Source organism: Panthera uncia, chromosome A2 (genome assembly GCF_023721935.1).
Source record: "Panthera uncia isolate 11264 chromosome A2, Puncia_PCG_1.0, whole genome shotgun sequence".
Lineage (NCBI taxonomy): Eukaryota > Metazoa > Chordata > Mammalia > Carnivora > Felidae > Panthera > Panthera uncia.
The window spans coordinates 56,173,449-56,245,537 of record NC_064816.1 but is presented as its reverse complement, the minus strand read 5'-3'; positions in this window follow the sequence as shown (position 1 = coordinate 56,245,537).

The window sequence follows — 72,089 nt, the reverse complement described above, 5'->3', positions numbered from 1 at the left end:
CTTTGTCACTGGTTTTCCAGGTGGTTTGTAAACACTCCCAAGGAAATGCTTCTCGGTAATGAATGAGGCCCCTGTGCAAGCTGAAATTGTATGAGCAATTAACCCCACTGGCCCAGTGCCCAAGAGGAGCACCCCCAGCTGCTTTCCTGGGAAAAAGTCCAGAATCCCTGGATGTGACCCTCTCCTCTGTTTTCTTTCACCTTGGGGGGGGCAGTAGGGGTGTCCGATGGTTGGGGGAGGGGGGTGGGTGCATCTAGGCAGCTGGGGCTGCAAAGGAAAACCCTTCTCCCTGCTTCGGAGGCAGGAACATGCTGGCACATTCTAGAAGATCAAGGAGGTGGGCGTGGCAGGAGGAGTGTGTGTGTGTGTGTGTAGGGGGACAGCTATCATCAGCTGCCTATCATCCTGACGGGCAAGTTCGACCCGTGAGTTGGCAGTTTCTCAATCCCAAGGCTATGCTGAGCCCTGTCCAGGGTGCTGAAAGGCCAGCACAGAGCTGTGGCCCAGGCACTGGCCACTGAACCAGCTCTACGCATACTGCTGAGTGACCTTGTACAAGTCCTCAAGCTTCTCTGTGAGGAGTTTTCTTCTCTGCAGCATGGGGGTGACAGTTAGCACTCTCCTCCCAGGGCTGTTAAGGAAGAGAAAAGCATGGCCCGTGGTAGGCCCACATCACATGTCAGTGGCTACTGTTAGTGCCCTGCTCCATCCTTCCTGGCTGTGCCACTTGGACGGGTCTCTAACCTTCTCTGAGCTCCAGTTCTGTCACCCATCACAGAGGCAGGGGCATAGATGCTTCCTGAGCATGGTGCCAGGAGGACAACGTGAGGGGGTGTGTGTGCCAAAGCCATGCCCTCTCCCCCAAGGGCAAGGGATGTTGGCTCCCTGGGCTCCAGGGCCTTTGCAATCTCAGTCAGGTGGGGTCCAGGGACTCTGGCTTTGTGAAGCCTCCCTCCTTGGCGGTTAGCATGTCTCTTACTCATGCATTGTGGTTGGCACCCCTCGATGCCTTGCAAACTATGGTTGGACTTTAGGGCACAGGTGAAGCTCTCCTGGAACCCAGCTGCTCCCTGTCATGGCGGGGGGGGGGGGCCTTACTGAGGGGGCATCTGGAAGTGTCTGGCAGTAGCAGGAGAAAAGCGTTATAAAAAAGCTGGTGAGTAAAGTGTGAGGCCTGCTCTCTCCCCGTTAATAGCTTGCACAAGAGCCTCTTTGCCATCGGATTCAATTTATTCCCATCTGGGCCCTGCTGTCTCCATCAATTCGGCTAATAAAGAGAGGTGGATGGCTGTGACCTGGGCTGCCGCAGAGGCCTCTTCCAAGCTAATTAACCGGCCTGAACAATCCCTTTTAATACTTCTGTGCTTAATGCCCTAAAAGGGAAAAATGAACTAGGGAGGGGGGAGGGGAAAGGGACTGGGAGCCAGTGGCTGGCTGGTGGGGGAAGGGTGAGGGGGTCTGGAAGCTCTGGACACCTGCTGCCTGGGGGAATAGGGAAGGCAGAGAATCCAGCTCCAGGACCCCAGCTCCCCCGCCTCTGCTCTGCAACTCTGGGTGATTAGCCTTGTTGTCTAAACCTCGGTTTTCTCACAAGTGGGATGCGTGTGGGTAAGAGAAACAAAGGGGCAAGCTGGAGTGAATGTGGCTAGCTAGATTATTCCTTATTGGGCTGAAATGGTCAAGCCTTCGCGGCCCCGAGGCAGAAAAGGTCACTCGGCCAGGGATACAGGCTGCTCTGGGATGGGGGAGTCTTTGGGCAAGCTCACTGTGGCTGCGGCCAACCTCGAAGGAGCTGACAGCCAAAGGTCCTGTGCTGCAGAGTCCCTGCAACTAGACAGAAAGTCCATCCTCTAGTGCCTTTTTGTGTGGGACAAGCCCAGGGAAAAGGTGTGGGGCTGTGCTGCAATGTGCATAGAGGGCAGGAGGTCGGCAGCCGGTGGTCTCTGTGGAAGAGACTCACGGGGAAGGTAAGCTGTCCCACGTGTACCCTTTTGTCCCGAGTGGGCTCTATTCCTCTGCCTGGGAGTGGATCTCGGCTCAACGCTTCACCGAGGAAGCCTGGGCAAGGGTCTTCCCCACTCTCTTCTCAGCATCTTCATCTGTAAAATAGGAATAAGAGTAATGCTCTAATGGGGCACCTGGGTGCTCGGTTAAGAGTAATGCCCTGCTCCTAGGGCTGTTACAAGGATTACATTGAAATAGTGTCGGTAAAGCACTTAGCTGCTTCCTCCATAAATGTTGGCTGTAATCATAATTGTTATTATTGTGATTTGACTTCTTGCCTGGTGCGTATATTAGCTATGAAAAGACATCTTTTTATTTTAAAAGGCACAGGCAAAATCCCATTCTCCTAGGGGCCGTAAGGATTCATCTGTGCCTGCCCAATGCCAAGCCCAGGGCTGGGTGCTTCCTGGTATGGATGTCAGCAGGCTTTTCCAGCCCTGGTGCTTGGCCTGAGCCGAGGAGGGCACTGCCTGGGTGACTTTGCACATGTCACTTCACTCCTCTGTGTCTGTGTTCCCATGTGCAGAATTGACTCACTGTTTCCAAGGCACTGCTCTGTCCAAAGACAATGGCGGCAACCTCCCCCCCGCCCCCGCACTGTGAGGATGGACCTTCTGTCTAGTTGTGGGGACTCTGCAGCACAGGACCTTTGGCTGTCAGCTCCTTCGAGGTTGGCCGCAGCCACAGTGAGCTTGCCCAAAGACTCGCCCTTCTCAGAGCAGCCTGTATCCCTGGCTGAGTGACCTTTTCTGCCTCGGGGCCATGAAGGCTTGACCATTTCAGCCCAACACGGAATAATCTAGCTAGCCACATTCACTCCAGTGTTCCCCGTAGGTAAGCTGAAGCTTTATTGGCCCTTGGCTCTCCTTTGTGAAACTTCTATTCCATTGAGGTTCCTACAAGAATCGTACAAAACATACCCAGAGAAAACCTCAGGGCTCAATGCTACCTCTAACCCAGTGACTCATAGATACACTTCTCCAGGTCTCCTTTCTCAGCAGCTTCCAGAGTTATGTCAGCTCTCTGACACTTCCCCTCAGGGGTCCAGTAGGCATTGCAAACTCAACATGGCCCGACCTGAGCTCCTTCCTGGTGACGTGCCCTTTCCCTCCTCTGAACTTGCTCTTCCCACTGCCTTCCCATATCAGTGAGGAGCTGCTGCTCCCTCATTTCTGAACCTGGGCTAAAAATCTTGGAGTCGTCCTCTGCTTTGCTCTTTCTCACACATATTACATCCGGTCCATCCCCAAATCCTGTGGCTCCATCTTCGAACCCCCAGCCAGTTCTCACCCTTTCTGCTGCCATAATCATGGCACAAGCCATCAGAGTCTCCCACCTGATCATTGCAGTCTTGCCCTCTGCACTCACTTCCCTATTTCATCCCTATCCCCGTCAGTCTACAGTCTACTCAGCAGCCTTAGTGCCTACTGCAAAATGTAATCCAGGCCACCTCATGCCTCTGCAGTGGTTTCCAGGCTCATTCAAAATGGAGCCAAGAGTCCTTCCCTAGCCTGCAAGACTCTAACTGACCTGGCCCTGCTGACCTCCACAGATTCATCTTCTGCCTACTCTACTCACTTACTCTGTTCCTGCCAACTGGTCACCTCAAACACAGCATGCACTTTTCTGACTCAGGGCCTTTGCATGTGATATTCCCTTTGTTACCTCTAGATCAGGCTCAAACGCCACCCCTCACAACCTCCTCACTCACTATCTGGCTATTCTAGTCAATTTTCCTTCATAGCAGGAATCATCTGCGGATCCATATCTGTATCTATACCTATAGATATATAGGAAACTATGTTCATATAGTTTCCCTCCCCGCACTAGAATATACACTCTGTGAGATGCTGTCTATTTTGTTCTCTGATACAGCATCAAGTATACTTGAGGCACGTTTCATCTGAACTGAGATGTACTGTCAATGTGTAAAATATACACCAGATTTTAAAGACCTAGCACACACACACACACACACACACACACACACACAGAATATAAAATAGCTTTTTTGTAATTTTCTACTAAGTATATGTTAAGATGATAATGTTTTAGATGCATGCATACTATTAAAATTAATCTCACCTGTTCCATGTTTCTTTTTTTAATGTGGCTGTTAGAAACTTCTATTTCCATTGAACACATGGGTTTCAGAGAATGGAATGTAACAGGGCTTGGATTTTCTTTGTCTTGTGTTTGTCTTGCGGGGGGGCGGTGCTGGTTGCCTATTTTCTGGGGAGCCCACTCCTGCCCTGGATCCGGTGGTAGAGGAGGAAGGGAGCAGCCACAGAGCTGTCCACTCTGTGGTGCTGAAAAGGGCCCAACCCTGCAGTCAGGCAGTGACTTTGCAGGCCAATGACTTGTTGAGTGGCCCCAGGGCCCTGTCAGCAGGTCCATCCGAAGTCTTGCCCTTGTGCTTTGTGGCAGCCACAGGAGCAGAAGAGTGGAGGCATCCTGTCCTAAAGGCAGTGTCTCTCCCTGAGGAGGGCAAGGCTTTCAGAAGGGAAACCTTGGGAAGATAGCCTGTAATTAGAACAGTAAATTGTGCGGCCCTGATGGCAGGTGCAGGAGACAGTGGTAAACAGGAAGCTCCCGGCAGGCTGGCAGGGTCAGTACATTTATCTCTGTAGAGCGCGGAAGGCCTCGAACACAGCAGGGTTCAGATGGGTGACCTCCCACCACTCGGCTTGTTTTGTTACACACCCATGCACTGCTCTGAAAGCTGGGGGCCACGAGGATGAGACACATGAGGCCCTGCCCCTGGGAACTGACGTCAAAGAAAACCACCGGTCCCATTTCGGGTAAGAATGGCTTCCCTTCTTGCCTAGGTCCAATCCCAGCTCCATCCCTTCCCAGCCTCGGCAAGTGACTCCAGCACTCCAGAACAGTGCCTGTCCCCTCACCTGTGATGGAGTCTCTTGAAACCCTGGGGTTCCAGAGGGGTGAACAAGAAAGAAGGTGAGACACCAGGAGTGGGGCAGGGCTCCGTGGATGTAAAACTCCAAACAAACTTTCCAACCTCTGTTGATCATGATTTGCTAAAATATTTTATTTTATTTTATTTAAAAAAATTTTTTTTGACGTTTATTTATTTTTGAGACAGAGAGAGACAGAGCATGAATGGGGGAGGGTCAGAGAGAGGGAGACACAGAATCTGAAACAGGCTCCAGGCTCTGAGCTGTCAGCACAGAGCCTGACGCGGGGCTCGAACTCATGGACTGCGAGATCATGACCTGAGCCGAAGTGGGACGCTTAACCGACTGAGCCACCCAGGCGCCCCTGCTAAAATATTTTAAAACAGCTTTGGATTTTTTTAAAAAATCAGAGCAAAACAATTAAAAATTCAAATTGTTGGAGGACTTATGAGCAATCGGCCCCCACTCTGGCCCACCTTTTCCCTTCCTCAAAGGAATCCTCTTAAGTCCTTAAACTTTGGAAACGTCCTAAGCAGGCTTAATCTGTTATAGCCCTGGCTGGGTCCTGTGCGCTGTGGAGGAGAATTCTGCTCTCTTCCCTGTGTCCACCTTCCCCATCCACCTAAGTGTGCCACTATCGTTGGTCCCCATCTTGCTTCTCCTGCTAACCCTGAGGGGTAACTATATACTTTTATTTATTTATTTTTTTGTTTCATCAACCACAGATAGCTAACAGATACGAGTTTGTATACCTTCTGCTTTGTTTCCCAGATGCAGAAGCACGAATTGGGAACAGAAGAGAGCTTGTTTCCCTGGGTCTCAGCCCTCAAAGCCCCAAATCTGCTGAGACAGGGCCCTGTCTGGTTCTTCCTCCCCTCCCAGAGAGCCCCACTCCAGCACTCACCTGTGCAAGACCACCCCCCGCCCCGCAGGGTTCCCTGTTCCTCCCTGTCCCCCACCACCCAGTGTGGCGGTCTCAGCCGTCTCACCGACGTTCCAGCTGGGCCCCCCCCACCACCCATGGTTTGGGCAATGAGGCAGGAGAGATGATGAGGCCAATTCACTGGGCATTTAGCCAGCAAGTTAAATGCAGCGTATTTGTTGGAATTACTCATTCAGGTGGAAATAGGTGCTATCTCATTTAGCACTTCCTTCAATGCCACGAGGAGGGTATTACCATCTCAGTGTACCAGTGGGGAGATGAAGGCCCAGGGAGGTTGAACAACTTGCCTGCCACACACAGGTTGTGAAAAGTGGAGCCAGGGGCATGCCTGGGCATGCAGTTCACCCACACACCATTCTTTTTGTTGTCTCAATGGCGTCTGTAAAAGCCAGTAATTATCCACGTTACTTGCCTGTTGCCGGTCTTCCTCCACGAGACTGTTGGCCCCCAATGCAGGATCCTCGTGCATTTTACCTCCCTCACTTGACAAAGTGCCTGGCATAGATTGTGTGCTCAGTACACATGACGATCTGGAAAGACGGGCAGAATCTAGATTCAGTGGCCATGGAAGACCTCTCTGAGAAAGTGACAGAAATTCCTTTTGCATTTTTTATTGTGATAAAGTACACATAATGCTATATTCACCATTTGAGTCATTTTTAGGTGTTCAGTTTGGTGGCATTAAGCACATTCACAATGTTGTGCAGCCGTCCCCACCATCTGTCCCCAGGATTCGTTTCATCTCCCCAGTTGAAAATCTGTCCCCATTAAACATTAACTCCCCAGTCCTGCTCCCCCAGCCACTGGCACCCACCATCCTACTTTCTGTCTCTATAAATTTGACTAGTCTAGGGACCTCACAGAAGTGGAATCATATAATATTTGACGAGCTTCTTTCACTGAGCATAATATCCTCCAAGTTCATCCATGTTGTAGCCTGTGTCCGAATTTCCTCCCTTTTAAAAGCTGAATAGGCGGCGCCTGGGTGGCTCAGTCGGTTTAAGCATCCAACTCCGGCTCGGGTCATGATCTCACAGCTGGTGGGTTCAAGCCATGCATCAGGCTCTGTGCTGACAGCACAGAGTCTGGAGCCTGCTTCCGATTCTGTGTCTCCCTCTCTCTCTCTCTCCCCCTCCCCTGCTCACACTCTGTCTCTCAAAAATAAGTAGACATTAAAAACATTTTAAAAGCTGAATCGTATTCCATTGTATGGATAGACCACAGTGTGTTGATCCATGCATCCGTTGATGGACCCTGTGTTGCTTTCACCTCTTGGCTATTGTTAACAACGCTGTTATGAACCTGGGTGTGCAAACATCTCTTCAAGTCCCTGCTTTCAATCCTTTGGGTATTTTCCCAGAAATGGAATCAGTGGGTCATAGGGTAACCATATTTTTAATTTTAGGAACCACATTTAAAAAAATTATTTTCTTTTAATGTTTATTTATTCTTGAGACAGAGACAGAGCGTGAATAGGGGAGGGGCAGAGAGAGAGAGAGGGAGACACAGAATCCGAAGCGGGCTCCAGGCTCTGAGCTGTCAGCACAGAGCCCGACGCGGGGCTAGAACCCGCGAACTGTGAGATCATGACCTGAGCTTCGGTTGGACACTCAACCGACTGAGCCACCCAGGCGCCCCAAGACCCACATTGTTTAATTTAGGAACCACAATACTGCTTTCTACAGAGGCTGCACCATTTTACATTCCCGCCAGCATGGCACGGGGGTTCCACTTGCCCCACACCCTCACCAACACTTGTTATTTTCTATTGTTTTGATAGTTGCCATCCTAGGGAGGCGGAAGAGTTGACATCTGAGAGGAGACCAGGACAGAAGGTGCAATGTGCTGTGCACAGGTAGCTGCGGGAGGCCCCTGTGGCCAGAGCCTGGAGGGGCCGGGGAGAGAGGAGCATGAGCCGGCCTTGCAGAGGAGGGCAGGGGCCGGACTCTGCAGAGCCTTGCAGCATGGTGAGATGCTTAGATTTTATAAGAAGCAGTTGGAGAACCCTAAGTCAGGCAGTGGCACATCCAGTTTCCATTTCTAAAAGATGTTGCTGGCTGTTGGGTCGGTCACGTTCTGGTAATCTGCTGCTCTATAACAAAGTAGCCCCAAAACCAAGAGCTCTTGAACAGCCATTTTATTTTGCTCACAGTTCCGTGGGTCAGGAATCTGGGGAGGCTGGATGGTTCGTCTCGGCTGCATGTGGTGTGGGTGGGGGCTGGCTTCCTCCTCTCATGTCTGGTGCTCCTCGGTCTCTCGCTCTCTGACAGAGAGTGTCTCACCCTCCAGACCTTCCCTGTGTGACTTGAACTTCTCGCACAAGGTGGGTTTGGTTCTAGGGAGAGGGGGCTGGCGCTATTTACAGAACAGAAGCAGAAGCTATGGGGCCAGGGAAGAGCAACATTCCAGAACTGGCACGGCATCCCTTCTGCCACATTGCATTGGCAGAAGCAGTCAAGGGGACTACCTGGGTTCAGAAGGGTACAGAAACAGGTCACTCTTCACAGGAGTGGGGAGGCAGAGCCACACCGCAGAGGAGCGCGGGCAGCGAATGGATGGTAGGTGACAATGGGGCTACCTGGAGGTTAGTCCAGGAAGAGTTGAGGACGCTGGGCTGGGCTGATGGCCATGGGAAGAGGAGAGGTGAACAGGTTAGGGCGACGTGGGAGGCAGCACCCACAGAATTCGATGGTTGGGGTGAGGGAGAGAAACAGTTAAGAGAAAGGCTCCCAAAGTTGTGGCTCAAATCACTGTGTTGACTATGTCTTTATTTTCTGATGCTTTGACATTTGGGGGCCACGCTGACCCTGGAAGGACTGCCACTCCCAGGCTTAGCCAAGTCCCAGAGAGTAAAAGACCCATCTTTGAATGTGCCTTTTCCAATACAAAACAATCAATCCAGAGTCCCCCCTCCCACCTCTTCTATTGGGCTGTCACACTCAGGGCTCATGTCCACCCGCTGTCATCACCCAGGGCCAGGTACTGTCAACTTGGGACAGCCCTCTGCCCCAGAGCCCTGAAACTAGCCAATCCAAGCCTGTTAACCCTGCCTCACAGGTTCTTTCCTGAAGAGAAGGCACCACAGTAAAGGTTCTTGCCCTCTTCCCCCAACCGCAGCCTTCTGACTGACCCTGGGGCTTCCCGGGTGGTCCCCTGGGGTGTGGTCCCCTCTTCTTGGCATCAGGGTGTATAACAAGCTCTCTTTTCTTTTGAAAAAATTTTAATAGTTTATTTATTTTTGAGAGAGGGAGAGAGAGGGAGGGAGGGAGAGAGGTGAGTGGGGGAGGGGCAGAGAGAGAGAGAGAGACACAGAATCCGAAGCAGGCTCCAGGCTCCGAGCTGTCAGCACAGAGCCTGATGCGGGGCTCAAACTCACGAATCACGAGATCATGACCTGAGTTGAAGTCCGCCGCTTAACTGACTGAGCCACCCGGGTGCCCCACAAGCTCTCTTTCCAATGGCAATCATCGTCCGATCTGCTGTCCTCACCATACCTGAGTAATAATGAAATCTACATTTCACAATAGTCACTGAGATCAAGAGCCCCAGGTGTTTGTGCCCGGGGAGGGTAGCCTTCCCCTTTCAGCAACCCGCTGTCTTCTTTGGCCCTCCAGGCTGGAAGAGAAAGGGCAGAGAATATGCCCATGCTGTGGTGTTGAGTCCCCCGTCCCCCCCCCCCCCACCTGCACTGACCATTTCTCTGGTGGGAGTGTTCCCATGGTAACCACGTGACAATGGCCAATCCCCTTCTCCAACAGGTGGGCTCAAATGAGAATGTAGGGATGGAGGGCGGATGAATGGGTTGTTCCATTTAATTAGAAAGTACACAGCTATAGTTTCCTCTGCATTAAAACACATTCCAGGAGGAATTATAAATATTCTTCATTTTCCCATTTCTAATACAACCACTGTTTTCTCTTCTCCTGGACCCAGGTGCCAAACAGCTCAGGACAGCCCCCTGCCCCAGAGCCCTGAAATTATTCAAACCAGTCAATCCAAGCCTATTCATCCCGCCTTACCTGATCCTTTTCTTGAAAAAATTTTGCTTTTATTTGTCCAATGGACATTTCCATTTTGTTCCTTTATTTCTTTCCTTTGTTCTTATTTGTATGTTCAGTGGACACTCCCGCCTCGTCTACCACACCCACCACATTCAGGGCTATGAGTACTGGCCGTGAGCAGGGTGCGGTGGTGGCCACGTAGCACCCCCATCATGGCCTTTCTTGTGATGCTCCTTGGCCTCCTAGTTGTGGGTTTTGATGGCTGAGTGCTGTCATGGGGGGGGAACAGGGTGGGCGCATCTCACCGGCAGCTGTTGAGTACAGGAGGGGGCGGCCACAGCCAAGGAAGGATGCCCCGAAACAGGGCCAGGTCCAAACATGCCGTGAGTGAGTGTGTTGGGGCTGGGCTGCCAGATCTGAGGGAGGGTGTCTGAGGGTGCAGCCAAGTCCGACAGCCAAGTCACTGCGGGTGGCAGCGCTGGGTGAGCAGTGGCCAGGCTGGGCAGGAGCCGATGGCCAGCTGCTCCGAGTTTATATTTAGCTGCTGCTGCCCAGGACGGCAGGGGCACTGGGGAGTCCCAGGCAGATGCACCATATGCTGCCTAAGCGGTCCTGGCATTGGGCTTGTTGACGTCTTGCCATTTGGGGGGCATTCTTTTAAAATGGCTCAATGAAGAAAAAAGAAACGAGGAGGAGGCTGTTATGGAGTAAGAGAGACTTACGAACACAATGCGTTGCCCTTGGTTGCATTCTGATTCCAAAACACCAACTCTAAAAAGTTATCTAAAGACATTTGGGAAAATTTGAACATGGGCTGTACATTAAAAGATATTAAAGAATTATTAATTTTGCTGGGTATTATGATATGATGATTAGATTTTTTAGAGTCCTTATCTGCTCGAGACACAAATTAAATTATGTATGGATAAAATAAAATGATGTCTGGGATTTGCTTTAAATACTAACAAAAAAAAAGTGTGTGTGTGTGTGTGTGTGTGTGTTTCGGGAGGAGATGAGACAATATTGGCTGTGAGCTGATAACGGTTGGGGCTGGGGATAACACATGGGCTCATTATCGTATTCTCTCTACTTTTGTGTAGGCTTGACATTTTCCATAATAAAATGCTGAAAAGTGCTTCAACCAATGTATTCTCGCTCATGGGTTTTTGCACTGCTTTTGCACTGTTTCCTGAGGATGAGTCCCCCGGGGGTGGGGACTACCGGATCCAGGGCTTGACACTTTTTCTGGCTCTAGGCACCTGCCGTCAAGTTCCTCTTCAACAGGACGGTGTGCATTCACCCAACTGCGAGCAGGGCGGTGGGTGGACACCATGCTGGGCAACCTTGCTGGCAGTTCCTTCAGTTTTCAGCTTTCATGGATTCAACAGGTATACAGCTCTCATTATTTTGTTTCCAGTCCTTTGGGTAAGAGGTGGGTGAAATTTGCTCCTGGTTAGCTGCTAGCTGCTTTGACTCCTGGATCCTGGTTGCACGCACTTTGACCCATAGGATCTTTTGTTTGAACAAACTCTTGTGACCTATGAATGATATTGACCTTCTACCCTTTTTTTTTTTTACATTTATTTATATTTGAGAGACAGAGTGAGACAGTGTGCGAGTGGGGGAGGGGCAGAGAGAGAGGGAGACACCGAATCCGAAGCAGGCTCCAGGCTCTGAGCTGTCAGCACAGAGCCTGATGCGGGGCTCGAACCCACAAACCAGGAGATCATGACCTGAGCTGAAGTTGGATGCTCAACTGACTGAGCCACCCAGGTGCCCCCCTTCTACCCTTTTAATGCAAACATCTCCTACCCTTTTTAGTTTCTGAGGTCTCCAGAATTTTCATGTTGGTGTTATTAATTCTATTATTTCCTTCTTTAATTTCTTTGATTGTAAGACAGGTGTGAACACTTGCAAATACCTGCCAAAGCTTCAGCTATGTTTCCACCAGGTTTTCTATGATTGGATTGTTTATAGTCAGACATTTCATTTATCTCACATTTAATGGGGTCTTTGGTGTATCGATTCTTCCCCCCCAGGTTTGCTCTCCAGGTATCTCAGCATCATCTTCTGAATTATTTTTCCCTTCACCATGATTTAGTCTTGATTGTTTTGCGACTGATGAACTCCTCCTGTATCTGATGGAGGTCTATTTCGGGGCTCTGAATTCCTTCCTGCAGCCTCATATCAATTTGGGGGCCAGCACCACATGCTGTTTCAGTTACTGTTACATTAGTGTGTCCTGATCTCTGGCAATCCTGGGGTTCCCGCCCAAGCCCGTCAGGCTCCAGTATCGCTCCCGCGCCTCCCCGTGGCCCCCAGTGCCCTGTCGTAGAATCAGGAGACTTGGGCTAAATCCTAGTTTTGCCACCAGTTCCATAGGCTCTCCGAGCCGTACCTGTTAAAAGGGCAATGTGTGACATGTCACCCACACAAAATGCCTGCACTTAATAAGTACTCAGAACATGCTTGCATTTTGGGGTTTGAAAGTGGACCCTAGGAGCAACTGAGCCTATACCTTGGATGGGCTTGGAAGGAGTCGAGGACATCTCCTCCTTCCCTCTTGGCAATGCCAATCAGGGGTGTGGGTACCCCCTTGGGTGCACCTCATACCTGAGTGAACCATAGCTGTTTATGGCCTTGTTTCTATGGTTACTGCCTCAGAATGGGGTCACAGGCTGGGGAACATGCAGGCACTCTGCCAAGGAAGTGAGACAGAAGGTGTGACCCACCACGGGACTGGAGAGCCAGGTTGTATGTTCCTCTGGGACAGGAGACATGGGCCACAAGCCACGAGTGGGGGATGTCATTGAGCAGAGCCAGGGAACCACGATCATTCAGCCAGGGTCACGGAGTGTGTCAGTTCTGGTCTCTTCCATTCTGGAGATGGAATGAGACGTGGAGAGGCTCGTGGGGCAGTGCCTGTGGAGGATGAGGGGAAGGAAGTAGGAGCAGGAACTGGCAGGGAGAGCCCTCGATCTGGGTGTGGGGCTGGCACCTGTGAAACGAGAGGGGAGGAGGGAGGATGAGGAGGGAGAGCCTCGGGCTGCAGTGCAGCTGGGAGACAACCTGGCCACACTCGGTGGAAAGCCCCAGGGGTCAGCCTGCCTGCGGGGGAGTCCAGATCCGGCAGAAGTGGCCGGCGCCAGCACCTGCTGGACTGGGTTCTCCGCCTCCACGTGAAGGTGCAGTGGATCCTAGAAGCACAGGAGCCGGTGGCTGTCAGCCAACCTCTTTCCTCCCAGCAGGTTCTCTCCAGAAAGGAGCAGAAGCTTCCCTTGGAGCCATCCCTTGCTAACTATATGGACTCTGGGAGTCCCTGCCCCTCCAACTGGGTGCTCATGTGGCGGGGTGAAGGGGAGGCGGCACCAGAGAGGCGTCCCATCCAGGCAGAGAAGCAGCATCACACAAAGCCCCAGGAAGGCCGTCAGGCCTCCTGATGCTCCCAGCCCCCAGCGCCAAGTCCCAGACCCCAGTGCTATTCAGGGAGATGCTGGTTGGACCACACTGATGGCTCCTAGGACACTGGAGTGACAGAGGGCCCTGGGGTGGTGCCGGGGAGGCTGGGGCACAAGGCCCTGTAGGCATCTGCCGGTGGGGAGACAGAAGATGTGCCAGGGTATGGGCAGAGGAGGTGCTGTGTGCCCACTTGGCGGGACTTCCGTGGGCGGCACAGGTGAGGGCAGGTTCCCTGGAGTCGGGGGCTGAGAGCTGGGCTGTGGATGGTGGGGAGAATTTGGGGAGGAGGAAGGGGAGGAACGTGAGGCAGGACACTGGAGAAAGGGAGCACATGAGCAGGTGTGTGCCCCACACATGGTGGGAGGGCAGGGCCAGAGAGCAGAGAACCCTGTATTCAGGAAGTGAGAAGGTGCCCGGGCATTCAGGGAGAGCCTTAACAGCGCGTCCACTGCCTGCTGGCCTGCATTTAAAATAACAGAATTATTTGATGGGGCGCCTGGGTGGCTCAGTCGGTTAAGCATCTGACTTCGGCTCAGGTTATTATCTCACAGTTCATGAGTTCGAGCCTCACGTCAGGCTCTGTGCTGACGGCTCAGAGCCTGCAGCCTGCTTCGGATTCTGTGTCTCCCTCCCTCTCTCCGCCCCTCCCCCTGCTTGTGCTCTGTCTGTCTCTCTCTCTCTCAAAAATAAATAAAACATTTAAAAAAAATAAAAAAATAAACTAAAATAACAGAATTCCTTTCTCTTGTGATCGGCCTCTGTGGCCTCAGACTCATCTTGGATTGGCCCTGACCCCCTTTGCTCCAACCACGTGGGTCTCTCCCTTCCAGAGGGCTCAGGGCCTTTGAACTCGCTGTTCCACTTGCCCAGAACACTTTTCCCACGAGAGCCCCTGCTCATCCCTCAGGTGTCAGCCCAGATGTCCCTTCTCCGAAGAGGCCTCTCTGTCTCCCCTTCTAACACAACCCACCCACACTCGCTCCCTATTATTCCATCACCTGCCTGGCTGTCTCTGTAACACTTACCACAACCTTTAATTACCCTGATCGTGTCTTGGGTTTGTTTGTTTATATCTGCCTCTCCCCATGGGTGTGTCAGCTCCTAGAGGGTGGGGGTTTTATCTGTGTGGTTCAAGGCAGCTCACAAACCATGGCTGGCCGAGACTACATGCTCCATAGATGTTTGTGGGCAGCGTGAACCCATAGCGTCTTTAAACCCTTACACCTCCGCCCCACTTAGTCTCCCGTGAGGAAGCAGAGAGTCCCCACCCTGTGACACTGTGGGGAGGGGCTGTGGATGTCAACACCGCGGTGGAGACCAGCAGGTACACACTTCCTAGCCAAGCAGCCTGGCACAGGCCAGCTGCCCCCTCTGGGCCTCCACCTGGTGGTCTGTGAAGCAGAGGGAAGAACATCCCCTCCCGCGGGTCATGTGACAACCCTGCCGGGAAGGCCCTGCACGGGGCCAGGCCACAGATGTCCCCAGCCCCCCTTCAAGAGTGGCTCTGCCCAGCCTGTGGCAGCTGTCCCTGTGATGGAGCCGGAGACCCCCGCGCTGGCGTGGGAGGGGGGCCTGAGCGCGGCCGCTCCTCTGCGGGGTGGGCTGATGTGTGAGGGATTTATGGGACGATGTTCAAAATGAAAAGCAATTCAATCCAGTCCCAGGGTGGCAAGAGGCTTCCTGGGGCCTCGCTAAGTGGGTCTGGAGCAGTGATCAGCGTTGCAAATCTATTAGCCTGCTCTCGGCATCTGGGGCCACCGCGCGCATGAGTCATTGGGGTAGGGAGCCAGGAAGCTGGCGCAGCCAGCCGACTGCTCATCAATTAAACTCCTCTCCGTTTAATTAAGACATAAAACATCACCCGGCATGGCTGCAAGAGGGGCTGGACACCCGGGGCCTCGGCAGCCGCTGCGGCCGCCCCCTGCCTCCCCATGCCAGACACCCGCCGGGCCACGAGGCAAATGGGAGGTCACACTGCTCATTTCCCCATCTAGGACGCAGCGTCTCGGATGGAGGCTCCTGCTTGCACGCTGCCAGTGACACGCAGCTCACTACCTCACGCAGGTGGGCCAGACAGGGTGGCACATGGGCCAGGGCGTGGCCTGGGGTCCGACTACTTGGCTGTGTGAACTTGGCCAATTCTTACGCCCTCCGTGCCTCGGTTTCTCTGCCTCTGGGTGGAAGGACGGAAATAGTATCTGTGTGCAGGATTCTTTTGAAGATTAGGTGACTAAGTGCTCCTGGGGCCCAGAAAGTAGACATCCTCTTTGCACTCACAGCTGGAATGCTGTCCGCCTTCCCACCCGTACCTGCTGACCCCCCCATTGCCAGTGCATTCCAGCCGGCCCTCAGCCTCTAGGCCACACATGAGATGCTGGGTCCAGCTTCCCCTCTGGACTGGGAGGTCTGAGGACAGAGCCCGGCTCCATTCACCCCCATGTCTTCAGTGCCCGGCACAAGGCACAGCGATGGCAGGTTTCTTGGATAAATAAATGAATAAATGAATGAATGAATGATATGAATTCCTTCCTCTTGGACTTTTTTGGGCTCCAAAGAGTAAGATAAAAAAGGGATGCTGTGCTAGACAGTTGCCAGTCATGGTATTAGGTAGATCTCGTTAGAGTTCCAGGTTACAGCTCTGAGATGTAAAATCTCATCTCACATCTGCAAAATGGGTGCCACACAGGCGCCCTTGGTCACCTGCGCAGTATCCATTCGTCTCTCCTTCCTCCTTAGTTTGGGGAAGGAACAGCTATTATCTCAGCACAGCTGGAAAAGCATCTCTTTTCCAGGCTCCCTTGCAGCCGGGGGTGGTCGCAGGACCCCGACCGTCCACTGAAATGTCAGCTGGGTCTTCTTGGGGTTCTAGAAAGTCAAGCCTGGCCTTGCAGCCTCTTGCTGCCCTGAGCTAGAATGTGACGTCCGAGGCACGGCATGGGAACCAAAGCCGGTCTGCTGAGGATGGCAGGGCGGAGAGACGGGAAGAGCCAGCCTCCTGCCTCTGGACTGTATGATGACAAATCCTTGCTGGCTTAAGCTTCTGAAATTGGGGTCTTCTGTTTCTTAGAGCTGAGTGCATTCCAAGCCAATGAAGCGATGTCACCCCACACGAGGCACACAGCCGCCCTGCCAGCGTGTGGCACAGAGCAAGTGCTGACTCAACACGTGTGTTCGCCATCCTGCTGTCCTCGGCAAGGCTCTGCCCGTTCAGAACGGGCAGGAGAAAGTGCCCCCAGCCATAGCTTGCCCTCTGGGGCTGGGTCAGGACCGTCAGTGGGAGATGGCATGGAGAGGCCCCGGGAGAGCCACTCCTTAGACTCAGCTGGGGTCTCTTGCAGCTCAGCATGGAAGAAATTTGTAGAAGCCTTGGCCCTCGAGCTGACCTGACCGAGGCATGGCTTTGTCGCAAGGCAGTGAGGAGGATGAACCGTCCAGGTAGGGGGCCCCAAGACAGGGAGGCCCAAGGCAGTGACTGCCGTCACCTGGCCCCTGGGGGCATGGTGGGGATGTGGGAAAATCGGGTTGGAGTGGGAACATGCTTGATGTCAGGCTTCAGTCTGTAAACCAGTGTCCCCCAAACCTCTGTCACTGTGCATTTGCTCATGGCGTCAGACCACCTATGTTTTTATCTACTACGTAAGTTCTCTTCACTTTTGTTCGCCTTGAACACCCTAAACTAATGTGTCTGTGGATCTCCACCAAAACTTGAAAGCTGGTACCACTGTCGCTGAAGGTGAGTGTGAGCCAGGCACAATGAATCCCTACAACAGCCATCAATTCCAGCCAGCTTTTCCAACTTGCCAAGGCCCTGGGCCCGATGCCTACTCTCTCTCTCTCTCCATCAAAAAGGAGATTAAAGCGAGTTAGAGAGATGTTACAGGCAGTTTAGAGGCAAACTGAGACTTTCTGAGGAAGGTAATCAGCAGGATTGGGTGAGAATTAAGAGGGTCTTTACATCCCCAGGACGTGATGCCTGATTTCATGCCGGATCGATGGAGGGCCGACAGCAGAGCCTCTGAGGACCGTGAGGCCACGGCAGGGTTGTGAGCAAGAAGAAAACATAACCAGTGAGTGCGATACTGGGGGAGACATGATCTGACTCATGGAGAGCAAACGGAGGTTCCAGATCCTTCAGAAAAGGAAGAGGACCCTGTGGGAAAGCGGCAGCTGGGGAAAAGGGACACCTCGAAGGGACTTTCTCTGTCTCCTCCTGCTATCTTGAAGGCCCAGCTCAGCCTTGCCAGCCGGCACAGCAGAGCCTAGAGGGGTCTTCCTGCTTTGACTCTCCTTCTGACCCCTCAGGGAGAAATTATCCTCAGATGGGAAGGAGGGGCCCACATCTGGGTCACAGAAATGGGGACTGAGATGGGAGGAGAGCACCAGCCAGATCCCAGAACTTCTGATACTCGGATCGTGTCCTTGCAGCAGCCTCTCCCAGAACCAGTGTGCCTCCAACCTTCCCAAGTGAGGGAAGTGAGGACACAGCATTGCTACCGTGGGGGGGGGGGGTGGTGAGAGACAAAAGATGCTTCCATCTGTCAAAGGGTGGATCGGAGGGGTTGGAGCCCCGTGAGCTGGAAGATATCAGTCCCAGGAAAAATTCTAGAATAGGCTGCTACATGCACTGCTTGAGGACACTTAGAAGCCAGAGGGCGATCATCAGGAATGCACGGGGTTCACTAAGCAACATTTCAATGGGAAACCAGTATCATTGGCCACAGGTAGGCAGTACCTATCAGATAAATACAGGAGAACAAAACAATGCCACTCACGACATAGTGCTCTAGCTGTTATCACTCTCCACTTTACTGACTTTTTTTTTTTTTTTTAATGTGGCTTAAAAGGAGTTTTCCTTAAATGGAGACAAGAAACATTTCACAGCAACAGCTAATATCACTCAAGATTCTCATGGGCAATCAGGAGTAAAACAGAGCTCTTGGTTACGACCATTTATTTTTAATTTGTTTTTATTGAGCTATAATTGACCTATGACATTATATGAGTTGCAGGTGTATAACATGACTCGATATTTGTATACATTTAAAAATGATCACAGTAAGTCCAGCTGACATCCGTCACCTTACGTAGTTACAAAAAGATTCTTTTCTTACGATGAGAACTTTTCAGCTTTACTCTCTTGGCCACTTTGAAATGTACAGTACAGTGTTATTAACTAGAGTCACCATGCTGAACATCACATCTCTGTGAGTTATTTATTTTATAGTTGGAAGTTTGTACCTTTTGACCTCCTTCACCCGTTTCTCCCATCCCCACCCCCTGCCTCTGTGTGGCCATTTTTATAAACATTTATATTGGGGTAAATTCTGGCCAATGCAATAACAGAAGGAAACTGAAATGAGAGGTGTAACTCCTGTAAACAAGAGCATTATCATTAATTGATGTGTGTACAATTACATCTCCCTGAATAAATGGAAAATTCATTATGGTCTAGGTGATTTCTGTAAGGTAGCTGAATGAAGGATAAATATACCCCAGTAAATAACTTCCCTATAAATATAAGGAGCCAGTTAAAAAAAACTGGGATAGGCACAGAGGTGTGTCACCGAGACCTTCCTCCATGGAAGGACTGGTGCTCCATCTGCTGGAAGTGCAGTCAGCAGACAGCTTCAGATGACAGCCCCTCAGGGATGGCATCAGAGGCAAAGAGCCATCCGATGAAGAACACACCCTTCCCAGGGCTAAACACATCCAATGACGGAGGAAGGCAGGGGTCATAGCCACAGAGACAGCGCTGATGGGCTTCCCATGGGGCCAGCATCACAGCCTGCTCTCTCTCCGCCCAGTCCTGCTTCTTTCCCCTCTCTTCTCTGGCACCGGTCCCAAGAGTCAGCTTCCTGGAGAATCCAACATGTAACAATGATGCCATGGGAAAATGTCCCATTCACAGTAGCAACAGAAAGCAGAAAATGGCAAAGGAGAAAACCTTCGATGGCTTTCATAGAGAAAGAGGCTAGACTGGCCTCTTCTGGTGCTATAGCCATACCAATAATGAAAACATTCAACAATTTAGAAGAGAAAGCACCTTTCCCCTTGCACACAAGCAGGGGGCCTTGGGGTAGACCTGAGACCACGAGAAATCTCCAAAACGGAGAGAACTGCCGAGTAAGAGATTTCTGCCGGAACAGAGGAATGCAAGCAGAGGTCGGCAGCCGTCTGAGGGATGTGGATGCCATCCTCAACCCCTACTTGAGGAAGGGCTAACACACTAGTCTTCAGGAATTTCTAAAAGCTATCATTAAACAAACACTATCAGCCATACCACTAGAGAAATAGGGACTACTACTGTATCTAGAAAACAAAGGCAGAGAGTTATAAAAAACAGAGATTATGGAAATCAAGTATAGAATATTTCATCTGAAAGGCTAATGGACTGAGCCCATTGCAAAACAATGCAACACAAAGGAATAAAATAGATGGAAAGTTTGAGGGATGTGGAATCTAGAAGTCTGAATATCTATCTAGTAGGGACTTCTGCATGGAAGGCAAGGACTAGATAGGAAGCGATATTTTCAAGAAATGAGATGGAGAGCCTGTTGCATCAAAGAAATAAGTTAATCTTCAAATTGAAAACACACCAGTGTAGAGAAGAGCAGACCACCGTAAAACAAAGAAGTAAAATTTCGTTACACCACGGATACCAGCTCAGCCCTGATAGTTACCAGCAAAATACAGACGATCTACAAAGAATGAGTTTCACATGAAATCAGCAGAAGTGGAGGGAATGAGTTGAAGAACAATGTCTATTAAGGGCCGAAACACAGTTAACTCTGCACCTGACTTTCTATACCTAGCCACACCACCAGCAAAGACTGACGATGAGGTGAATTTAAATATATTTTGAATATAAATGTATTCTAAGAAGCTTACTGCCTTCACAGATCTCACTGAAACAATGAATAAAGCAAGGACTTGAGTAATGAAAAAAATCCAGGAGGACGTTGCGAAAGACAAGGAGCAACGGTGAGCAGAGACATACGTTAAAGGTATTTGGTTTATAGAAATATTGATTGAAAATAGTCTGGGATATGTGAGAAGAGCAGAGAGGGGTAAGATGGTGCCAAAACATAGTCTCCGGTGAGGAGCAATGATGGTATTGATTCACTCAATTAAGGGCAGCAAGTGTGAATGGACTAAACACATCTATTAAAAGATAAAGACTGACAGGTAAATATTATCACACACAAAGGAGGGTCTATAGGGCAAAATAAAATCCAAGGCAAAACCCATTTTAAAGGATCAAAGATCATGGATCAGTCATGTTCCGGAAAGAAACACTTGAAGGGTTAATGGAAGAGTGATCAGTAAAACAAAAGTTGATTTACAGAGGTATCGGCAGGCTAAAAGAACAAATAAGAGTTGGTGAGGTGCCCAAGGACTAGCCTAGGTCTCCAGAGGATGGAGAGAGGATGATGCTCCCAGGACCCAGGGAAGTTGCAGCTGCAGGAGAGGGGCAGTGGCTGTAGTCTTTGATAAGAAATGTGTCTGTGGCCAGCCCACAGCCCTGGACTGGATGGTGGGTGAAACTGGAACCTGAGCTCACTTCTCCTCCCACCCTCTAGTCTCCCGGAAGCCAGAGAGGTCAGGGTCTAAAATCTACAGTCCATGACAGCCTCTGGGCTACCACGAAGGGCAGAAAAGGGATCTTGTGGGGCAAATAGAAACACATCACCAAGATGTACATTTCATACTAATGAAAGGAACAGAACAGAAGAAATATACGCAAGAACAAACTTGAAAATCTATAAAGCAGAACTATAGCACTATGAGGGGAAGTGGTATAATCCACACGGCTCTCTCACAAAGGATCACACTGAGATGGTGAGAACATCAGAAATCTTCATGATATGATTGAAAAGTATCAATTAAAACAATAAAGCAAGACATTACTAAGTGGAAGTTTCCAGTGATAACACTGGAGCCAGTGAGAAGGGATGGGGCAGGTGGCAGGACAGGAGTCACTCTGAATGAAAAGATTTTGAGAGACAAGTATATTTTGGGAGAAAGATGTTAGTTAACACTAGAATTTCAATAATATATGTGTATGTGTTAATTTAAAGATAATGACTGGAAAAACAGAAATAAAAGGTATAACTTTCAAGGAAGTAGAGAGGAAAAATGAAACAAAAGGAATTAAATGAGGAATGTCAGGTTGGGGAAAATAGCAAAAGTAATAAATAGAAAAAAACCAGGAGGAATAAATGCAAAGGGATTATATTAATCAATTAAAAGACAGAGACCCTCCAATTGGATTAAAATGCAAAATCCAGCTGCACTTTATTCACAAAAGATGTACCTAAAATGGAATAGAGAGAAATGGGAAAAAGACAATAATACAAAAGATACAACAGACAGATGTAGACAAAAAAGTGGAACCAAATTATGTGGGAAAATATAATTGAGGGCAAAAATGTTAAAAAGTACAAAGAAGCATACTTACTTTTGATCAAAGGCACATTCCACTGAGAATAAATCGCCTCTATTGGCTTAAAAAAAAGAAGCCTCAACATATATAAATAAAGCCACGAATGTGGGGGATTTAACAACACACCCTTCTCAGAAAGTGACAGATCAAGCAGAAAAACAAGAGAGGAAGGACAAAAGCATTCATTTGCCAAGACTGAGTCTCCGCATCGGTCAGCATCAGCACACTCCCTATGGACCAGTGGTGTGCCCAGGGGGGTCTGAGCCAAAGGCTGTAGTCTCCTCTCTGAAATGGGGACAGTAACCCCAGAGTCAACTCAAGTCGACTTTGGGGCTAGGAGATGGGAAATGAACTCTGCCTCTGAGAGCCTCCTCGGTCTCCCCAACATGCAGGCTACCAGATGGACCTCTGGGGGTGAGGTTGGGGCAGGAAGTTACGGCCCCTGCCCTTTGTGCTTTTCAACTTCCTCACAGTGCAACCAGCTCTTAACTTTCCCTACTTTTGGGCCTTTGGGACATGAGAGAGCTCTGAAAATATATGTTTTAGGAATTAGCCTCGCAATAGTGGCAACCCACATGCGTCACAATGTTATTTCCTGGATCCCACTGCTTTGGTCATGGTGGGAGTGCGGGGGGGTGGTGTCACAGCAGCACCTACCTCCCAGGGGGAGTGGGCATGAGATGGGGTCATAGGTCAATAAAGCCCCTTTCCAGGCCCAGGGTGGGGGGAGGAGGTGTGGCTAGCCATTTTACATTTTTAAATTTGCATTATTTTTCGGGGAGCTGCCCCAAATTGTATAAACTTCAGGACTGGCAGATGCCCACTGAGCACATCATGACCTTATTAAAACTCTGCAGTGGTTGCTCCTTGCTGAGGTGGGATGTAGGACAGAGACGGGCCAGGGGGTCTGGGAGGTCAGCATCCTGCTGGCCCAGCTCCACACCTGCCCTTAACTTCCTGCTCCAGCCACACTGACCCACAGGGATCCTGGCTCCTGAAAGGGATATGCTTCTCCCCTGGATCCCTGGTAGATGGGCTTCTCTCTGCCCCAAAGGCCCCCGCTCCCCAACATCTTCCCCCTTCAGACCCAGCTCAAAGGCCTCTGGTTGGCGATCTTTCCCTGATCTGTGATAACTAGATCAGTTGCATACCCTGGACCCTCTCCGTGCCAGCATCCAACACAATCCTGTCTGTACCTGTTGCTGGGATAAAGAGATTACTGGATCAGTCCAATCGGGTTCTTGGTTATGATTAAGTTAGGGGAGGAGCACCATTTGAGAGTGGACTCTGAAACTATACTCTCCTTCAAGTCATACCTGGTCATAGCCCCTTCTTCTTGACCACCACCTGTCTCACTCCCCTTCATCCCTAGGTGACAGGAACAATGTAGGGCAGAGGCCATCATTGCTTGGAGCTCACAGTGCCCCAGTGGTGGCCACCTCCCTGTCTTGGAATGTTCGAGGCCAATCCCTCCAGGCACAGAGACAAAGAAGGATATCAAAGCGTGGGATAGTTGATGAGCAGATTTTGTCTGATGGGGTCAGGTATGAGATCCTGTTTGGATCAGGAGGCAAGGGGATAATCTACTCTGGACAGAGGGCCATCGGTTCTTCCCTCCCATGTCCCCGATCCCCCGCCTGATCCTCAGACATTCACGGTCATGCTCTCTCTTCTCTCTCTTTTTCACATTTTTACTATGGAAAAACTTAAAACACCAGAATAAGCAGAAAGAACATCCGGGCTTCATAGTCTGAATTCAGCAAGTATTCACATTTTGCCATATTTCCCCTCCTTTTCTCTCTCACTCTCTGTCCCTCTGTCCACATACACACTGCTAAACTACTGAAAAATACGTTAGAAACAGGATGTACCAGGAGGAACCTCCAAAAAATCAGGATGTTCTCTCCATTCGCATATACCATCCTCCTACCTACGACAATGGTCAATCAGTTCCACTACAGCATCCCATACTTATTTTACTCCATATTCAAGTTTGCATAAATGTCCTCAGAATATATTTTGTAAATTAAAAAAAAAACACCCTAGGATCAATCAATAACGATGCATTGCAGTTGATTATTATAGCGATGCACATTTTTATTCTCTTTTAATTTAGATTAATCTAAATATATCCCCCTTTTTACTTTCTACTGCAAAATGGCATATATACAGTAAAGTGAATTAATGTGAAGTGTACAGCTCAATGAATATTTTTATTGAGATATAATTCATATTCCATATAATCCACCCTTTCAGACTATGCTATTCAGTGGTTTTTATTATATTCAAAGCTTGTGTTTGTGAATCACCACTATCTAATTGAATAACATTTTCATCACCTCAAAAAGAAACTCTATACTCATTAGCAGTTACTCTCTACTCTCACCTCCCCCCAGCCCCTGGAAACCACTAATTTAATTTCTGTCTCTATGGATTTGTCGGCTCTGGACATTTCATATAAATACATGGCTTCTTTTACTTAGGATAATATTTTCAAGGTTTGTCCTGTTGTAGCATGTATTAGATTTCATTCCTATTTGTGGTCGCACAATATCTTATTGTTCGGATACATTTTGTTTATCTACTCATGACTGGCAGACAGTTGGGTTGTTTGACTTTTTGACTACTTTGAATAACGCTGCTATGAACATTCGTGTACAAGCTCTTCTGTGGCCAGATGTCTTTGTTTCTCTTGGGGATAAACCTAGGAGAGGAACTGGTGGGTCATATGGCAACTCTATAAATAACTCATTGAAGAAGTGAGGAACGGTCTTCCACAGTAGCTGCACCATTTTCCATTCCCACCAGCAATGTGTGGGGGTCCCACTTCCTCTACCTCCTTAGCAGCACTGGTTAAGGTCTTTTTATTATAACCATCCTGAGTGGGTATGACATGCTTGTGGTTGATTTGCATTACCCTAAGGACCACTGATGTTGAGCAACTTTTTTATAAGGTAATTGGCCACTTTTATATCGTTATTTTTGGAGAAATGTCTATTCAAGTCCTTTGCCCGTTATTAAATTGTTTTTGCCTTTTACTGTTGAGCTGTATGAGTTTTTAACAAATCTATTCTAGATAAATGTCTCTCATTAGATATATGATTTATAAATATGTTTTCTCATTCTATGCATCTTTTCATGATGGTGCTCTTTGAAGCACACAAAAATATTAATTCTGATGAAGTCCAATGTATTCATTTTTCAGTGGTTGCTTGTGTGTTAGGTGTCATATCCCAGGAATCATTGCCTAATTCCAAAGTCATCCAGATTTATACTTATATGATCTTCTAATAGTTTTATAACCTTAGCTCCTACATACAGGTAAAAATTTTCTTCTGAGCACTTTCACTGCAACCCATAACTCTTGGTATGTTGTGTTTTTGCTTTCATTCATCTAATTTCCTTTGCAATTTCTTCTTTGACCCATTGGTTATTTAGAAGTGTGTTGCTTAATTTCCACATACTTGTGAATTTTCCAAATTCTGTTATTGGTTTCCAATTTTAGTCTAATGTGGTTGAAGACCACGTTTTGTAAGATTTAAATCCTTTTACATTTATTGAGATTCGTTTTATGGTGTAACAACTGGTCATTCTTGGAGAATGTTTAATGTGCACTTGAGAAGAATGTGTTCTCCTATTGTTGTGTAGATTTCTGTTAAATCTAGTTGATTTATAGTTTTGTTCACATCTTCTGTTTTCTTATTGATATTCGGTCTCAGTTGTTCTATTATTAAAGTGAGGTATCAAAGCCTCATATCATTGTTGAATTGTTTATTTCTCCCTTCAATTCTGTTAGTTTTAAAAAAAAATTTTTTTTTACATTTATTCAGTTTTGAAAGACAGGGAGACACAGAGTGTGAGCAGGGGAGGGACACAGAGAGAGGGAGACACAGAATCTGAAGCAGGCTCCAGGCTCTGAGCTGTCAGCACAGAGCCCAGTGCAGGACTCCAACTCAGGAGCCATGAGATCATGACCTGAGCCAAAGTTAGATGCTTAACCAACTGAGCCACCCAAGCGCCCATGTTTTAAAATTTTTTAAATCTATTCTGCTAACCTTTCCCTTTTAATTGAAATGATTAATCCATTTATATTTATTGTAATTAGTGTTAAGGTAGGATTTATGTCTGCTATTTTGCTCTATATCTTTTGTTTTGTTTGTTCCTCTAGTCATCCCTTACTGTAGTAAATATATGTTCTCCAGTGTACCATTTTAATTTCCTTGTGATTTCCTTTACTATTTTTTGGAGTTATTTTCTTAGTGATTATCCTGGGGATTAAAATGAACACCTTTAATTATAATAATCTAGTTTGACTAAATATGAACTTCATTTCAATAATACATAAAACTTTGCTCCTATAAAGCTCTATTCCCTCCCCCTCCTTTGTGCTATTATTGCCACATAAATTATATACTTATGTTGTGCTTCTCAACAGAGATAAGTATTGTTTTCTATAGTTGTTTTTTTTAAAGTTTATTTATTTATTTTGGAAGAGTGTGTGTGCACATGCCTGTGTGTGCTCGAGTGGGGGAGGAGCAGAGAGAGAGGGAGTGAGAACCCCAAGAAGGCTCCACGCTGTCAGTGCAGAGCCTGATTTGGGCCTCGATCTCATGAACCATGAGATCATGACCCGAGCCAAAATTAAGAGTTGTATGCTTAACCGACTGAGCCACCCAGACACCCCTATAGTTATTTTTTAAATTGGATAGGAGAAAAAAAGAGCTATATACAAAACATACATTTGTAACATCTTTTATATTTACCTATGTAGTTACATTTACTGGTGCTGTTTATTTCTTCATGTGTATTTGAGTTACTGTCTATTATTCTTTCATCCCAACCTGAAGAACTCTCCTTAGTATTTCTTATAGGGCAGGACACCGGGCAATGAAGTATTTGTTTTGTTTATTTGGGCATTTGTTAACTTATTATTAGTTTTTTGAAGGATATTTTTGCTGGACATAGAATTCTTGATTGATAGTCTCCCTCACCCCCAGAACTTTGATTATTTCATCTCATTTTTTTTTTCATAATTTCTGTTAATCTAATCGAGGGTCCCTTATACATGATGAGCTACTTCTCTTTTGTCACTCAAGACTTTCTCTTTGATTTTGGCTTTCAATGTTTGATTATTATCTAAGTGTGGATCTCTGAATTTATTCTACTTGAGCTTCATTGAGCTTCTTGGATGTGAAGATTTTTTTTTCATCTGATGTGTTAAGTTTCAACTATTATTCAGATATTTTTTCTGCTCCTTTTTGCTCTCCTCTCTCTTGGGAACTCCCATTATGTCAATGAATTTTTATATATTTAGACATACATGCAACCAAAGCTCAGGTCAATATATAAATTATCCCCAACCCTCAGAAGGTTCCCATGAGCCCTTTCCTCTCAAATTACACATCCCCATCCCAAGAGTAACTTCTGTTCTAACTTCTATCACTATAAATTATTTTTTTGCCTGTTCTCAAATTTTTATAACTGAAATCATACAGAATGAACTCCTTTATGTCTGGCTTCTCTAGCTCAATATAATGTGTAAGATTCATCCCTTTTGTTACATGTAGCAATAATATATTTGTTTATAGATATATAAATACCTATATGTACAAACCTATATATAGATATATATAGACCTATATATAGATATGTAAATACCGTTCTGGCTTATTTGCTCTAGCTTTATAGTATGTTTTAAAATCTGTGGTGTATGGGGGCACCTGGGTGGCTCAGTAAGTTAAGCGTCCAACTTTGGCTCAGGTCATAACCTCGAGGTTTGTGAGTTTGAGCCCCGCATCGGGCTCTGTGCTGACAGCTCAGAACCTGAGCTGCTTTGGATTCTGTGTCTCCCTCTCTCTCTTCCCCTCCCCTGCTCGCGCTCACCTCTTTCACTCTTAAAAATAAACATTACAAAAAATCTGGTAGTCTATGTCCTCCAACTTTATTCTTATGTTCATTTGTCATGGTCATTTCTGGCTTAATCTCTCTAGAAGTTATAGATTTTCTTTGGTTATATTGGTGTCTCATTAATCAACATAATGAATGTTAAAAATGTTTAAAACTGAAGAAAGAAATTAAACTTCAAATAGAACACACCACGTCTGTAGTGAAGCAAACCATCATGGAACAAAAATGAATCATAATTACATTCCATAGATGTGCCAAAATATGAAGAGATGGAGAAACAATAATATTAATTACCAGGGGGGAAATTCACTGTTTATTTATAAGGAGAGAGATTCTGATAAAAATCAGAGATGTCAGAAGTAAAAGTGGAGGTAAAGGGTTAATGAAACAATATTTTTGCATTGCTAAGACCAAGTAACCCTGGACCTAGAATTCTATACCCAGCCAAACTATCAATAAAAACTGAGAATAAAATAAGTTGTCACATATAAAAACTTCCCAAATTTTATCATGTGTAGGTCTTTATAGAATGCATTACAGAATAGAAATCATAGAATTACATGAATTATAGAAATTATATTATAGATTAATTATATAATTGTATATATAATTATATAATTATATTAATTATATTACCTATAATTGTATTATAGAAATTACAGAATAAAAATGTAAAAGGAAATGAGTCCAGAAAGAAATTGTAAGTCAAAAAGCAGGAGTGAACAGAGTCACTATTGTTAAATGTAAATAAGTGTTGATTTAAAAAATTAAATATCAAGGTCAGAACTAAGGTTCCTAACATCAATACAGAATGTTAGGATACATAAGAGGATAATACAAAAATGGTACAAATAATCTAATGTCCTTGGAGGGAGAATACAGCTACTGATTTGCTAATTTAAGCAAATTAATTAAGCAAATTAATCATGAATGGATAAAAAGAGTTATTGAAAGATACATACTGGCAGGTACCACTGGTGACTCAACAAAGGCATGTGTGGTAATGGAGGTATTGGACAAAATACCACTGGAGGTAAAAGCCATTCTGAAGAATCAAGGGAGGTGTATCACTCAAGGTTCTGCTGTGAAACACTCAAGTGGTTCATTAAGGAATATTTAATGTTTAATGAACAAACTATTTTCAGAGGCCTGGGAGGAGGTAAGGAAACCAAGAAGGGAGAGTAAGGCACCCAGGGACTCTGGACAGTAGGGAGTCCTTGCCATTTCTGGGTCTGAAAGGGCAGGGAAGAGGCAATGACATGAGTACCCACGGGGAACCAGGGCTCTGGTTCGACATGAGCTGTGGCATTTTGTGCAGTCTGAATGTGACATGTCAAAGCTTCCCTTATATAAATGTTAGTATGCATGCTAGTCCTGTGATACTGAGACCAGAGGCATGGAAACCGCAGCAATTCTGTCCCCTTCACGAGGGAAGCAGTTTCCTCCGCAAAGTGGGGAAGGCACTAGAGCCAGAACCCCAGTGTCAGCACCAGTCCTAAGGGAGGAAGTTCGGGCCCTGCCCTGCCCTCCTCCTCAGTCAGGGTTGTGGTGAGTATAAGAAGTGAGTACTCCTGGTCGCTTGGGATGATCAGTTGTGTCCTATATACATTTCGCCATTTTTACCTTGGGGCTTCTCGTGCCCTGGAATTTGTATTGGCCTCATAAAAAAACAAACAAACAAACAAAAACACAGCCTCACATTTTAAATGACTGGGTTTTCGGTGCGCCTGAGTGGCTCTGTCTGTTGAGCATCTGACTCTGGCTGAGGTCACGATCTCAGGGTTTGTGAGCTCGAGCCCTGCCTGGGGCTCTGTGCTGACAGCTCAGAGCCTGGAGCCTGCTTGGGATTCTGTGTCTCCCTCTCGCCCTCCCCCTCTCCGGCTTGTGCTCTCTGTCTCTGTCTCTCTCTTTCAAAAATAAATAAATAAACTAACATTACAAAAAATAGGGGCGCTTGGGTGGCTCGGTGAGTTGAGCGTCCTACTTCGGCTCAGGTCATGATCTCACAGTTCGTGACTTCGAGCCCCACGTCAGGCTCTGTGCTGAAGGCTCAGAGCCTGGAGCCTGCTTTGGATTCTGTGTGTGTCTCTCTCTGCTCCTACCCTGCTTGTGCTCTATCAAAAATAAATAAAAATATTTAAAAAAAAATTTTTTATATAAAAAATAAATGGTTGGATTTTCTGGGTCCTGATGGTTGTGCTATGGCGGGTCTTGAAGGGCGACGTGAACATTAAAAGAGTGTTTTAAAGCAACAAAATTCAACTGAGTAAATCTGAAAACCTAATTGGCTTTATTAGATGATTCATGATTTGGGCACCATCCCACCTCCCCAGTAGAGGAGAGCTCCAAAGAGTTACAGAAAAGGAAAGGTTTTTAAAGGTCGAACAAGGACATCGTAAACGTAAAAAGGATTCTTTCAGGGGAGGGCAACTTCAGTGTGGACAAAAGGGTTTTTACTAGCTGGGTTACCTCATCTTCCTTTGAGGGATGAAAGGGGGCCCGAGTGACAGACCCTTATTGGTCTTGACCAGAAAATTCCTGACTGACCGGTTAAAGGTTACATTCCCGGGAGGTTGAAACTGCAGTTGGGGTAGATTTTAAGTCTTAGTTTGCTGACTTGGCCTAGTGATGCCATTTTGGGCCCGTGGGTTTTTTTTGTTTTTGTTTTTGTTTTTTTTTTAGAAATAGTTGATACCCTTAGAGCGTTTGGAACAAAGCCTGGTACAGAGTAAGCTTTCATTAAACTTTGGAAATTCTGGGGATTATTGTGCAAGTACCTAAATGATTGTACCCAACCAAGTATGTGCATTCAGAACATTTGAATTCAGATTGGTCCAAGGCAGGATTGGCCCCTGGTGAATACTGGTGGCTTCTTCTTCTTCTTCTTCTTTTTTTTTTTAAGTTTATGTATCTATTTTTGAGACAGAGAGAGAGAGGAGAGAGAGAGAGAGAGAGAGAGTGAGCATGCATTAGCAGGGGAGGGGTAAAGAGAGAGGGAGACAGAAAATCCCAAGCAGGCTCTGTGTTGTCAGCGCTGAGGCTGATTTGGGTCTTGAACCCTGGAACCGTGAGATCCTGACCTGAGCCGAAGTCGAGAGTCGAACATGTAACCGACTGAGCCACCCAGGCGCCCCCACACCACGGCTTCCGATGAAAAGTCTGCAATGGCTCCCACTGCTGCTGCATGGAGAGACCCACATCTCCGGCGGCATGCACAAGGCCCTGGAACCTGCTGTCTGGCTCCCTCTTCCCCTAAAAGGTTGGCTCCTGCCAGGCCCTCTGGACCGTTACATCAGCTGGTCCCTGTCCCTGCAGCTCCCCGTCCCCCAACATGGCTGGAGCTCCTCAGGCTCAGCTAAAGGCCAATCAATCAAGCGACGCTTGATTGGGTCCACACTCTTAGTATGTGACTCATGGGAGACCGTCCATTTGACTGGATCTCTTGAACCCAGTCCCACCCCCAAGAGTCGCCTATTTCTATAAAAGCGCATTCAGGAGCCAGAGTGCCCAGAAAGGGCTGTCTGCCCACAGTTGGGACAGGACACCCCTGCATCCGCGGGGCACAGGGAGCCTGACCTGGGGCTGCAGTGCTGCCTCGAGAACACAAAACCTCTTTAGAACCCATTTTAGCCGCTGTTGCCAAAGCCTCAAGGGTTCCCGGGACTTTGTTGGGAGGGAATATTCTAGGAAAATCAAGTGAGTATGTTGGTATAAAGAACAAATTTAGCCTGATGGGATGGGGGTCGGGGGGTCTTATTTGGTGTGGGGTACAGGAGGGCCGATCTTTGCTGGGGTCTGGGCTTCGGAGAGGGGGGTACGGTCCCAGATTGAGTGCTTCCCTGAAGATACTTCCGTGGAGACCTGAGTCCTAAGACCTTTGCCCCCACGCCCACCTGGAGGCCCAGATCAGGTCAATCTGAAATCCACTCCCAGGCGCTCCCAGTATGTCTGGGTCATAGAAGGAGAATTGGCGGGTCAGGGAATCAGATTGTAGGCTCTATTATCATCAGATTGAACCCCAGAGTAGTCTGTGCTCCTTTTAACAACAAAACAGCTTGAGTTTTTTCTCCATATCCTTTGAAATACCAATACAAGGCTTTATTCTTTATCAAATTGGTTGTAAAAGTCAAAGTTCCATTCTTTTCAAAATTTAATTTGTGTAACCATCTAAACATCCAGGGAAGCTGGACATTTTTACATGATAAATGACGAGCGTTAACTTATTCTGTGACTTGCCGGTAGCTGCCCTTTGCTCGTTTTTATCGATGGGTTCTTTATTTTCTGACTATTGACCAGTAGGCACTTTATTAGACAGAGTATTAGCTCTTGTCTGCTGTGTGTGTGTGGCAATGTCTCCTCATTTTGTATTTTTATTTATTTATTTATTTAAATTTTTTATTATTTTTTTATGTTTATTAATTTTGAGAGACAGAGACAAACAGAGAGAGACAGAGCTTAAGCAGGGGAGGGGCAGAGAGGGAGGGAGACACAGAATCCGAAGTCTGAAATTGATTGTCTGAAATTGATCTGGCTGTACTTTCTTTTGATGAGTGTATGGTATCTTTTTCTATTGTTTTACTTTTTCCTATCTAAATCTTTATACATTAAAAAAACTTTTTTTCATGTTTATTTTTGAGAGAGAGAGACAGAGACAGTGTGAGTGTGGGAGGGGCAGAGAGAGAGGGAGAGACAGAATCCGAAGCAGGCTCCAGGCTCCAGGCTCCGAGCCCCACGCAGGGCTCAGACTCATGAACCAAGATATCATGACCTGAGCCAAAGTCTAACGCTTAACTGACTGAGCCACATAGGCGTCCCTGTATTTTTATTTTTTTAACTAGATATTTAGTTTTTCAATAGCCAGTTTTATTTATATTTTCTGGTGCACAAATGGCCCCCTCCCTCATATTACTTAAGTTTTTGAGAAAACTCCTTGGAAATTTTGAGCATGAATTCTACAGAGGACGTTAGGAACCTGCATGGGGTACCAGTGTCACAGCCCACAAGTTCATGCATGCAAACTGGTGTTTCCTGGAATCCAACTTGTTTTCCATCTAGAGCCCCTCCCCAAACCTTTGGGCAGTTGTGGAAAAGGGGTTCCTGCTGGGTGTTGGGTGGCCAGTCACTTCAGCCTTTCCCGCCACATTCCGGGCTCCCTCTGGCCCCTGTCCAAGAGGTACTCCTGCATCCTGGGCCCCCAGTGAGGGCGGCTTCACATCAAGGCCCTGGGAGCATGGGTCTGCTGGTCCCTATCCAGTGCATTGGCTGGGCCCCTCTCCCTGTGGTTCCTGCTGGCGTCAAGGACGTACCAACCTCCCCTCTCGTCTCTGGCTGTCACTCTGTGTCCTTTACATCCCTAAAGAAGACTCTCTGTGGGGTTGCTGCCCTCTGTCAGCCCCGGGCCCCCCACCCCACTCTTGGTCAGGAATGGATGAGTTGCTTCTTCAGCCACACGTCTTGGGGATGGTGAGATCAGCTCACCCTCTGCCCTCCCCAGCAATTCCAGCTCATAACATCGCAGCCACACCTGCTCTCCAGGCCCCACCAGGAAGGAGCACCAGTCCACCCACTCTTCCCTCCAATCTGTACCTCAGCCTGGGCACCAGGATGGGGAGGAGGAAGCCAGCTCTCAGACCTCAGGCTTCCCCAGTGACTCCTCCTGCAGGGTAGAGGAGAGAAGGGGTAGCCATAATCACACAGTGCCCACCCAGACCGAACTCGGCCTCTCTCCCCAGCCTTCCCAGTGAGCAGGGTCCACCCCTGTTCCTCAGCCTGGAATCCTCCCACTCGCCCCCCTTAGCCCCCATCCAGCCACCTGTTCTGTCACCTTGACCTCCCAAACAGGTCTTGGAGGGGTCCTCTGCCTTCTCTGCCCTGGCTCCAGGACCACCACCCCTCAATCCGTGTCCTAGCCTGTCTTCCTTCCCGGGGCCTGTAACTCCCATCTGGTTTAGAGAGGCTCCCGGAATGTGCAGCTGGTCATACCTCTTACCTGGTTTCCGAGTCTCCAAGGTTTCCTGCTGTCCTGGGCACGTGAGGGTCCTGGCAGGCATTCACGGGGACCCTCATGATTTGGCTGCCCCAGCCACGTGCCTGAAGCCCTCTTTTCCAGAGTCCCCATCTGCTCTGGGCTCTGTTCAGCTGCTGGCTCCCACCCGGCTGCTCAGAGGACGCCGGGACACCCGCCTGGTTTCTTTCTCATGCGGGATCGTGTTCAGCCGGCTGGATTCTGGGGGCTGCTGCCAGTCAGCGGTGTTTCAACCTACCTTTTGCTGCTGTGGCCCAGGAGCCCCAACCACAGCAGCCTCTGTTCCTTGAGGTGCTGGGGCCTGGGGGGGTTTTCTCCCAGCCACCTGCCTCTCGACCATCTGTACATTTCACGCCACATCCTCAGCAGGTTATGTCACTCTGGACTCTGCCAAAGTGATTTGTGGCACGAGTTCTCATTTCAGAATGGAAATTTCCTTCAAATTGCAAGGAAATTCCCCCGGGGGACCCTTGTTATGTGGAGAAGGGCCCTCTCCTGGCCGCTGGGCCCCTCGGCCATCTCTTTATTTCCTTTCTACCACTTCCTCGTTGTGCTGGAGGTGGCTGCCAGTTATGCCATTCAGAACATTCCAGAACCTTCCAGGAGAAAACCGGGAGTGTGCTCTCATGTTCTGCACTGTTCAGAGGAAATTATTTGGGGAAGACCCTGCTTTGTGGAGAGGAGGTACAGGGACAGGGGACAAGGACAGAATTCTTTGGGAACTTTCTAGAGACCCCACTTGCTGCTGGTTTCCTGGGTATTTCAGACTTTGCTGTTCTGTTTATGAATCCATTTGGGGACTATGCTTAATCCTTTGATTCTCACGCCTCGCCAGGTATTCAACGAGCTTGGCCATTGGTATTCTTCGAGCTTTGTTCTGTGTGACCTGTACAGAAGGAGGTCATGAGACACTGAATTCAGAGCTTCTGATCTGATGTGACAAGTGATAGCCATGCAGAGGCCGCCCACAAGCCTCGTCCTGCACAGGGTCACTTAATGCTTTTAGGACATTCCGTTCCTCCTCATCCGTCCCCAAGAAGAACATGGCTCGGTGACCACGTCACCTGTAACTTTTCTTCTCCTCCGATCCCCTTCAAGCCCTTCTCCCTGCCCGGTGTCTAACCCTGTCTGCTCATCTCGCAGACACCAAGGAGCTGCCTGGAGGTGCTGTGTGGAATCAGCCCAGGAGGGGAACGCCTTACCCTGCGGGTCATGTCTGGCTTTAGAGAGCAGTTCTCATCTAAGATGGGAGTGAGTGCATCTCCGGAACCAACCACGTGGAACACTCATCCTGCATTCCAGATCCCTGAGGAAGCTCACGTGACTCTAGCTGTCCCCACCCTATGGGCACCTGTGCACCCTGCCTATGGCTTCTGTGCCTGTCTGGGAGACCAGCCTGTAACTGATCCAACCGTTTGGCTAGTCATGGGGGCCCCCTGTGCTGTCCACCCATGCATGGGATACCCAGCCCCTTGGAGTTACATGTGGGCACCCTTTGGCGGTCCTCTCTGGATGGGATGTCCCCCTCCAGCTGCCCTAGTGTCTTCCGTCTGGCCTCGGAGCATCTCCAGCTTTGATCCCCCAGTGGGAAGCCAACGCCTGGCCACCATGGCCTCCAGTGTATTTCCTTACCCCATGGGACCCCCACCCCCATACTCCTCAGTCCCTCCAGCTCTGAGCAGGGACTCCTGTGGCCACTATACCCAGGTGGGATGGCTGACTCCTACCAGCTCAGGCTTCCCGGCTGCAGTCCCGACGGCGTCAGGGGGACCGTCCAGAGAAGCTTCTCACTTGAAGAGATGCCAAGCCCCTCCATCAGAATGGGCCTCCACTCCACGGTCAGACTCTGGGCACCTGCACTGTCCCCCGGCCCAGAACTGTGCCCTCTGCCCCCTTCCCCCAGCACAGACCCTCAGCCTGATCCCGGCTGTCCTCACTCCCCTCGGCCACCCTGCAGAGCCTGCCACCATCTCTTCCAGCTCTGAGTGTGCTAGAAAAGATAAAGATAAAATTAAAAGATAGTGTGCTATCAATTTTATTTATTTTTCATGCATTAGTATATTTTAAGACCGAGGCTTACTTGCATATATGTGCAGGAGAGCTTATTTACTTTTTCCAGTTTATTAGCATAAAGTTTTCAATACTATTATTTGCTATCATTTTTATTATCTGCTGTATCCCACCTTTCTTTCCTAATATTGCATCTTTTATTTTATTTTTTTATGTTTATTTATTTTTTTTGAGAGAGAGAGAGAGAGAGAGAGAGACAGAGTGGGAGCCGGGGAGGGACAGAGAGGGAGGGAGACACAGAATCTGAAGCAGGCTCCAGGCTCTAAGCTGACAACACGGGGCCCGATGTGGGGCGTGAACTCATGAACCACGAGATCATGACCTGAGCTGAAGTTGAGTGCTCAACCAACTGAGACACCCAGGCGCCTCCCTAATACTGCATCTTTTAAAGGAAGGAAGGATGAAAAAAAAATCTTGCCATAGGTTCGTCTGTTTTCTTTGAATGTACTTTTGACACATCGATTCTCTTCTTGTGCCTTCTGGAGTGTGTCTCTTCACGTCTTTGTTTATTGTGAACGTACTGTTCACTTTGTAACTTCTTAAAGATGACACTCAGTCAATTCATTTTTCCCCTTTATTCCTTTGTGAATTTTTAATGCTATAAATTCCCCTTTAAATATACCACTTTAAATTCACCCTGTGGTAGTGATATGTGATATGTTTATTTTCGTGCCTTTTTTAAGCAATCACCATTAAGTTGTCCTCTTGTTGTTCCAGGCAAACCAGAATCATCTCTGTGGTTTTAAATGCCTCTTGAAGATCTCCATAGTATCCCAGTCGTTATTCCGTTTGCTATTGCTGTTACGGCAGACTACTGATTAAAATGAGAGCAAAGTTTAAATTAAAAAAGATTTTTTTAATGTTTATTTATTTTTGACAGAGAGAGAGGCAGAGCATGAGCGAGGGAGGGGCAGAGAGAAAGAGGGAGACCTAGAATCCAAAGCAGGCTCCAGGCTCCGAGCTGTCAGCACAGAGCCCGACGTGGGGCCCAAACTCACAAACCGTGAGATCACGACCTGAGCCGAAGTTGGATGCTCAACCGACTGAGCCACCCAGGCGCCCCAGAGAGCAGTGTTTATATAATGTAGCCGGAACACTACCATGGAGGTGATCCACTCCTAATGTTCACCTACTCATAGCGTGCGTGCTACCTCGAAAACCACGGTTTCCTCGAGTAGCACTTTGAACAAAACTTAAATCTCTTAAGTAGCAGTGTTTTCTTATACGGATCCTGAAAGAGAGATCAGTAAAAATACAGTTTTGGAATTAGAGATAATTGATCTGGTAGAAGGAGGAACCCATTTTGAACTCACCTTGAACTAACCTTGTTCCAGGATCTGAAGGTGCCTGGAAAATGCAGGCTAAGGTGAGGTGTCTGCGCAGGCTTCTGGGGGAGGGAAAGTGGCACCGTCTGGAAAATGTCCCCCTGGAGTGCCTTCCTGCAGGGAGGATCCATGCGCACTGTTTCTTCCCTCTGTGCGGTCCTCCGCCTGGGAAACCGTCTCTCCCTCAAAAATGGACAGCATTCCCTTCTCTTTATAACTTTGTGTTCTGGAAGATGCTTTCTCTAAAGAGGGTGTGCACATGCTTTGGACGCAGACTGAGGCTTCTCTTGGGCTATGAGGATGCCTTCTGCTTCCAAACAAACCGAAGAGGCTGCTGGTGACAGGTGCACATGTGACTAGACCCCTAGGAAGCCGTGGAGGGTGGGGTTGGCCTCAGGTGGCTGGGCTGCTTGGCCGTCACTTCCCACAGTGTCCCAAGAACTAGCGTACCAAGTCGGAGGGCTTGTTTCACAGCAGCCTACTACTGGCCAGGCTCTACTGCCTGCACAAAGCACGGGGGACGGCAAACGTCCCCTGCCAGCTGGGACAGGACCCTCAGTAGAACTGCTTGGCAGGGAGGTTGAGGACCATATAAAACTTGTACCCCGTACCTGCCGTGGCCATGTGGTGCTCTGTTTGGGGGGTGGGTAGCCACCCTCTTGAGCCCCCCGCCCTGAAGAAGGGGCTGCTCTTCTGCGGGGAGCATTAGAACAGAAGAGGAGAGGAAAGCAGGCAGTGTGCAGGTGTGAACACCAAACCGAAGCCAAGATGGGCGCCTAAGGGGTGGAGCCCTGTCCGTCCTGTTCCATGGCCCTGCTTCCCTGCCTCACCCTGCCCCTCTCACCCTCTGAGCTCACAGGACTTAACTCGGTTGTAAAGCCTGGCTATTCCTATGCCTACCGTACAGCGTTTCCACATTCCTGGACACTCGCTTTTGCTACTCCGCTTACCGGATTTTCACGGGATGCGTTACATATTCCATATAATCACTAAATTCAATGGAAATTCAGGGTCACTCGCCATACAATACACAACTAGATACGATGACAGCAGAAGGTGACGAAGCAGCGGCCAGATGTCCTTTGCCGTAGGTCTGTCTCTAGCCTGGTCTTGCTTTGACGAGGAGATCGGCAGGTGCAGGAGTTTGGACCAATGGCCCCACCCCTGGCTGTCTCTTCAATGACACAAGGGACATGTGGTCCCCTGAGCCCCGACTATTCCTGGGATATCTGGACTCAGCTACATCTTTCCCTGCCTCTGCCAAGCTCCCCCACTTACAGTTCTGGTTCTTCCCAGAGTACAGGGCAGGGGTTGAAGTCTCTGTGCATTCCCAGGAGGAGGGATCCAGCCTTATAAGAAGAGCCATGACTCTGGGCTGATGGCTCGGAGCCTGGAGCCTGTTTCTGATTCTGTGTCTCCCTCTCTCTGCCCCTCCCCCGTTCATGCTCTGTCTCTCTCTGTCCCAAAAAAAAAAAAAAAAAAAAAAAAAAAAAAAAAAAAAAAAAACGTTGAAAAAAAAAAAAAGAAGAGCCATGAGGGGCACCTGGGGGGTTCAGTCGGTCAAACACCCAACTCTTGGTTTCGGCTCAGATCGCGACCTCACTGTTCATGGGTTTGAGCCCCACGTCAGGCTCCATGTTGATGCTGTAGTTCTCTCCCCTCCTCTCTCTGCCCCTCCCGTGCTCCCTTGCTCTCTCTCTCCCAAAATAAATAAAATTAAAAATTAAGAAAAAAAAGAGAGCCATGAACTCCTCACGCTATCTCCCTTCCTGTTAGGCTTCTGACTTGGTTTCCCTGCCCCGGCTCCATTCATCCTGCTTGCCCTTGAAGCCAGCCCCGCAAACAAGATGTCCTCCCTCGTTGGCAGCTACTCCATCTTGGATGTGCTGGACCCCGGCCTCGGGGAAGCCTCCTTCCCCCACAGTCACTGCCAGCCTGGGCTGACTCCGCTATCATGCTCACACCTCCCAAGGGCTAAGTGAGGACGACTCATCGGGTCAGGGGCTCGAATGAGCAAGCCTCACACTGGGCCTATGGACTGGTCCTTTTGCTTTGCTTTGCACCAAGGAACTAAGGCTCCTTGGTGGGCTCAGCCGATGGGAGGCCCTGGGGAGAGATTAGAGGGAGGGCAGAAGGGGCAAAGCCAGGCTTGTTTCCGCTCAGCTTGCCTCCCGGGCTCTAGCTCCCCTGGGCAGCCCCTTCTAAGGCCCAGGTGCCCCTTTGCCAGGCTCCCAGACTGACGGTAGCAATGCCAGGACCTGTGCCAGCTAGCTTCATCCTTCATCCTCGCTGCAGCCCTCGTGGTGTGCATGGCACTGTTATTCCCATTTTCTAGATGAGGAACCTGAGGTACGAGGAGGTTAAGGCCTTAGCTAAGGGCATGCTCTAGAACGTAGCAGAGCAGGGCTTCTGTGACAGGCTGGCTGGCTCCAGATTCCAGTCCCGGACTCTCCTGTCCCTGTAGGACCCACAGTCCTTAGTTCTGTGCTTTTGTGTGCAGTGGCTCTGTGCTTGAGGTCCCCTCGGCCGAGCAGCCCGAAGCGCACTCACTCGCCATCACCCAGGGACGGCCTCGTGCCCACTCACTCACACCCATGATTCCTAGCGGTTTTGCTAGTGTTTCTGGGCCCATCTTCCCGGCTGCTCTGGGACAGTCTGGGGGAGGAAGACCCCACATGGGGTGTGAGCAGAGCACAGATGACAGGAGGTCAGGGGTGGGGCTCCTGTGAGCGGAGAAAGGGTCTGCCTGGCACCTAAGGCCACAGACTCGGGCTGGGTGAGAGCAGGAAGCTGCGGGCCGGTGCGGGGACAGGGACTGTAACCTCACGGACTCTTGTGGCCGGTTTGAGCCTGGGCTGGGGGGTCAGTAGCAGGAAGTGGTGGCCCCCAACTCATAGCCTCATCCATGAGAGCGAGCTGAGGAGAGAGGAAGGCTGGGTGACTGCAGTTGAAGGTCTGACACTGTCCCAGATTCAGAGGCACCTGTTGGCCTTTTGAAGACTTCAGATCTGGCATGCACCCACCATTTTGTAAGACAAGCCACACTGAAAAATGGTTGCACTCACACCGCATCGATTGGCTTGGCCAGTTGGCTTCCTGGGGGTTAGCAGGGAGGTCAGCAGTGGAATCGGTGGCCTGTTACTCTGCATAGCAGATGCCGAGAGCAGGCTCTCCTCCGCTCCGGGGAAGTCATCCGGGGGTCAAGGTCTGTGGATTGCCCCAAATACCAGGCACCTTTCTCCCCCTCTCCACCCTTAAGTGACCCTCTGTCCAGCCCTCACTGGCTGCTGGCTGCCTGATGTTGGCCACGAAGGTGCTAACATATCATCATCTGCTAAGCCAGTCTTTACGTGAGGGGAAGGTCACAGCGCCACAGGGACTTTAGCCCATGGATGGGCATGTGGACGGTCTTGCTCAAGAAGAATTGCAGGGGCGCCCGGGTGGCTCGGTCGGTTGAGCGTCCGACTTCGGTTCAGGTCATGATCTTGCGGTCTGTGAGTTCGAGCCCCGCATCCAGCTCTGGGCTGCAGATTGGAGCCTGGAGTCTGCTTCGGATTCTGTGTCTCCCGCTCTCTTTGCCCCCTCCCCCACTCGTGCTCTGTCTCTGTCTCTGAAAAATGAGTAAATGTTAAAAAAAAAAAAAAAAAGAGAGAGAGAGAAGATTTGTGTGCTAAGCTTCAGGGTGCAAGGCGTCTGGGATAGGATAGCTCAGGGTACCCAGGTGAGGAGACTGGACGCCAGCCAGCACTTGAATGAACCTTGGCAGTTTGGTCGCCGGAAAGAATCCAGTCGCTGGCAGGACCACGCTGGCTTTGCAGGGTAGGAGGTCACAGAGTGCACCAGACTGAGGAGGGACACACTCATGCCGGCCACCGTAAGGGCAGCCAGGGCCTGCTCAAGAGCAGGAGTCAATGTGAGAGTTGACAAGTTAGTGTCCCCTGCTGGGACTCAGCCAGCCAGAGCTCAGCCCGTCCATCAGCCTGTCCACACGGCTGGAGCACTGGACCATATCCCCGTGAGGCTCTCCTCCCGCTAACTGGCGGGGAGGTCTGCTCAGAGCCCCTTAGCCTGGACAGGCGTGAGGTGGTTGGCCCCAGAGGTGCTGAGCAGAGCCCTGCCAGGAGCTGCCGAGTGGCCGTGCCCACCTCTCCCCCAGGCAGCACAGAGGGTGGCCTGGTAATGAGTGCATGAAGGGCCTGTCGATTGGGGGATGGGCAGATGGAGAACTGGACCGCCCACGGGGCTTGAGCCCAAAGAAGACTCATTAGTGAAAGGCTTCGGGCCGGGGTGGGGGCTGGTGAGTGAGGATTTGGGGAGCTCTGCTTCCAGACACAAACTTCCCTGCGTCTCAACACTTGCGGATGGGAGTCGTCCAAGCTTGCTGTCACCCGGTGGGAGGGAGGCCAGAGCTAAGAGCCTGGGCCTAAGTCATCCTGCTGGCCGCCATGCTCAGCCAGGGCAGTGGGAGGGAGCTGCGCCTCCCTGGGCTGCCCATGACCGTCTGGATGCACTGAGTGGGCTGTCCACCAGCCCCTGGTCCACTGCCTCTGCCAAACGCTCAGGCCCCTGCAGGCCTTGTGCAGAGCCCTCTGCATGTGAAAAGACATGACCCTGGGCCAGAATGTGAGAAGGCACACGGCACACCCACCCAGCTCTCTGTCTTGTGAGGTCCAGTCTTCGCTTGTGCCTCACCTGTCCCGCCCGCCCAAAGAGCAGGGAGGTCACCCACGGGGAGTCTGGGCGGAGTCTGCGGGGAAAGGTGAGAGCCTGGGGGCAGGCTTGCCGGGTCCGACTCCAGGCTCTGCGTCACCGCGTGACTTCGGGCAAGTCACTTACCCCCTTGGTGCTGTCTCCTCATCTGGAAGCAGGGTCACTCCAGGATCCACACCACAGGGCGCTGGTGGGCGATTAAGTGGGTCGACGCAGGCTCAGAGCTAAGCAGACAGCGACGCTGTCTGGGGGCTGCGAGCTCTTCATGTGGTGACAGTTGTGGTGTCGGGTGACCCGGCAGCAGAGGACACTAACAGAGCGTGGGATGGCTCGAGAGCTGTGCTACTAAGGGGTGTAGATGCTCTCAACGGGTGTGACTTGTCCCTGAGGTCACTTGGTTGTGGCCATGTTGGAGCAGCAGTTGTTGGGAAAGGGGCAGGGACTGGGAAAACGAAACGCACAGATGACTTTGATCAGGCTGTACAGTGTGAGAGCTTTGCGTGGGTCATTTCAACCCTGTAAGTGGGTGTTAATGAAATCGACGCCAGCCTCCCCATTCCACAGACGAGGAAACCGAGGCCAAGAAACGGTACATAACCTGCTGAAGTCACATGGCCAGCAAGTCCCAGAACCAGGCTCCACACCCACCTGCCATCATCCCAGCCCGGGGCCCTGGTTCGTCTCAAAGGGGACATTTTCACGGCTGAGGTCAGGACCGATCTCTGGCCAGGGGCAGGAGGCTAGGGCACGAGGCATCTTCGTGGTGTGCAGACAGGTATTAACAGTCACCCGTCGCAGACTTTCCCTTGTCTGCCTGGCCCTCTGCTGGAGGGGCGGGCTCACTGAGGGACGGGCTTCTTTAACCTGCCCAGTCTGTGTTAAGCTCCCAGAGAGAGCTTTTATGGGGGTTCAACGACAGTTTTAGAGTACATTCACATTACAACGACCTTCTATTTAGGATGAGTGATGCTAAATGACACAGGCTATCTGTGTCCCCAAATGACAGAAGCCATTTCTTGGAAAAAACAAAAAACCTTAAGCAAAAAAAAAAAAAAAAAAAAAAGTGTGAGTATAAGGAAGCAGGATACAAGTGATACATGGCTATGCCAGGTAATCACCATGAAGTGTCCCTGAGCCCTTGGAGAATGAGGAGAGGCAGGGGGAGGCTACAGGGAGCAGTAGAGTTGGAAAGGACATTCTGAGCACCAGGCCCACCTCCATCACTCCCAGGGCTGCCCTGTGACTTCCAGTTAGGTTTTGAATGACTGTTGAGTCAAGGGTGGGGTGGGTCTGGAGGGTGCCACCTTCTCCAAGGCGTCCCACACGCGGCCAGGTGGGAACTGTGCATGTAGCACAGAGCTGACATCTCAGACCAGATAGTCTTGAACACGCCTCCAAAGTTGCCATCCGTCCCACTGACTTACTCTCTCATTGATTCCTCTTAATGATCTCACTTCCCGCTAAGGATGCCTCCTGGGGGCTTCTCAGCCCCAGGCAAAGCCTTGGCCATTCATCATCACAAAACTCCAGGAGCAACAGTCAAACAGCAGAGCTGGTCTCCTCCCAAAAGGTCAGAGCCCTGCTGAGGAGGAACGGAGACAGCTCCAGTACAGAGGGGTTTTTTCCTCCCAGATCCATCCACCCCCAAAGATGGGGATCAGAGCCAGGGGAGTACACTAAGGGGCAGGATGACACGCTGGGACTGGGGATCCCCAAGACCCGAGTTGGAGGAGGTGGCCTAGAAAAGGCACAAACTGGTACCTGGGCCACCACGAAGGTGACCACTGTCCCCAGGGGTAAGGAACTCAAGGGAAAGAGTTGACGCCACGAAAGAAAAGTAACGCAGGAACCCAAAGTAGATAGGGCAGGATTTGGGCAACCGTGACATCGGGAATGGAAGACATCATGACAAATATCCGCCAGGGGGCCAAGAGAGTGTTGACGCCGTGAAGCAGGAACAAACAGTTAAAGGAAGACCTTAAGAAAATGCGAGAATGGAAATATAATAAATGGAAACACTGAAGGCCTTAATAGATCGGAAAAACAGACTTAATGAGCCAGAAGATGAGGTTGAGGAGTGTACTCAGAAAGCGCGAGGAACCGAGGCGAGAAACGTAAGAGACAAGTCTGGAGATGGAGAGGTTAGAGGCCCTAACACCCACGTGCTAGGACCTCCGCCGAAGAAACAGAATTAATGGAGTAGAAAAAACGTTTGAAGACACAAGGACCAACATTTTCCAGAATTAAAGATTGAAAACCGGAAGAATGGAAAATGAAGTAGAAAAGAAAACTCCCAGAGGCTCCCGGGAGAAACGCTTTCCTGCCCGCAAGAAGCAGGGCTGGGGGGCCCTGCCGGGCTTCCCGGTGGCCGTGGTGAGAAGACGAAAGAACACAGCTATAGGAGGGCCAACCCCCCATGCCGGCAAAAACCCCCATGTCATTTTTGACACCTTGGCCAAACTTCATTGCTAATAACCCAGCTTTTAAGCAGAAGCCTCACCAATAACACAGACAGCCCATTAATACGTATTTTGTACGTTGTATGCATCATGCAGTAAAGCCTTGGTTTGTGAGCGTAATTCTTTCTGGAAACATGCTTGTAACCCAAAGCACTTGTATATCAGAGTGAATTTCAAGAACTGTTGGCTCAGTAGTGACTGTGGGATGCATTGTAGTGCCAGCCGTTGCTCGTTTATCAAGGTAACGTGTGTTAGAAAGGTTTGCTCGTCTTGCAGAACGAGGTCCTTGCCATCCAAGGTCTTACTGCACTGTATTCTCACAATCAAGTAACCCAGTGGGAAGAAGATGCTAGTACAACAGTCGTGTGAAAGGGAAACCACGTTTCAAGCACCGTCCTGTACCGAACCGCCATATATGCAGACCCGTGCATTTCAAACCCGTGTGGCTCAAGGGTCTGTTGATTCTCAAATCACTGAGAGAAGACAAGCTCACAGCTGGGTTTTCAGCTAAGCGGTCATTTACCGTGAGGGCAGTCCAAGGCTGCGGAAGGCCCGTCCCACAAGGGCCAGCTCTGAACACACGTGGGGGAGATATAGCAAGATAAAAAATAAAGCAACAGGATGCTAAGATGGGGGGCAGGGTAGGAGTGAGTCGGTAACTTAGTAAAACTTACTTTTATCTGAAAGAGTAAAAGGAGGGGTGCCTGGGTGGCTCAGTTGATTAAGTGTCTGATTTCGGCTCAGGTCATGATCTTGTGGTTCATGGGTTCGAGCCCCACGTCGGGCTCTGTGCTGACAGCTCAGAGCCTGGAGCCTGCTTCAGATTCTGTCTCTCTCTCTCTGCCCCTCCCCCATTCACATTCTGCCTCTCTCTCTCTCTCAAAAATAAACAAACATTTTAAAGAAAGGAAAGTCTCAGCAAAGAAATGGAAGATATAAAAAAGAACCAAGTAGGAATTTTAGAACTCAAAAATATAATAATTGAAATTAAAAAAAAAAAAACAAGCAAACTCAGTGGATGGGCTCAAAGAAGAATGGAGAGAACAGAGGAAAGAATTCATAAACCCACAGATAGAATGATAAAAATGACCTGTTCTGAATAGGGAGAAAAAAAGTGCATAGAATCTTAGGGACATCTGGGTCTATAACTTAAGATTAACATTTGGGTCGCTGGAGACCCAGGAGAGTAGAGAGAGGGTAGAACTGAAAAAGTAGTCAAACCGATAACAGCAAGAAATGCCCCAAATTGGGCAGAAGACAGAAACCTAGAGATTCAAGAAAACAAACTGAGCAATCCCAAATGAGGTTAAGTCCAAAAAAATCCCCAGCACGATACGTCATAGTCCAAATACTGGAAACTAAAGGCTAAAAAAATCTTGAAAGCAGTGAGAGAGAAAGGCTATCCAACCTGTAAGAGGAAAACAATTTGAATGTTGTGTATTTCATTAAAAATCCATATAAAGAGATACTCTGCGAGATAACTCTACAGATACGCTGTACGGATGAATCAAAGTGGAATTTTAAAAAATGTTCAAGCAACCCTTGGGAAGGCAGGTGAAGGAAAACAGAGAAGTGAAACACAGAGGGAACAAGTTGAAAACTAAAGAGGAAACAGCAGACTTCAGCCCTAACCTAGCAGTAATTACATTAAATGCGAATGGGCTCATCGTGTATAATTCGGTAGATACAATGTTCTCGAAACTGTGGAACTACAGACAGCACATAACCACTGTCAGGAGTTAGTGCAGGGGGAGGGGATATTACAAGAGACCTCTGTCATGATAGCACAGCTCTGTATCCCGATGGAGGTGACAGTTACAGAAAGCTGAACACGTGACAAGATCATACAGAACGGTATCCACACTGCCCCAAACTCAGTTGCCTGGTTTGACATCATTCTGGTGTAAAGCAAGGTGCACCCCTGGGGGAAATGGGTGAAGTCTGCATTGGACCTCTCTATGCTACCTTTGCAACTTCCTGGAAACCTAGAATGTCACAATTAAAAAAAAAAATCACAGGGGCGCCTGGGTGGCTCAGTCGGTTGAGCGTCCGACTCAGGTCATGATCTCGCGGCTCGTGGGTTGGAGCCCCGCGTCGGGCTCTGTGCTGACCGCTCAGCTCCTGGAGCCTGCTTCATATTCTGGGTCTCTCTCTCTCTCTCTCTCTCTGTCCCTTCCCTGCTCATGCTGTCTCTCTCTGTCCCTCAAAAATAAATAAACATTAAAAAAAATTTTTTTTTAAATGTAAACACACAGGAAAATGAAAGAGGGGAGGTCACTTTCGCTAGTATGGCGTGTACTTTAAAACAGTACCAACATAGTTTGTGCTTCTGTGCAAAATGAATCAGCTTCTCAGCTTCACTAACTATGAGCTGTGTTTCACCTCTGTGAGCCCCCAGTGGGACGAGGGAAGGACAGGTAAATTCAGGGCAGTTCTCCAGTGGGAGGGACACCTGCACGACAGAAGTCACTCAGCTTCCACGGTCCCATTACAAGTCAGTAACACTCTTCAAACATCATGTCAATCAGAAAAGCCCCAGATGGCTTTTGAGCTGTCCCCCAGGGAGGAATGTCAACTCTCTGCAGCATCCCCACTGGCAAGGACACCTGGTTCCCCTGGGGACACTGCTTCCCTGAAGCCCTCTCCAGCGATGGCCATTTTCTTTCGTGTGTCCCCAGGTACACCTTGCTCCTTACTGCTAGTTCCACGCCACAGTCCTTTGAAGGTCACATCAGACCATGCCGTGGCTACTCGCTCTGGCCATGGTCGTCTCTCCTCGTGTCTTAGGATTCTGCAGCAGACCTAGTGGCTTTCTTCACTTCTGCCCTATTTCTTGATCATTCCCGCGTCTACACGGATGGATCGTCTAGCCAGCTGTCCTTTCACCTTCTCGACACACTCATCCTGCTCCCTCACTTACCCCAACCACCCACTCCCATGGCCAAACCTGAATCTTGTCCTTTCCGTTAGTGTACTCATTCCTAGATAAATGGAGAGTGTTTCTTTTTCCAACCAGTAACTCCCATCTTCCTGGGGGGGTGGGTGGGGTGGGCCATTCTCTGACCTTCAGCAGAGCCGTTTTGTGCCACGAACTAAATGTACATGCATTACGTGGGTGGGTGGATCCTAAACATTGCGTCGACTGATAAAGAGCAAACTTGAGTTATGATGTCATTTATGTAATTTCAAAACATAAGCAAGCAAAATGCATTTTACAAGGCTGCATGCATGCATATTTGAGGACCTGTATCAAATATACAACAGGGCAGGCCCATGACAAAGGCCGGGGAGAGGATCGGGCTCAGGTAGCAGGGTTGAGGGGCAAAGGGGGAAAAAGTGAAAAGAAATAACGAATAGAGGAGACTTTCCAGGGCCAACAAGAGCGTGCTGGGAACTGAAAAACAGTGAACAAGTTACATTATCTGAACTCCTTTAAAAATTAGAAGTCAAATTTCAGAGTCTGGGCAGACGCACAGCTCACTAGGCATCGTGCAATACGTCTCCCATGGTTGGGGCAGGTGACAGGGCTATTGATTAGCACTGGAAGAGATGGTGGCAGGCTCTGCAGGGGAGCGAGGACAGCCGGGATCAGGCTGAGGGTCTGCGCTGGGGGAAGGGGGCAGAGGGCACAGTTCTGGGCCGGGGGACAGTGCAGGTGCCCAGAGGCTGACCATGGAGTGGAGGCCCATTCTGATGGAGGGGCTTGGCATCTCTTCAAGTGAGAAGCTTCTCTGGACGGTCCCCCCGCCACAGTCAGGACTGCAGCCGGGAAGCCTGAGCTGGTAGGAGTCAGCCATCCCACCTGGGTATAGTGGCCACAGGAGTCCCTGCTCAGAGCTGGAGGGACTGAGGAGTACGGGGGTGGGAGTCCCATGGGGTAAGGAAATACACTGGAGGCCATGGTGGCCAAGCGCTGGCTTCCCACTGGGGGATCAAAGCTGGAGACGCTCCGAGGCCAGACAGAAGGAACTAGGGCAGCTGGAGGGGGATGTCCCATCCAGAGAGGACCGCCAAAGGGTGCCCACATGTAACTCCAAGGGGCTGGGTACCCCATGCATGGGTGAACAGCACAGGGGGGTTGTGTGTCAGGCCAGCAGGCTGGACAAGGTAGAGGGGTCCGTTGCCCACACAGGCACAGAAGCTACAGGCAGATCTCATGTCGGCCCCAGAGGCAGCTGGAGGTACTTGGCTTTCCTTTCAGGGCTGGGATGCTGGAGGCATGTGTTTGTGGACAGGACACTTCCTGGCCTTCCCCAGGCCTGGTGACATGTTTGGGTCTTGGGGCATATGAGTGCTTCTTTGAGTTAAGTTGTCCTTTCCTATCTTCATGAACCCTCAGTCCCCACCCCAGTGTGGAAAACGAGACCCGAGAGGATCAATGGCCAGGCTCCAGAGAGACAAATTCAAAAAAAGAGTTGATCCCCACTCTTGCCAGGGTCAGAAACACAATGGAAATGGGCAGAATGAGGGGCTTTCCTTGGAGAGGGAGAGGGAAACCCTCCACCTTCTCAATATACCCCTTAGATGAGGTGCCCCCCTCCCCGAGCTTTCTGCAGAAGGTCAGGAAGTGACAAGCAGAAGTGTACTAAGGTCAAGGCTGTATTTCAGAAATATGCTCCAGCCAAGGGGGTAGAGACCAGGCTGGAAGAGCTTTGCCTCAGAGGGAGGAAGCCAAAGCAGGAGTGGTAGCAGCAGTTTAAGGGAGAGGCAATCGCCCTTAAAACTAAGGGGGATGCAGCAGACAGGGAGACCAGGGGGTGGGCTTCAACTATGTTTAGGAGACCACACTGGAGTCCTTCACAACCAGGTGTTGAAGGAAGAGTCCAGAACAGAGATGGACCCACAGATACACTAAGAACAGGAGGAGAGAATGGACTGGGGAAGGACGACAAGTATTCGTCCCTCTTCCAGGAGCCACATCCCTGGGGTGGGGGGGAGGGGCACTCGGGCTCTGGGCTCAGGGCGCATGCGCACGTGTGATGTGAACAGAGGTTTCAGAGGGCCTCTTTCAGTCCGGCCAGAGCCTCTGCAATTGTCGTGAGACAATTGCTCAAGGAGCGTAAGAAAACGGGTACAGAGCAGAGGTATCCCACTGGTTCTGGGCCAGCCCGGAGCCAGGTGACCTGCAGATGGGCGTGAGCCCCCAGAGAGGTGGCTTCAGTCCCGCGGAATCCTGGGGGGAGGAGGGTGCAGCCTGGGATCTGGGGGGAGCTGAGCACACCCTCCAGGTGATTGTCATGCACCCTAGACACTGGGAAGTGTCTTGGCTGAAATGCAGGGCCTGCCGGACCCCAGCTGGGAGCAGAGCTGAGTGAAGCAGACCCCCGCAGGTTTGTAAGCAAGGAGAGGCTTGCTGGGTGCTAGGGGAGTCGGCGTTGTCCTTGCTACACAGCGTTATTTTGCAATAGGTGACTGATACCCTTTCCCCCACTCCTACCTTCCTCGGAGTATAGACATTCCAAGGGCTACGGCAGGAAAAAGTCAGAGAGGGTAAAGAAACTAGGAGGTCCATCCTATTCCCTGTCCTCCAGGACGTGTTCTAAGGAACGTGCCAGAAGAACAGACTGGAAGGAAAAGGAGAGCTGAGCCCATCCTTGTCCCCCAACTGGGTCGACCTGTACCTACATGAAGAGAGTCACAAGAGGGGCACCAGGGCTTGGCAGAGGGAGCCGTCGGTGGCCCTGTAGGCAGCAGAGATGTACTCTGACTCCACATGTACACCTGAAGGCCTGAGGTTGGGGTGTAGAGCGGGGTTTAGACGATGAACAGGATCCAGGTGAGCATGCAGATGTTTAAATAGATGCTTCCATGGCTGCCAGAAGCAATAGAGGCCGGTGGAGGAACAGCAGGGCAAAGTGGGCCCCAAGGGCAAATGGACCGGATGAGCCCACACCATGCTTTGCACGTGAGAGCCCCACTGCCCACCTTGACCTGGATTCAGCCTTCTGTGCAGGCTTCACTGCACAGAAGATGGGGAACCTCTGAAGACGCTGGGATCACCTAAGAAAAAGATTTTCCCTGACAAGTAAAATGGGGAAATAGAAATGATATCCAGTGATGGGGGAAAATACAAGTTCTTAGTATTGAATAACGAGATTCAACTCCACTGAGAAATGGGAAACACCTACAAGAAAAACCACTTGTGGATTAGGGGGAAAAAAGTGCTCATGGATTGGAAAACTGGTGTTGTTAAAATGTCCATACTACCTAAAACAATCTGCAGATTCAATGCAGTCCCTAGCAAAATTCCAATGGCATTTTTCACAGAATAAGCAATCCTAAATTTGCGTGGAAACACAAAAAACCCAAATAGTCGAAGCAAACTAGAGAAAGAACAAAGCTGGAGGCATCACATCACTAATTTCAAACTATCATAATCAAAATAGTATAGTATTGGGATAAAAACAGACACAGAGATCAGTGAAATAGAGAGCCCAGAAATAAACCCATGCATTGGTGGTCAATTACTTTACAACAAAGGAGCCAGGGATATGCAGTGGGGAGAAAAAAACAGCCTCTTCAATAAATAGTGTTGGGAAAACTGGACAGTCACATGCAAAAGAATGAGACTAAACTACTATTTCATATTGCACACAAAAATTAACTCCAAATGAATTACAGACTTGAACTACTGTACAACCCAGCAATTCCACCTCTGGGTATTTATCCGAAGGAAACAAAAACATTTATTTTTACTTTTATTTTTTGCTTATTGATTTTCTTTTTTTTAATGTTTTATTTATTTTTGAGACAGAGAGAGACAGAGCATGAACGGGGGAGGGACAGAGAGAGAGGGAGACACAGAATCGGAAGCAGGCTCCAGGCTCTGAGCCATCAGCCCAGAGCCCGATGAGGGGCTCGAACTCACGGACCGCGACATCGTGACCTGAGCCGAAGTCGGACGCCCAACTGACTGAGCCACCCAGGCGCCCCAATTGCTTATTGATTTTTAAGAACAAGAGAGACAGAGCATGAGCAGGGGAGGGGCAGAGAAAGAGGGAGACACAGAATCCGAAGCAGGCTCCAAGCTCTGAGCTGTCGGCACAGAGCCTGACGTGGGGCTCGAACTCACGGAATGTGAGATCATGACCTGGGCCGAAGTCAGACGCCCAACCGACTGAGCCACCCAGGCGCCCCTGAGGGAAACAAAAACATTAACTCAAAAAGACATACGCACCCCCATGTTCACTGCAGCATTGTTTACGGTAGTTAAGAAAAGGAAGCAACCAATGGTGGATGAATGGATAAAGAAGATGTGACACACACACACACACACACAAACACACACACACACACTGGAGGCGGTGTGGAAATAGGAGAAGGTCGGGACTAAAAGCAGAAGTTTGACTCCCTGGGACACCTGGGAGGCTCAGTCGATGAAGCGTCCAGATGCTTGATTTCCGCTCAGGTCATGAGATTGAGCCCTGCGCTGGGCTCCGTGATGACATTGTGAAGCCTGCTTAAGATTCTCTCTCCCTCTGCCCCTCTCTTGTGTGTGCACATGCTCCCTCACTCTCTCTCTCTCTCTCTCAAAGAAAAAAAAAAAAAGGAAAAAAGACTCTCTGACAAGTAGTTGGAATGGAGACACCTCCCCCACCCCCAGCAGAGACTAGACTTTTCTGGGAGTAAACAGATCATTTTGCCCCGAAACCAGCTTTCACCCTTCTCAGCTCCCAGCATGCCGCCCTTTCCCCTCGGGGGCAGGAAAACGAAAGAGCCTTCTCTGGAAAGCCAGGCTGGGCCAAAAGGAAGAATCCGAAGTTAATAACATTGGTGGCACCTCAAAGACAAGGCCCAGCCGTCACTGAAGCCACACTCCCAAGCTCAGGACTTCTGATCTGTTCTTTGGTGCCCGCTGTTTACTATGAGCCAGCAGCCGAGCGTCACCAGACTTCCAAGGAAAGCCTGCAGCACGCAAGACTTAATTCTATTACATATTATATTATAATGTCAGATATGTCTGCTACCTCCAAGATCAAGAACTAGGACACAGGACTCAGGGGACAAAGACAGGCGAGAGAGGGGGAAAAACTCAGAAAAGTAATATTCTCAGAGAAAGAAGACCATATCCTTAAAATATAAGCAAGATACTATTTAAAAAAAAAAAAAAGGCCCTCAGAATGAGAAGTTTGCAAATGAACTAAAATAGCTAAATGGGAACCACAAGGCCACAGAAGATTAAGTGGGAGATGTCCCCTCAGAAAATGAACCAAAAATTATAAAGGTGCAGAATGGGAGAGAAAATAAGAAAATTAAAGGAGCACTAGAGGCCTAGCATCTACATGACAGGGGTTCTAGAAACAGAATAGAAACTGGAGGAGAGACCATCAAAGACATGAACCAAGAAAATTTCCCAGGGGCGCCTGAGGGGCTCAGTTGGTTGAGGGTCCGACTTCGGCTCAGGTCGTGATGCCATGGTTTGTGAGCTCGAGCCCCACATGGTACTCACTGCTGTCAGCAGAAAATTCTAACAGAAAGTTGTTTCCTAACTTAGAGTTCTAAACTTGGGCAAAATATAGATGGTGAGGATTCAGTGAAGATACTCTAAGGGGCCCCTTGGGTGGCTCAGTCGGTTAAGTGTCTGGCTCCTATTTTGGCTCAGGTCATGATCTCACAGTTCTTGAGATTGAGCTGTGAGATTGACCACGGGGAGGTCCCCAGAGGGCAGCTGTGATCTAGGCCAGTCTAGAAGATTCCTAGAAATCTCTTGGTTTGTGAGATTGAGCCGTGAGATTGACCATAGAAAGGCCCCCGGAGGACAGCTGCGAGCTAGGCCAGTCTAGAAGATTCAGCTGACAGGAAGATGTTTCAGGAAAGTGAGGCCAGGAGAACCCCGAAGGGTGTGAACATACAGAGTTGCTGAGGTGGGAGGGCAGGGCTGTGAAAACAGTTACCTCTGACATGCCTAGAACTGAAAATCCAAGTACTAGCTTGTTGCGTGGAAATACAGAGAATAGGTACCAAAATAATTAGCTAACAGAGGTGCAAGTCGTCCCTGGAAGACATGGAACAGTGAGGAAGTTTCCTTTTCACGTCAACTCTGTTAGACTGTTTGCTTCTAAGTTAAATGTATGAAATTGATATCAGTAAGAGCCAAACAACAGAGAAGGCTCTCGGTTTTCACCCTCAGACTGGCCAAGATTTAAAAGATGGATTTAAAAGTACTATATTTAAAAGATAGTGTGTGGGGCGCTGAGTGGCTCCATTGATTAAGCGTCCGACTCTTGAATTTGGCTCAGGTCCTGATCTCATGGTCGTGGGTTCGAGCCCCACCTTGGGCTTTGTGCTGACAGTGTGGAGCCTGCTTGGGATTCTCTCTCCCTCTCTCAGCCCCTCCCTCACTTGTTCAACCGTGTGCACTCTCTCTCTTATTTTGAGAGAGAGAGAGCGAGTGGGGAAGGGGCAGAGAGAGAGGGAGACACAGAATCCGAAGCAGGCTCCAGGTTCCGAGCCGTCAGCACAGAGCCTGATGCAGGGCTCGAACTCACGAGCCTTGCGATCATGACCTGAGCCGAAGTCGGCCGCTCGACTGACTGAGCCACCCAGGTGTCCCTCAAAATAAACATTTTTAAAAACAGATAGTACTGAGTGTTGGGGGGGGGGGGGCAGCAGCGGGGAGATGGGAAACCTGGTCTAATTTCTTTTCTGGTGGGAACAAAATGGACATGATCCGTTTACAGGACAATTCACCAGGCAGTGTTCAAAACTTCACATGTGACAGCCCAGCCCCCACCCGGGCAGGTTGCCTGTCTTCTAATTGTGCATCATGAACTGGGAAGAGGAAGCTGTGTGGCAGAGGTCCCCTGAAAGGCACTCCTGGGGTGCAGGGGGGACGAAGATTTGGGGGCTGGTGTCCGCAGGCCGACAGACAGAAAGGCAGTAGTGTTCAGAGACAGGAGAGCCTCAGGCTCCAGATCCATCTTCTCTGTGATGGAGAACGCACTGTGGGTTCCCACTGGGAGCGATTCACAAACGTGGAGGTGGCAGGGGGCGTGGGAGGGGGGTAGGCAGCCTGGCAGCTGAGGAGCATGAGGAAGAGTTTTGCTTAAGGAGTTCGGGGCTGGGGGCTTGCTGTTTACATGACAGATAAAGAGCCAGTTGGAGAGGAGAGAGCAGGACGGTGTTGGAATAGGATGGACAGGTTAGAGTACCCGGATGTTGAGGAAGGGGGTAGGGTGCACACGATTAGCTGTGGCCCGGGCACCAGACAAAGGGGAAAAGTACCCACTTTCTATTGTTATTTTTATTTAATTAATTTTTTTTTTAATTTGCATCCAAGTTAGTTAGCATATAGTGCCACAATGATTTCGGGAGTAGATTCTTTAATGGCCCTTACCCATTGAGCCCATCCCCCCTCCCACAACCCCCTCCAGCAACCCTGTTTGTTCTCCATATTTAAGAGTCTCTTATATTTTGTCCTCCTCCCTGTTTTTGTATTATTTTTGCTTCTCTTCCCTTATGTTTGTCTGTTTTGTATCTGAAAGTCCTCATGAGTGAACTCATAGGATATCTTTCTCTAATTTCGCTTAGCGTCATACCCTCCAGTTCCGTCCACGTAGTTGCAAATGGCAAGATTTCCTTCTTTTTGATTGCCAAGTAATACTCCCTTGTGTATATACACCACATTTTCTTTATCAATTCCAAGGACCCACTCTCACCAGACAAAAACGGCTCTCCCTCTCCTGCATAAGTCCCAGAACCCACACACACCTGGTTTATTCAGTGCTGACATGCTTTCCGAGGAGAAGGGAGTCTCCAGGCAGTGTCGTAGAGCCAGGCCAGGCAATGCACCAACCTTCTCACAGACCAGGAAGGAGCAGGGGGCCACACCAGCCTGCAGCTCGTGGCTTCCCAGGGGCCTGTGAGTTGGTCCTACACCTGGTGCCCTCATAAAAGGCAGGTGGGCTAGGGGCGCCCGGGTGGCTCAGCCGGTTAAGCATCCGACTTCGGCTCAGGTCATGATCTCACGGTTGTGGGTTTGAGCCCAGTGTCAGGCTCTGTGCTGACAGCTCAGAGCCTGGAGCCTGCTTCGGATTCTGTGTCTCCCTCTCTCTGTCCCTCCCCGACTTGTATTCTGTATCTTTCTCTCTCAAAAATAAATAAACATTAAAAAAAAAAAAAAAAAAAAAGGCAGGTGGGCCAAGGCCTGTCCCGTGAGGAGGGTGGGGTCAGGCCACCTGGTTTGGCTCAAGATGATAGGATCATCAGTCACTGTCAAATGGTTCATCTGCAACGTGGCTCAGTGATAGGCAAGAGGATGGTCGGATTGATCCAGTAAACTGCCAGCAACAGGTACAGACAGGATTGTGTTGGATGCTAGCAAGGAGAGGGTCCAGGGGATGTAACTGATCTAGTTATCACAGGTCAGGGAAAGATCACCAACCAGGGGGCTTTGAGTTGGGTCTGAAGGGGGAGTGGGAGTCAGCCCCACCGGGAGAAGGGGTCAGGGAGTAGGGGCCTTGGGGGCAGTGGGGAGCCCACCTTTCAAGACCCCAGGGTGGGGAGCAGACCCCTTCCAGGAGCCCAAGGCAAGGGAGCTGGAGGAGGTCAGACAAGCAGGTGGTCCCACCTTCCAGGGACCTGCGTACCAGGATAAGGGAGCCGTGGCAGAGCTGGGGTTAGAAGCAGAAATGAATTTGAGAGCAGCATACCTGGCTGCAGCCTGGGGGGCCAGGCAGATGTTGGCATGGCTGGAAGGAAGCTGTGCAGCGTCCCTCGGATTCAGGCAGGACAGGGGCGTGTAGGAGAAATGCCCCGTGAAAGTGGCCTGTGTGAGATCACAGCTTTGCGGAGGCAGTGGAGGCGTTCGGAGATGATTCCAAGCCTCCCCTTTCTCAGTTTTGCATGTACTTGTAGTTTTCCAACAAGTGTTAACAATCTTCCCCTTTGATTGTGGATTTGCCAGTTTCTCCTGTGTTTTTGTTGCTCTTTGATTAACACATTTTGAGGCCAATTATTCATACAGCATTTACCAGGTGCCAGGTACTGTCCAAGGATGAACTCATGTAATCATTTCTAACAATAGGAGACAGGTTCAGAAAATTATACAGTAAGGGCTCTGAGAAAACTAATAACAGTTTATCGATTAACAAGGGAAATTGTTCATGATATATTATGAAATGGAAAAGGCAAGTTATGATGCAGTTTATACGAGCTGGTCCCTTTTTTGGTGGGCAAATGAAATGTATCTGTGCATAAGAAGACGGTCTGGAGGTGTGCACGCCAGAATAATGGCCTGGATTCCATGTGGGAGACAGAATTATGGGCAACCATCGTGTCGTATTGCCGCGTGCATGCGTCTTTCGTTTTAGGTCATGAGGATCTATTGGTTTGGTAACTGAAAAATAGATTCGCCCACGCCTGCTATTCAGATGATGGACTTGAGAAATTACAAACACATGGACGGAAGACTCGCTTTGATTAAGACAAAGGTGCTGAATCTAAAGATACAAAGAACGGATGCACAGCTTTATGAAGAGGAATTAGAACCCGTCACCCCTGGGTTAGGAGAGATGAGAAATCCAGAGCCCTGGAGTAGAGATGTTCCCTTAGCCCCAGGCCTCCTCAGCCTTCATTTAGCCGGAGAGGCTTGTTACAACACAAAGGGCTGGGCCTCACCCCCAGAATTGTTGATTCTGCTGGTGTTGGGTGGGGTGGAGAGTGTGCATTTCTAGTGAGTTCCCTGGGGCTGCCAGTCTGCTTGTTTGAGAACCAGTCACACTCTGGGAGCCCCAGCTACCCCTGGAAATTACTACAGAATAATCTGTTCACATGGTACGGCCAGCATCCACTTATTATTTGGACAGTTGGAAAAGAGCCGGGCTCATAAAACCATTGAGGCCCAGAGCTTTTTGAGGAACGTTATTTAGACTTGATTTCACTTTTCTCATGCTACGGTTTACACAAAGCCTTTCGATTTCTGAGCCCGGTTTTGCTAATTGCATTTTTCTTTAGTCTCCCGTTACTCAGAGTCCTGGAAATCTCTTAGCGCTGAATTGTGCATAATGTGCTCCTACATATTTACATTCCTTACTTAGTCTGGGGTCACAGTTCCCCTGTGCCTCAGCACTAGCTGCCTGTCCCACCCCAGGACAGCTGTAATCAATAGCCCCTCCAGGCCAGGTGACTTTGAAGGACAGTGGCCATGCCCTGAGGGACACTCAGTCAACCGGGTTGGGAGCCTGGCTTGCATGTCATGTGACCTGATGCAGAGGAACCTTCAGCCTCTGATCAGTGTGGACATTTATCCTAGGAAGTCCCTCTCTGGAAGACTCAGGATAGAGGATACTAGTCTGGGTTTTTTGTTCGTTTGTTTGTTTTAATTAAAAGGTTTATTTGCTGGAGTTTAACAAGTGTGTATGTTTTTAGATTTACATGCATAGGACAAAGCACTCAACATAAACCTAGTGGGTTACAAGCAAAGAATCACAGAATGGTTTGGGGAAACATCTACTAGATTGTTCTTGATTTTTTCCAGCAGCCGTCACCGCCATCCGTCTCCAGAACTTTATCTTTCCAAATGGAAACTCTGTCCCCATTAAACAGTAACTCCCCATCCCCTCCCCCAGCCCCTGGCACCCACCCTCCTACTTTCTGTCTCTGTGAATTTGACTCTGTTAAGTAGCTCACGAGTGGAATCCTGTAGCATTTGTCCTTTTGTGACTGGCTTGTTTCACTGAATGCCATGTCCTCAGGGTTCATTCATGTTGTAGCCTGTGCCAGAATTGCCTTCCTTTTGAAGGCCGAGTAATATTCCATTGTTTGCATAGAACACATTTTTCTTGTATGTTCACCTGTTGAAGGACATTTGAGTTCCTTCCCCATGTTAGCTATTATGAATAATGCTGTTTTGAACAGGCAAACATTTCTTTGAGACCCTGCTTCCAGTTTGTTTTGGTATCTATCCACAAATGGTATCGGTGGATCATATGGGCAATTCTATTTTTGGTTTTTCGAAGAACCTCCATACTGTTTCCTGCAGTGGCTGCACCATTTTGCTTTCCCACCAACATGGATGAGGGTCCCAATTTCTCTATGTCATTGTCAATGCTTGTCATTTTCTGTTGTTTCGTTTTCTTCTACTGTAGCCATCCTAATGGGTACGAAATAGTATTTCACTGTAGTTTTGATTTGCATTTCCCTAATGATTGGTGATGTTTGAGCATCTTTTCATGTGCTTTTCGGCCATTTGTAGATCTTCTTTGGCGAAATGTCCCTATTCAAGTACTTTTCCCCTCTTTTAAAAAAAATTTTTTAATGTTTATTTATTTTTGAGAGACAGGAAGAGACAGAGCGTGAGCAGGGGAGGGGCAGAGAGAGAGGGAGACACAGAATCTGAAGCAGGCTCCAGGCTCTGAGCTGTCAGCACAGAGCCCGACTCGAGGCTCGAACCCACGAACCGTGAGATCATGACCTAAGCCGAAGTCGGCCGCTTAACCGGCTGAGCCACCCGCGTGCCCCTAGTCCTTTGCCCCTCTTAAAAATCATTTTTCTTGCTGTTGAATTATAGGAATTTTTAATACGTCTGGATATTAACCCTTTGGTAGATATGTGGTTTGCAAATATTCTCCCCATTCTACAGGTTGCCTTTTCATTTGCTTGTGTCCTTTGATATGCACAGAAGTTTGAAGTTCTGATAGAGTCCACTCCATCTGATTTTACTTTCGTTGTCCTTTATAAGTCACTGCCAAACCCAATGTGATGAAGTTTTTCTGTATGCCTTCTTTTAAGAGTTTTGTAATTTTAGGTCTTTGACCCATTTTGAGTCCATGTTTGTATACGGTGTTAGGTAAGGGTCCAAGTTCACACTTTTGCATGTGGATATCCAGTTTCCCCAACACCATTTGCTTTAGAAAACCGTAAGGAAGCAAAAAGACAAATCCAGGAAGCGGCACCATCTACAGAACAACCGAATTGGTTTCTGCAATATGTCATGGGCATGAAAACAAAACAAAACAAAGCACACGAGGAGGGGGGACACACTCAGACGAAGAGACATAGCAACTCCATGCCAGGTGGGTCTTGTTTAGATCCAGATTCCAACAACTAATTGGGACAAAAGCAGTTTTGAGACAATAGGGAACTTTAGTTACAGACCAACCGTTTCTACTAAGGAAGGGTTGTAACTTTTGTCTGCTGGGATAACAGTATCACAAACATGTGGATACAGATTAGGAGGCTCTTTATTTTATTTATTTATTTTTTGAGGTATAATAATTGACATGTAATATTAGTTTCATGTATACAACATAATATTCGGTATTTGCATCTATTGTAGGAGTCTCTTCATCCAGGTAAGGGGAAGATGGGATGGGGGCAGTGTATTCAGAGAGAAGGGGATGGGTGGGGGGGGTGGTAAAGGGCGAGCAGTGGTGATGTCAAGGGTCATCCCCAACTTCTGCCCTGCACAAACTGGGGATAATGGGGCGCTTCTCTCACGCCAAAACATTGGAGCAGAACCAGGTATGAGAGAACAATCTTAGTGTTAGCTTCGGGCATGTTTGAAGTGCCTGGCAAATTCTGAGAGCTGGTGAATGCTCCATTGCATGAGGGGTCTGGAGTCCTGCGGAGAGGGCTGGCCAGCTGGTTGTGCCCCAGAATCCCAAGGACGCCTGGTGTGGAGGCCGGTCCTGTGACCGGGAACCCAGCTCCTTCCCCTACCTGTCCTGCCCTCCTCATATCCTAGGACAACTCTGCCTTCAGCAGAATGCACTTAATCTTGACATTTTTAATGTGACAGTTACTTTTTGAACTTCCTCTCTTTTGGGTGAATGTTCTAGCAAATGCTTCTCCTTTCTCTTTCTCCTCTTGCGTCAAGGGAGGTGTGGGTTGCCTTGAGATACCTGTAGACTCTTCGCAGGGGTGCTTATATTGCCTGGTGCTGGGCACTGCAAGCTGGCACCTGCTGATGGGGGGCTGGGCCTTGGTATTTTTGGCACTGGGGAGCTGGTGTCCACTGCTTGTGTCCTTGTCATTCTGTGGCTTCTCAGCCCAATTCTAGCCACTGCCCATCTATGGGGCCATCAGCTCTTTCACTTTCCTTCTGGAGCTTGGAGGATCTTGGCTGTGTCCCCAAAGGTATGTGGGGCTCTGTGAGCCTCCCTTAGGCCTTTTACCCTCATACCGCACAGATCCAGAGACACGGAGTGGTGGTCCTGGGTGGAACGCTGGAACTCTCTAAGAGGCCTTCTTAACCTACACAGGTTCCCGCCGTCTTGCCCAGTCCCTGGACTGGTGATGTTGGAAGGAGAGGGATAGTGGTCCCCTTTCTGGGACCCACTCTTTCCCCCTTTCCGGTTGGCACTCTGGCCAACCTTGTCCACCTTCTTTACCCACTGGGGTTGGATTGGGCCGAAACTCACTCATAAATCTCATCCTTCTTCCTCCGATGCACTGGCTTGTTAGAAAGATCTCTCCATTTAGCACTCCAAGCTTAGCTGTTTGTTTGTTTTTTTTAACTTTTTCCTCTTGAGATGATTATAGCTCACAGGACATGTAAAGATAGTATAGAGAGGCCCCTATGTGCCCTTCTCTTGTTGTCCCCCGGTGGTGACATCATATGTAACTGTAGCATCATATGGAAACCGGGACCCTGACATCGATACAATGTGTGTATCTAGTTTTGTGTCTTTTATCACCTGTGAGGAGGCAAGACACAGAGCTGTCTGTCCCTCATGCTGCAGCTCCCAGCCACATCCTCCCCTCTCCCCCCATCAGCCCCAACCCTCCCAGGAACCACTAATTTATTCTCCATCTCTACACTTTTTTGACCCCTGCTTATTAAAACTCTGCTTTGAAAGAGCCAAGGAAGGCATTTCTTCCCTTAAGTGCCTGGATCTTCCCTGTGTTCTCGGGACCGTGTCTGTGCGCATTCTTTGGGACCCCAGATGACTCCTTCTTTACGCTACTGGGTTCTTCTCTTCCCCGGGGGCTGGGGAGGCCTGAGCGTCAGTGGATGGAGGGCTACAGGACCCCAGAACCCCCAGCAAGGAAAATCCTTTGCACGGTATTTCAAAGTACCCTCCCTGGGCCCGCCATCCCAGCACTGTCCTTCTGCCTTGGGGTTTGTGGCTCTCAACTGAAAACACACTTTCTTTGGTGGTGGTGAGGGAAACACACCTCTCCCCCTCTGCGACCCCTCACAAGCTTGGCAGGGCTGAGGCTGGGGCTGCCCAGAAGGAAGACAGCTTTTCTTACCCAGGCGCCCCTCTGGCTAGGCAAAGTGAATGCTGTCTTAAGGCAGAGAATGACACATCTTTCCCATTTGAAGAAAACTCTTGGACCTCTTTTCACACAATGCAACGTCACAAGCAAAACTTCATTTTCTTTCCATCAATCTCGCTTGAAGTTTCCCACAACCACAGGAAATAGACACCATTAGCCCAGTCTGTGGTTTAGGACCATGGAAAACACAGAGAGGGTATGAGAGCCGGTGGTCTCTGGTGACAGAGCATATCAGCAGTCACCTGTGGGGGAGGGGAGGTGGTGTGGAGGTGGGGGTCTGCTGCAAGGGGGCGCGAAGAGGTTTTTTGAGGTGATGGAAATATTCTATACCACAATTACGGTGGTGATCATGTGACTGGATGTATTTATGAAAACCCAAACTTTACACTTGAAGTAGGCGCATTCATTTTATTGTATACAAATTGCATCTCGAAGCTGATTTTTCTTGTTTTTAAAAGATGGTTGGAAGGGATGAGGGAGGGTGTCCCGGGAGCGGCCAACTGGATAAGACAAAGGAACAGTTTAGAAACAGGGTACATGGTGTGTATGTCAAGCCATCAGCCGTACTGAGACGCTGCCTTTGCCGATTCTCACAGGGGACCCTTGCAGAGCTTTCTCGGCCCCTGGTGAGGCAAGCAGGCCAGATCTGAGGACCCCAGAGTGGGGTCCCACAGGACCAGTCAAGAGAGTCCTTGGTTTCGGGCAAGGCAGAAATCAGACGTGAACAGGTAGAGAATAGCAGACGGAGTTTCTGGGAGACTCAGAAAGGAAAGGAAAATGTGTCACCTCGTCGCCTGGGGTGAGGGGTTTATACTGGAAAGGGGCCCAGTTCTAAAACATGTGTTTTAGAACACATGTTTCTCCAGGGATCCAGGGTACAATCTGATCGAAGGTAAGTGTCAGGTGAAAAATTGTTATTTCATAAATCACCGAAGGTGGGGTACTGATGCCAGCGTCAGCCGAGGGTTGTTCAAAGCCATCGTGCTGGAACGAGTTTGGGACCCAGCTCTTCACATGTGACAAGGTGTTTGGGGTCTCGGACAAAACTCAGAGCGCAATGAACTTCTTTTCCTTCTCCTTTGGAGGGGGAACATTGCTTCTTTGGCTTAGTCAGAGGCAAATTATGGAAAATGAGTAAAATGGGGCTTAGCACAGAAAGACAGCAGAGATGGAGTTTCTTCGGTGCCATCTCGCACGTGAACCCTGGCCTTCGTCAGCCCCCAGCCAGTCTTCTTTCAAAGCTCCAGCAGGATTCAAACCTCTTAGGAGAGACGGGGAGGGGAGGAGGGAGAGAGGACAGAGATGTGGCAGGAGTGCGGTCAGTGTGGTCAGTGTTGGCTGTGGGGCAGGGCTCGGGCTCGGGGTTTAGGCGGAGGGTATGTAGCAAAAAGCAGCGCCCTGGGCTAGAGGAGGGAGGAGGGAGCCCAGCGAGGGAACTTGCAGTAGTCCAGTTAGAAGGGACAGAATGGAGTTCTGCCCGGAGGTGAAATGAGCTGGCGGTGTCCCTCAGTGCAGCCTCTGGCCTGCCTTGGGTAGAGGTCGGATTCTCACCCAGGATAGAAGCGGGAGATTGCGCTGGTCTGTGTGTAAGAGGCTAAGCTCGCTAAATGTGGAAGTCCGATGCAGGATGAGAAGCAGAAGGCAGCCCGCTAAGACATTACCTTGGCCTGGAGGCACATGGAAACTCCTCTGGGCCTGGGTAGTGGGAGACCCCATCCCTCCGGACTGACCCCCATCCTCTATCACAGTGGGGCATAACCCCACAGTGTGGGGGCTGGAGAGCCAGAAAGCCTGATAGAGCTCCAGAGAGAAGACGGGGGTGGGGGGTGGGGGTGGGCAGCAAGCAAGCCTGTCTGTCCTCTGCTGGGGGGAGGACCTGAAGGTTTACGGTGGCAGACAGACCCCTGGTGGAGGAGGCCAGGCCACTGGTGACTGAGGACTTGTTTCCATCCCTCTCCATCCTCGCAGAATAGGAAAGGGAGCCGTGGACAGTTGCCTGTAAAGTTACACGTGCCCTCAATCAGGCATCCTGCTCCTCGGTATTTGCCCGAGAGAAACAGACATGCCCGTCCACACAGATGTATGTGCCAACTTGTGTGCAGCTTTCTTTAGCCATCATCATCCCCAGCTGGAGAGAACCCGTGGCATCAACTGCTGAGGGCCGACTCAGCATCAGCCCTGGTACAAGGTGCCAGGCACTGCTGTGGGCAAACAGGGGTGGCCCTGGATTCAGTGGCCCCAGGATTCCACACGGGAGAGAACCCCCTGAGCGGGCCATGGTGGGAGAGGGTAACGTGCCCTCTGATGGGAAAGCAGAGGGCCCGAGGCCCCTGATCGGGACCTGGAAGTTGGGGCAGGTGGCTGGGAAGGAGACCTCTGGGCAGGGAGACAGAGGCAGGTGGAGCCTTTCATGGGAGCCAGTGTTTGGGGAACAGAGCAGCTCACTGTGGCTGGTGACATGGTGAGAGGGTCAGGGATGAGTTGGAATTAGCTGGGGGTCGGGAGTTTTACTTTATCCTGACAGCAGCAGGGAGGGATTGCATTGGTTTAAGCCAGAAGTGACACAATCAGATTTGTGTTTTAGAAGCAATACTCTGGCTGAAGGGTGGATAATAGGTTTTAAGAGGTCAGGCATGGCCCCAGACAGCGCCCGTGGGAGAGGAGGCCATAATCTAGAAGACGGGCGGTGTGGGTGGTGGGATGGAGAAGAGCAGAGAGACTTCTGAGCTATTTCGGAGGTGGAGAGGGGACGACCGACAGAGCCTTGGGGTGCTTGGGGCTCTGCGGGGCTGGTCGCCAAGGGGCCAAGGACCCCACGTAGCCTGGAGTTTCCATTATCAAAGTGTCTCCGATCTAGACTTCGGTTATCTGCAGTAAGATTTCACCTACAGACGAAGTATTAGAATGTGTGTGTAAAACATTAATTTGCTAAGTTCAGTTAAGGACATCCAACTTTGGTATCCCTGTTTTGACAGGTGTTCCTTTTGGGGGGCACTTGAAACTTCCTTGTGGAAGCGGCCAGGCCCTCAGCCTGTGGGAGGTCCTGGTTCCCCCTGAGCCCAGGCCTGAGCCCCGGGTGGAGACTGAGGACTTCCTGGAGGCAGGGCCGCTAGGAGGCGTGTGCAGGAGGCTTGTCCCCCAAGAAGTGCTGAACGTTAGTGTGCACAACACAGCTTTGCGGAGGGGGCCAAGGCAGGCATTTTCCAACTTGAATGTGCACATAAATCCTGGAGGGATCTTGCTTCACATGCAGATTCTGACTCTGCAGAATCAGACCTATAAATACAGAAAACAAACTGATGGTTGCTAGAGGGGAGGGGATGGGGGGATGGGCCACATGGGTGAAGGGGAGTGGGCAGCACAGGCTTCCAGGTATGGCATGAGTAAATCACAAAAATAAAAGGCACAGTCTAGGGAATATAGTCAGTGATACTGTCACAGTGTTGTATGGTGACAGGTGGAGGCCACACTCGTGGTGAGCACAGCGTATAACATACAGAGTTGTTGAATCACGATGTCGTATGCCTGAAACCAATGTAACCTTGCGGGTCGGCGGTACTCGAATGAAACTAAAAAAAAATTTTAAGGTGCTCAGCCTTGCTAGTAATTGTGAAAATGCAAACTAAAATCACAATGAAACACCCCTGCCTACCCACTAGCACGGCTAAAAGTACAGAGCCGTGACAATACCAAAAGGTGAGGAACCAGAATGCTCGAACACGGCTACGCGTGTGGCTGGAGACACTTGTTTTGGGGGATTGTTTGGCATTAACAATAACGGAGAGGCCATGGTACCTCGCGATCCAGCAATTCTACTCCTACTTATCTACCGTGCAGTTATCTGCCATAAAGCCACCGGGACTGGTGGGGAGTGGCAAATAGGAAAGCAGATGTGATCTAATCCTGTTAGTTGCCCCAAGGGAGTAGGCAGCTGCACTAATAATTTTTAAAACAGTGGGATATTATTTTTCAATTATCTGATTTTTCAACTATGGCACTATGGATAATCGACTCTAGGGCAAGAGTGGCCATCCTATGTTAGTGTCATCACAAGTTGGTACATCTTTTTGGGGGGGCCTTAGACACCGTGGAGTAGGATCTGTCATGGGATCCACAAGCATCAAAATCCTTGTGCGTTAGGGATTGGAATTGCCTTGAACTCCTGACTTACTTTGGAGGGCGATGACATTTCAGGTCCTGTGTCCACTTGTTCCAGGCTTCTGTATTATTGTCCCCTCCTGGAATTTCATCATCTGCTGCCTAAGTCGCATCTTTGGTTAGGTTTATTTCTGGGTGTATCATAGGTTTGATTGCTATTGTAAATGAAATTAAAAAAAAAAAAAAGATGTTTTGTTTCAATTTCTAACTGGTTATTACTGGTCTTTGCGAATGTTGATCTTGTGCCTTATTAGTTCCTCACATACACGAACTTAACAGTCTTAGTGACCTATGAGATCCGTACCAATAGTGTCTCCAATTTAGAGCTATGACGAAGAGGTCAGAGAATGGTTGGTTCTTTGTAGAATCTCTTAGATTTTTGGATAGATGACTCTGTTGCCTATAAACATTTAATGACAGTTATCTCCTTTCCTTTCCAAAACGTAGGCTTGTTCTTTTTTCTTGTTTACTTGCATTGGCTGGAACTGGCATTGAGTGCTCCCCAGGACAGCATGCATCCTCCCCTACCTTCTCACTTTTATGGAAATTCTCCCCCTACTTCTCCTGGTAAGATATTTGCTGCAGGTCTCTGTAAAAAGTTCTGTTCAATTAAAGAAGATAGCATCTACACCTGGTTCACTAAGAATGTTTACTATGAATTAGTTTTGAATTTCATCAAATGCTTTTTTAGCATCTATTGAGATGAACAGATGGTTTTTCTCCTTTAGTCTGCTAATGAAGTGAATAACATTGATGACTTTTCTAATGTTAAATTATCCTTAAATTCCTGGACTAAACCCTACTTGGCATTTTCTTTTAATGCACTGCTGGCTTTGACTTGCTAATATTTTATTTGGGATTATTTCCATCTGTTTATGTATGAGATTGGCTGCAACTTAACTTTCTTATGGTGTCCTTGACAGGGTTGAAATCAGGTTTGCGCTTATTTCGGAAATGACTCAGCTGTAAGTAACGAATAAACAAGCATAACCTTTTCAGCGGTGTCCGGGACAAGAAGGGGAGAGGGTAGGTGGCCACTGACCTTCTTTCACTCACTCAACCAGATCTGGGCCTTCATTCCGCGGTCTCTTGGCTTTTCAGCCATGGTGTCAAGATGGCCATCTCAGCTCCAGGATTCACATCCATGGCAGGAAGCAGAGGGAAGGTGGTACCGGATGGCCTTCTCCTTTCGTCAGGAAAATAAGAACTTTCCCTGAGGCCACCATGAAATGTCTGCTTGTGTTTCATTGGCCAGAACTGTCCAACTGCAAGGAAGGCCAGGAAGGTGAGTACTTCATGTGTTGGGCCCCTCTTGGTAGAGTTCGGTGAGAGTGGAGGGATTGCGGACAAGTGTTTGATTAGTCACTCGCCAACAGAATTGGTCACAGCCTACTAGGAGTGGTGGCCCGTGTTTCTCTGTTCCTAAAGAAGTTGCATGAGATGGCTTGGTTGGATTCATGCACAAAGTCATCTGATTCTGTAACATTTTTCACGTAAGATATTGGCTCCGCTTTGAGTTTATTTTAAGCTTATTGGGCTCTCCAAGTTGTCCATTTTTCGGGGGCTGCTTTTGATTACATGGATTTCCCTAGAGAGTTGTCCCTTTTGTTAAGCATTTAAAATGTAATGATAGTAATTGTTCACGACACATTCTTATGATTTTTTTTAAACCTCCTCTTTACCTGAAGTTAAACTCCATTTTTCTCCTGATGAGAATTTGCGTCCCCCTCCGCATGCTCTCCGTTTTACAAAGATTGGCCACTGGCCAGTTTTGTGAGTCTGTTGAAAGAAAACACTTTGGGTTTATAGATAAACACTAATGTGGTAAAAAATAGAAAAGTAATCTCTGCTTTTTATTAATTTTTTTCTTCCTTTTTTGGCTATTTGTTGTTGTTGTTCCTAGTCTAGAGTTTGGGGTTCATGCCTCTGTGCATCTATTTTCCTTTTTATTATGAAAGATCTCAAAACACTGAAAAGTGATGAGAACAAGATAATGAATATTCATGTACTTACCACTATAATTTGGCAATTTAACAAACTTAATATTATGCCACAGTTTGAGGGTTCTTTTTTTTTTTTAAGATAAATTACTCTTGGACTCTTTTCTTTCTCCTCTGGAATCCCTTTTCTCTCTGCCCACCCTCACTGTTCTGCCACTCCATTCTTTCTTTTTGTATTGTGTTAAAATACACACACTATAAAATTTACTGTCTTAACCATTTTTTAAGAGTGAGGTTCAGGGGTACGAAGCACATTCACATTGTCATGCAAACATCCCCACCAGCCATCTCCAGAACTTCTTCATCTTCCCAGACTGAAACTGTCCCATGAAATGCTAACTCCCTCTTCTCGTCCCCCAAGCTCTGACACCCACCGTCCTACTTTCCATCTCTGTGAATTTGACTATGTTAAGTATCTCACATAAGCGGAATCTGACAGTATTTGTCCTTTCGTGACTGGCTTATTTCACTGAGCCCCACGTCCTCAGGGTTCATGCCCGTTGTAACCTGTGTCAGAATTGCCTTCCTTTTTAAGGCTGAATAATATCCCATTGTATGGATAGGCCACATTTGGCCGATCCGTTCATCCACCACGGGCAGGTTTCAGCTGTCGCGATTAATGCTGCTATGAACACGGGTTGCACAAATATCTTCTCAACACCCTGCTTTCAATTCTTTTGGGCATATATCCAGAAGTGGAATTGCTGGATGATACAATTCTATCTTTAATGTTGGAGGGAACCTCGGTACAGTTACTCACAGTGGCTGTACCATTTGCTATTCCCACCAGTGGTGCCCAAGGGTTCCAATTTCTCCACATTCTTGCCGACACTTGCTTCTCCTTTTTGGAGAGTAGCCATCCTAACAGGTGTGAGATGCAATCTCCTCGTAGTTTCAATTTACGTGTCCTTAATCATGAATGATGCTGAGTATCTTTTCATCTGCTTACTGACCATTCATATCTCTTCTTGGGAGAAAAGGCTATGCAAGCCCTTTACCTACTTTTGAATGGAGTGTTGTTGTTGTTGTATTTCAGGAGTGCTCTATGTACTCCGGGTGTTGACCCCTTATCAGATACATGATTCACACATGTTTTCTTTCATTCTGTGGGCCACTGAGTTTTATACTTCTGCTAACTACGTTTGTGTCCATAACAATATGTAGAATTGTTGCTCGTGCATTAGAACTCTACGTCACCCTGTAAATCTTGTTTGGTAACTTGCTGCTTTCCACCAGCATGAGCTTTTCGAGATATGTTGCCGTCGATATAGTTCATTTTCACTGCTCCATGAAAACGCCACGGTTTGTGATTTTTGTAATGCCTTTCCTGTTGATGGACATTTAGGTTTCTTCCATTTCCTACCATTCTGAGTAGCGAACATCCTTGCATATTTCTCCTCCTATACATGTGAGAGGTTCTCCAGGCTGGTCCCTAGGAAGGGGGTTTCCGGGTGAGTGCGGTGTGCACCTCCCACGTACTAGGTAATGCCAAATTGTTCCCCAAGGTGGCTATGCCAGTTTGTGTCCCCCACCCCAATGCCAGCAGGGTACAGGGGTTCCCATCACCCATATTCCCACCAACAGTTATTTTTCGCCACCCTTTATATATTTTGCTAAAGCGAGGGATATGGTATAGCATCTTACGGTAGTTTCAATTTACTTTAATTCCCTGATTTGTGATGAGCTTTATTATATTTTCGTGTGTGTCATTTAGATTTATTCTCCTCCGAATTGCCTGTGCATACTCTTTGCTCTTTGCTCATGTTTCCAATTCAGATTTTTGTCCTTGTCTACTGATCTGTAGGAGTTCTTTTTTGTAAGCTGGGTTTGGATTCTCCGTGAGTCCCATGCAGTGCACACATCTCCCTTCTCCCTTCTGTCTGTTTGCTTTGTTGATGGTGTCTTTTATCGTCAAAAAGCTTTAATTTCAATGCAGTAAAATTCATCTTATTCTTTACGCCTTGTTCAAGAAGTCCTTCCCTATCCCGACATCATTCAAGATATTTTCTCACATTTTTCTCTAATGTTAAATACATTGCTTTTCAAATTTAGGGACATAATCCACTTGGAATTTATTCTTGCCCGTGCAGTGACATAAATAGAGGATTAATTTTAAAGTTTCCGTGTAGATGACTGCTTTTCCAGCACTGTTTATGTGACAGTCCTGCTTCACTTGCAATTTGTTACAGCATCTCAGTTTTACACCAGTTTTCCCATGTGAGTTCAAGGCTATTTTGCACTATCTATGCTATTTCATTGATTTTTTAAAAAAAATACCCTGGTACCAAACTGTCTTTAATTTACTGTAACTTTCTTTTTTAAAAAAAATTTTTAATGTCTATTTTTTAATTTTTTGAGAGAGAGAGACAGAGACAGAACGTGACAGGGGAGGGGCAGAGAGAGAAGGAGATGCAGAATCTGAAGCAGGCTCCAGGCTCTGAGCTGTCAGCACAGAGCCTGAAGTGAGGCTCAAACTCACGAGCCTTTGACCTACGAGATCATGACCTGAGCCAAAGTCGGCCGCTCAACTGACTGAGCCACCCAGGAGCCCCTAATTTACCATAACTTTCTAATAAGTCTACATATTTGGTAGAGAGGATCTTGTCCCCACCTTTTAAGGACTTTTCTAGTTCCATATGAATCTTGAGGTTTGTTTTTGTTATATTCTATCTGGAAGTTTTTGCTTTTGTGGTTGGAGGCTTGCTATTATTATCTCTCCTTTCTGGTCACCACTTATATTTAGAAAAGCTTTGGACTTTTGCCTATGGACTCCGGAACCAGTCGCCTTATTAAACCTATTTTTTGACTCTTTCAATCTATTCTCATGCGGGCTTGGGTAGGAGACAATACTGTCTCCTAATATACTATTATAATTCAAATAGTAGCTAATAATTAGTGAGTGCTGAGGACATACCAGGAATCTTTCATTTTGTCCTCACAAGAACTCCAACTGTCCCCATTTTACAGGTGAGGGAATTGAGGCAGAACACAGCTAAGTGACTTTCCAAGGTCCCCAGTTAGTAAAATGGTGACATTGGCAGTCAGCCTTCAGGCTTACCATCCCACTGTCTCCCCAAAATTAGAGCTTTGTTTCTTACTTTTAATATTCCTATTTTTTGCTCATAGCACTGAATCATGTTTTTTCTCAGTAAGTGCCTTTATCTCTTGCTTTGCAGAGAAAACAGAAGCTCTTATAAGCCCTTGAAGGGTTTTTTTTTTCCCCCGGCCACCAACTCTGATTCTCTGCTACCAACTGGTGTCCAACAATTCAATTCTGACACCAGCCACCTGAATTCGGCACCAGACTCCACAGGTCCAAGGGTCAGTCCCACTAGACCCCCTCCAGGCTTCAAACGCTGGCCACAAATGGGGTGCCCCAGCCCCCTGCACTTTTGCCTGGCTGACTTCAAATTTAGGGGTTTCCATGACCCACCCCCTGAGGTTTGATAGTTCCCTAGAATGACTCACAGGACTCAGGAAAGTGCTTTACTCACTAGATTGCCAGTTTACTTTAAAGTATGTGATTCAAGAACGGTCAAATGGAAGAGACGACATTACAGCAAGGTAGGTGGGAGGTGCATGGAGCCTCCGTGTCCAATCTGGGCACCCCACCCTCACAGCACCCCCATGTGCTCACTGCTCACCAGTGCAATGCTCTCCAGATCCCTTCACTTAGGGTTTTTACAGATGTCCCACTACATAGGCATGACTGACTAAATCCTTGGCCATGGGTGATTAGCTCAATCTCTATCCTTTCTCCTCTCCCCAGAATTCAAGGGATGGGGCTGAAAGTCCCAACTCTCTAATAAAGACTTGGTTTTTCTGGAGACCAGTCTCCAGCCTGAAGCGCTCTAGGACATTCTGCAAGAAGTCAGCTCATTCACATACAAAAGACACTCTTCTCACTCGGGAGATCCCAAGACATTTAGGAGCTCAATGTGAGGATCTGGGGACAAAAGACCAAATATTTACTTGTTATTTTGCCACAGTCCTTTGATGTCCTACTGACAAATACACAAACTTAGCCATGGTCACCTATTCAGTCCCCCTTTCTCCTGTTACAACAGGCAAAGTGTTCTTTCACTGGCCTCAGACTAATTTTTCTACTTGTGTTTTAGACACTGTGGTGATTACTTTTATGTGTTAACTTGACTGGACCATGGAGTGTCCAGATATTTGGTTATTCATCCCTCTGGGTGTTTTAGATGAGATTGATATTTAAAATGGTCGACCAAGTAAAGCAGATTGCTCTCCCTACAGTGGGTGGGCCTTGTACAATCAGTCGAAAGCCTGAATAGAGCCAAGGGCTGACCTTCCCCGACGTAAGAGGGAATCTATCTTGACTGTTGGCCGTTGAATTGGGACATCAGCTTTTTCCTATCTTTGGACTTGAACCGAGATGTTGCCTCTTCCTGGGCCTTGAGCCTGCTCGCCATCAGATGGGACT